This window comes from Bos taurus, chromosome 3 (genome assembly GCF_002263795.3).
Source record: "Bos taurus isolate L1 Dominette 01449 registration number 42190680 breed Hereford chromosome 3, ARS-UCD2.0, whole genome shotgun sequence".
Lineage (NCBI taxonomy): Eukaryota > Metazoa > Chordata > Mammalia > Artiodactyla > Bovidae > Bos > Bos taurus.
The window spans coordinates 17,699,207-17,770,878 of NC_037330.1; the positions used below are offsets into that span (position 1 = coordinate 17,699,207).

Below are 71,672 nucleotides of genomic sequence, written 5' to 3' on the forward strand. Positions count from 1 at the left end.
GATAAGACATCTTTCTGGAGTCTTAGAATCTGAAAGAAATTACATACAGTGTTCACAAGAAGGGACTGCTACAGGGAGAAAAGCCTGAGCTCGTGTAATAATATCAGATCGAATGTCTCCAGTCTCTAAGAATGTGGTTTGATCTCTTTAATCCCTTTCAATGAACTGGGCTGTCTCTCCCTCTTCAACAAATTGTATTATTGGTTCAGAGAAAATTTCTTTTAACATACAACTTTTCAAAAAAAATTTTTTCAGAAAACCAATCAATGTTGTCCTACTCTTTATTTTTCTGAAAACAGCATCTTCCATAAGGCCATCATAAGTTCCAAAATCCTGGGTAAGCTCACAAGTGATTCTTGTCATCATTATCTCTCATGAGGTCCCAGAAGTATTTTGTACATTTGTACATTTGTATAGAGCAAATGGCCACAAGAAAGGATACAAGGGCCCCACACCTTCAAAGATAAATGCCTCTTAAATAACAGCAGAAGGACACAAGAAAGAAACAGAAAGAGGAAAAGTGCTCCGTTCTTTACCTCTTCTTGTCACGGATTTTGTTTTAATCTCTTCCTTAAAGGAATTCAAACTCTGTACTAGAAACTTAATAAATACTGTATATCACTGTGTTCAAATTCCAAGCTCCCATCCACTAAGAAGCACTAAGTCATGACAATAACTTTGGACACACCAAATTTGCTATAGCCAGAATTAATTCATAAGTAGAGAGCCCAAGAATAAAGCTGAACTGAAGACTCAGACTCACCAGGTTCTCCAAAGGCTATCCGGACTTGAGTAGCAGGAGGATGGCAGTGATGCAGCAGAGGGCCTTTTTATAGGGACTTGCTGCCCCACCCAGGAGGGAGCAGAGCTGCCAAAACAGGCCCGGTTCAGTCATTTCCCAACCAAAATGCAAATCCATCCATAAGTGGCTTGACAGGGACTCCAGAAAGAGGAAATGTCCTGCTCCAGGATCTCCTCACTGGATTATCTCCCCATGACTCACAGCATCCCTGTCTTATGCTCTCATTTCAAGCATTTATGGCAGTGGGAGGATTTGTGAGGGTTCTTTAACTTGGAGTCAAAGGCTTCCTTTCTTGATTGGAGAAGACTCCTCTTTGATACCTTTCACCTTCAATGAATTATCAAAGTGCCTGCCTTGTTCCACTTGAACTGGTTGCCATTTTGTTGTACATCCTGGGTTGAAAAGAGCCTGGCTATCTAGTGACACCTTTCTCTTTACCTCAGGTCCTTCTTATAATGCTTTCCCCTTTGATACATGACCTCCTAATCTGTCTCCTTTCTTTTTCTAAAATGGACCGAGGGCAGGGTGCAGATCATCTCTCCAGCCTTCCCATCATAATACTTAGATATGTTCAGTAAAGTGGTGACCTCTAGGAGCCTCCTTTCACTGCTTTTCTCCCTCAGATAAAAGACATCAAGCTGATTCTTGCAGCCTTTAGAAATCTGTTTCACCTTGGGTCACAGGGAATTCACTAAGAGTTTAGCATCATCCTCTGTAATTCAGGTGTTGCGCAGCTCAGACTCTAGACCAACAACAGAAAGCAAGCTTTTTGCACATAACTACCCACATGACCCACCACCTACTCCTACATAATTTCTCCCAACTGTCCTCTTTGTACTACTTCACTCTGTTAAATAAAAGCTCAGAGCATTGTTCAAATTTTCTGATGTCTTTCCCCTTTGAAATATTGAAAGGCCCAATCTGGTAAGTAATGCCATAAAGCAACTATTTTTTTATTGAAAGTTGATATCACTATGAGCCATTCAGTCATTGAAGTTAATTGCCATTCATATAAAATTCTCAATCAATAATAAGAATTTCACTGTAATATAAACCAATTTTTAGGATTACCCTACTGGTTACATGGAATATATGTTAAATAAACCTCTTTCCTGGTCACTTTCTTCCCATAATTTGTCAGTGTGCTGGAAGGAAGCATGGATGATTTAGGAGTCATCTTGACTGGCACAGGGTGCCCAGATAATTGGTCAAATTCCATGTATTTCTCTAAGGATGTTTTTGAATGTGATGGGCTTCCCTGGTGGCTCACTGGTGAAGTCAGCCTAACAAGCAGGAGATGCCAGTTGTATCACTGGATCAGGAAAATCCCCTGGATAAGGAAATGGCAACCCACTCAAGTATTCTTGCCTGGAGAATCCCACACAGAGAGGGCTACATTCTGTGGGGTCACAAAGAGTCGCACACAACTTAGCAACAGACTTTCACCTTTCACTATATAAATCAGTGGTCTGGGTAAAGGAGGTTTCCCTCTATAAGGTGGGTAGTCCTTCATCCACTGAAGGCCTGAACAGAGCAAAAGTCTAAGCCTTTCTTGGGTAACAGATAATCCTCTTGCCTGATGGCCTTCCACGAGTTTTCAGTTTCACAGATTGTTTTCCAGCCTTTGTAATCTCTCTTTCTCTTTCTTTCCTGTCTCTCTCTGTGTCTGTCACTCTCTCATATAAAAGAATATATAACATGTATTATATTATAATTTGAAAATTTCATCTGCCATTTCATGTACATCATTTCCTATGTTCAATCAAATTAAAAATTCAAGATGTTTGTATAAAGTTATTAAAGTAAAAATATAAATATTACATGATACATGTGAAGTGTAAATATGACAAATGGAATGAATTTTTAGAGAATAACTGAAGTTCAAGAGAGAATGCCCTAGCGTGTTCCCCAGCCCTGGCATAATACTTCATTATGCCTTTTCAGAGATTTAGCTCTCAATAATTCGTCTACCTTTCCTCTGTTCAGCTGGAGCTGAACTGTCCTCTTTTCTGTACTGTCCTCTTGGGCACTGAAGATTTTCATAATAGGCTGTGGCTGGTGAGGAATCATGTCTGGTTTAGGAGAAAAGTTACAACGCTGGCTTTATATTACTGTAGACTGTGGGAACACAGTTAATGGAATCTGGATGTCCCATTTCACCAGACCCCTACAATCCTCTAGAATGCTGTATCGTGCTGAAGATTACTTTACTAGGAAATAAATCATTTTTATTCCAATAGTAAATACCAGGTTTAAATTTCATTAAAAAAATGAATGTAAGATACCATTTAAGACTCACACCGCCACATACAAGTGATTGAGAGTAGGTTTGGGAAGGGAGGAGGATCAGAAAACTAAAAGTCTGAAAAGTTGAATACATGCTTAGGGTTTATCTGATGAGTTTGTTTTCTTCTACTCTATCCCAGCATGTTTTAGATCTTTAAAAAAGAGTAGTTTTGAAAGTTTTTAATGTTTATTCTCTGTCTTCTCCTTCAACCCTTCAGAACTCACATCCTGCCATATTACTCTTCACTTCCTAATGTATCAATATATCTCCTAACTGTCCAATTTAGTACATTGATGTGTTGGCAATGCATTTAGTAATAGTCTTTGCATATCTTTCTTATTTCTTCCTGCAATCAGTGTGAGTAATTGACCTACTAACTTGTCTTGACCAAATAATCAGGAAACTTTTCAAGAATGTAGTTAACCCTGTGTACGAGATGGCAAAAGAGACACTGATGTATAGAACAGTCTTATGGACTCTGTGGGAGAGGGAGAGGGTGGGAAGATTTGGGAGAATGGCATTGAAACATGTAAAATATCATGTATGAAACAAGTTGCCAGTCCAGGTTCAATGCAGGATACTGGATGCTTGGGGCTAGTGCACTGGGACGACCCAGAGGGATGGTATGGGGAGGGAGGAGGGTTCAGGATGGGGAACACATGTATACCTGTGGTGGATTCATTTTAATATTTGACAAAACTAATACAATTTTGTAAAGTTTAAAAATAAAATAAAATTGTAGTTGGAAAAAAAATAAAATGCCTTACCTTCAAAAAATAAAAAAGAAAAAAGAAGAGAAGAATGAAGAGGAAGAGAAAGAGGAAATGCCTGAAAGCTTTGAAACAGTCACCAGGTATGCATGTTCCAGAAGTCAGGACATAACATTTTCCTCTAGCTCAGCAGAATCTCCACTGACTACTGTATATTTTTTAAATATTATAATAAAGAGGAGAAGTCAAGTTGGTAGAATAAGAGGTTGTGAAATTTGTCCTTCCTCATACGTGTATATATATATATATATATATATATATATATATATATAAAGTATACATCTACAAATGGAATAATTCTCAACAGAATACTTGGTGAACAATAGTGGAGGACTTTGGACACCTAAAAGGACAAGAAAAATCCACTGATAATCATGCAAAATGAAAAATATAAAACAGAAATGAGGAATCAAAACAGGGACTAGCAACCCTGACATGAAGCTGAAGATGGAGGGGAAAAGCCCATCACAGTGGGGAAATCAGCTGGGACAGAAATGGGCCTTCAGGGGATCAAAGCAGAGGACGGTCTGTGAAAGGCAAAACTAAGAACTGCATGCATGGTCTGTGCCACAGCCCTGCTCACCCTAGCCTGAATCATGTGTTTCCTGTTGCAGAGGGATTGGGTGCTGAAATATGGGGTTTGGAGTGAAGACTCAGGGAGGGAACAGTTGTTCTGAAAAGACAGCCTGAAGGGACAGGAATAAGGAGCTCTACAGTTGGGAAAGTTTGCATATAAAGCCTGGGACACCATAGAAGCTAGGTGTCTTTGTTGAGTGGCGTGAAGGGGTAGGGCAGCCATCATAACCCCTTTCCCACCTGCCAACTTCTTTGGCCTTCAGAGGCACTGGGAGTGGCTCCCATTGAGTCATCTTGCCCATCTCTCAAGCCAAGGCCTCTTCTACATAAGTAGACTCAGTGGTCCTGAGGATTGCCCATCTTAAAACCACATTTGGAATTAGCTCTGAGAGCCTTTGCGCTGCCAGGGGCAGAATGCTAAAGTGTGGGATTAAGAGTGGATCCTGGGAGAGGATCACTGTTGGCTTCACAGATACAACAGAGAGGACAGGAATGAGAGGCTCTGAGGCTGGGAATGCCAACTGGAGGAAGTGTGTTCTGCCTAGGAAATGAGGCACCATTGTTAAGTCGCATGCAAAGGGTAGGGGCACTACAGCCCCCACAGTACATACCAGCCCCTGCCTCTCTGGGCACTGGGAGGGCATCCCTCCAGGGCAAGTGTGCCCCCATCTGTTGCAACTGCCTGCTGGTCTACATCACCACAGGCAATTTGTGCACACTCCCATTGTGGCCGCTGGTCTGAGTAAGTGTGTGCCACTCAGACACTATTTTCACTCTCTCTCATCTGGGTGGGGAACAGATGTCTGAGGGTGGCACACACACACACACACACACACACACACAGATCAGATCAGATCAGATGAGTTGCTCAGTCGTGTCCGACTCTTTGCGACCCCATGAATCACAGCACGCCAGGCCTCCCTGTCCATCACCAACTCCCGGAGTTCACCCAGACTCACGTCCATCGAGTCAGTGATGCCATCCAGCCATCTCATCCTCTGTCGTCCCCTTCTCCTCTTGCCCCCAATCCCTCCCAGCATCAGAGTCTTTTCAAATGAGTCAACTCTTCGCATGAGGTGGCCAAAGTACTGGAGTTTCAGCTTTAGCATCATTCCTTCCAAAGAACACCCAGGGCTGATCTCCTTCAGAATGAACTGGTTGGATCTCCTTGCAGTCCAAGGGACTCTCAAGAGTCTTCTCCAACACCAAGTTCAAAAGCATCAATTCTTTGGCACTCAGCCTTCTTCACAGTCCAACTCTCACATCCATACATGACCACAGGAAAAACCATAGCCTTGACTAGACGGACCTTTGTTGGCAAAGTAATGTCTTTGCTTTTGAATATGCTATCTAGGTTGGTCATAACTTTCCTCCCAAGGAATAAGCGTCTTTTAATTTCATGGCTGTAGTCACTATCTGCAGTAAAGTCTAACACTGTTTCCACTGTTTCCCCATCTATTTCCCATGAAGTGGTGGGACCAGATGCCATGATCTTCATTTTCTGAATGTTGAGCTTTAAGCCAACTTTTTCACTCTCCACTTTCACCTTCATCAAGAGGCTCTTCAGTTCCTCTTCACTTTCTGCCATAAGGGTGGTGTCATCTGCATATCTGAGGTTATTGATATTTCTCCCGGCAATCTTGATTCCAGCTTGCGTTTCTTCCAGTCCAGCATTTCTCCTTATGTACTCTGCATAGAAGTTAAATAAACAGGGTAACAATATACAGCCTTGACGAACTCCTTTTCCTGTTTGGAACCAGTCTGTTGTTCCATGTCCAGTTCTAACTGTTGCTTCCTGACCTGCATACAAATTTCTCAAGAGGCAGGTCAGGTGGTCTGGTATTCCCATCTCTTTCAGAATTTTCCACAGTTTATTGTGATCCACACAGTCAAAGGCTTTGGCATAGTCAAGAAAGCAGAAATAGATGTTTTTCTGGAACTCTATCTTGCTTTTTCTATGATCCAGCAGATGTTGGCAATTTGATCTCTGGTTCCTCTGCCTTTTCTAAAACCAGCTTGAACATCAGGAAGTTCACGGTTCACATATTGCTGAAGCCTGGCTTTGAGAATTTTGAGCATTACTTTACTAGCGTGTGAGATGAGTGCAATTGTGCGGTAGTTTGAGCATTCTCTGGCATTGCCTTTCTTTGGGATTGGAATGAAAACTGACCTTTTCCAGTCCTGTGGCCACTGCTGAGTTTTCCAAATGTGCTGGCATATTGAGTGCAGCACTTTCACAGCATCATCTTTCAGGATTTGAAATAGCTCAACTGGAATTCCATCACCTCCACTAGCTTTGTTCGTAGTGATGCTTTCTAAGGCCCACTTGACTTCACATTCCAGGATGCCTGGCTCTAGGTCAGTGATCACACCATTGTGATTATCTGGGTCATGAAGATCTTTTTTGTACAGTTCTTCTGTGTATTCTTGCCATCTCTTCTTAATATCTTCTGCTTCTGTTTGGTCCATACCATTTCTGTCTTTTATAGAGCTCATCTTTGCATGAAATGTTCCTTTGGTATCTCTGATTTTCTTGAAGAGATCCCTAGTCTTTCCCATTCTGTTATTTTCCTCTATTTCTTTGCATTGATCGCTTAAGAAGGCTTTCTTATCTCTTCTTGCTATTCTTTGGAACTCTGAATTCAGATGTTTATATCTTTCCTTTTCTCTTTTGCTTTTCGCTTCTCTTCTTTTCACAGCTATTTGTAAGGCCTCCCCAGACAGCCATTTTGCTTTCTTGCATTTCTTTTCTATTGGAATGGTCTTGATCCCTGTCTCCTGTACAATGTCACGAACCTCATTCCATAGTTCATCATGCACTCTATCTATCAGATCTAAGCCCTTAAATCTATTTCTCACTTCCACTGTATAATCATAAGGGATTTGATTTAGGTCATACCTGAATGGTCTAGTGGTTTTCCCTACTTTCTTCAATTTAAGTCTGAATTTGGCAATAAGGAGTTCATGGTCTGAGCCACAGTCAGCTCCCTGTCTTGTTTTTGTTGACTGTATAGAGCTTCTCCATCTTTGGCTGCAAAGAATATAATCAATCTGATTTCTGTGTTGACCATCTGGTGATGTCCATGTATAGAGCCTTCTCTTGTGTTGTTGGAAGAGGGTGTTTTTTATGACCAGTGCATTTTCTTGGAAAACTCTATTAGATTTTTAAGAATTGATACATGTATATGTAGAACTGAATGACTTTGCTGTATGCCTGAGATTAACACGTTGTTAACCAACAATACTCCAATATACAAAAAAAGTTAAAATAAAGAATAGTTTGGTTAAGAATATATCCTTTTTCACAGCTTACTTGACTAGTAAGCTAAACATTAGAAAAAAGTTGCCTAGCTACAGTGACTTTGTAAATCTAAATAAACATTGTAAACCTCAATGTTCTTCAAGGTTGGTGTCAAAACAGAGAAGTAATTTCAGACATGAAAAAACATTTAAGGCTCTGAGGTTAATGAGTTGTTGGAGTAAGAAGACCAAGTAGTACACATGGAGAGGTGGCAAAACTTTACCTGGTAAGGATCCTTTAAAATTCCATCCTTCTACACTACCCATGTTTTCAGAGCTGCTATAATTTCATGCAGAATGTGCCACTACATTCCAAAAGTCCTTGGTCTGCAGTATCACATTAAACATAAGGTTACATTAGAAGAGAAAAAGAACAACGAGAAAGTGAAGGGGCAATGGAGCCTAAGAATCTTCTTGGTTGCTGTGCTAGTTATGTCCGTGTCACTTCCCTGCTGCAGCAAGCATGGTGGTGAGGCGATGATGGTGATGGTGGTGATGATGGAGACAATGATGATGTGCTGTCTTCCCAGTGCCATTTCTGTGCCCCAACATGTGCAAATTAAAGTACACACAATCATGTAATTTTTATGCCTCAGATATTTGGCAGTTAACACTGTTTTCCCCATTTCAGTAAAGGGACTTTAATTCTGAGGAGTTAAATAATTGTTTACTCAAATTAGTCAAGCAATAATTAACATGATTCTAAGTTATATAGAAATAATCTTTTTTAAAAAGAGCTTTCTTTCTGTTTTAAACAGTGTATTTATTAATTTAATTTGGCAATGCTGGGTCTTCACTGCTACATGGGCTTTTCTCCAGCTACCATGAGGCAGGGCTTCTATCTGGTTGTCGTGTGCGGACTTCATGCTGAACTGACTTCTCTTGTGGAGCACAGGCTCTAGGGCGCTTGGACTTCAGTAGTTGCAGCATGTGGGCTCCGTAGTTGGGGTTTCTGGGCTCTAGAGCACAGGCTCAATAGTTGTGTCACATGGGCTTAGTTGCTCCACGAAACATGGGATCTTCCTGGATCAGGGATCGAACCCATGTCTCCTGCATTGGCAGGCTGATTCTTTACCACTGACCCATCACGGAAGATCAGAAAGAATCTCTGATATTACTCAAAATTCAGACAGCATCGATTGTGGGAGCTGTAACTTTAGGATCAAAGAAGGATAACAATAAACCAAAACACAATATGCTATGGCTGTAAGTGCTTTTAATAGGAAAAAAAAATTTTTTTTTACCATCACAAAAGAGAATTGTAGTTTATTCAGAAAGTGGAGAACAAGTAACGATTGTCTAGTTGGTAGAAACCCCTGCTCAGGTGACAGACAGTCACAGAAGACGGAGAGAATCTTCTGATGGTGCCCGGGAGGAGAGCTGCTGCTCTTCCCTCTGAAGCACTGTGTTTTCTCAGCTGTCTTCCCAGAGGCAAGTGGTGTAGCAGCCTCAGGAAGGAAACCTCTGGCTGTCAGGAGTCCCCACAGGCATATTGCTGGCTGAAAGATGCAAAAGCTTCTTCTGTATTCATGACTTGCTTTGAAGAGAAGATGAAGGTGGAGCTGTGGAGCTGAATGAGTCAACTGCAAATATGGTGATGAGGAGAACAGGGGTGGTGGTGATAGTGGTGATGATGGAGACAATGATGACCTGCTGTCTTCCAAGTGCTATGTATGAGTCTGGCATGTGCCACCTGAATTATACACATTCATTGAATATTGATTCCTCAGAAGTTTGAAATGAAAATACAATTTTCCCTACATTTTACTAAAGGGACTGAAAACCAGGAGAGGCAAATATTTCATTCCTGAAGCCACCAAGTGATAATTAAGGAAATAACATGGAATTAAAATTATGTAGAAGTATTCCCTGCTTATTTAACTTATATGCAGAGTACATCATGAGAAACGCTGGACTGGAAGAAACACAAGCTGGAATCAAGATTGCTGGGAGAAATATCAATAACCTCAGATATGCAGATGACACCACCCTTATGGCAGAAAGTAAAGAGGAACTCAAAAGCCTCTTGATGAAAGTGAAAGTGAAAGTGGAGAATGAAAAAGTTGGCTTAAAGCTCAACATTCAGAAAACGAAGATCATGGCATCTGGTCCCATCACTTCATGGGAAATAGATGGGGAAACAATGGAAACAGTGTCAGACTTTATTTTTCTGGGCTACAAAATCACTGCAGATGGTGACTACGGCCATGAAATTAAAAGACGCTTACTCCTTGGAAGGAAAGTTATGACCAACCTAGATAGCATATTCAAAAGCAGAGACGTTACTTTGCCAACAAAGGTCCGTCTAGTCAAGGCTATGGTTTTTCCTGTGGTCATGTATGGATATGAGAGTTGGACTGTGAAGAAGGCTGAGCACCGAAGAATTGATGCTTTTAAACTATGGTGTTGGAGAAGACTCTTGAGAGTCCCTTGGACTGCAAGGAGATCCAACCAGTCCATTCTGAAGGAGATCAGCCCTGGGATTTCTTTAGAGGGAATGATGCTAAAGCTGAAACTCCAGTACTTTGGCCACCTCATGCGAAGAGTTGACTCTTTGGAAAAGACTCTGATGCTGGGAGGGATTGGGGGCAGGAGGAGAAGGGGACAACAGAGACTGAGATGGTGGGATGGCATCACCGACTCGATGGATGTGAGTCTGAGTGAACTCCGGGAGTTGGTGATGGACAGGGAGGCCTGGCGTGCTGTGATTCATGAGGTCGCAAAGAGTCGGACACAACTGAGCGACTGAACTGAACTGATTCTTTGATAAGACTCAAAATTTAGACAACGCTGCTCGTGAGAGCTTGAACCTTGGCATCAAAGGATAGAAACAAAACTTGAAGATGGTATAGTATTATTAAAAACAATTTTGAAAGAAAGGAAACATTTTTGACATCACACAAAGGAACTGTACTTTATTTGAGATGAGGAGGATAAGCAACAGTTGACCAGCTGGTAGAAATCCCTGCCCAGGTGATAGACAGACCCAAGAGAGGGAGAGAATCCTCTGATGGTGCCTGGAAGAAAAGTTGCTGCTGTTCCATGTGAAGCTCTGGGATGCTTTCTCAGCTGTCCTTCCAGAGGACAGCAGAACAGCAGCTTCAGGAAGGAAACCTCTGGCTGTCAGGAATCACCATAGGCATACTGCTGGCTCAAGGGCGGAGAAGCTTCTTCTGTATCCACGGTAGGCTTTAAAGAGAAGATGAAGGTGGAGCTGTGGAGCTAGGTGAGTCAGTTGTCCTCATCCTCTCCTGATCCAGATAAAAGCTGATGCTGTTACTTATACTTGGGTGGGCACTTCTGCTGGCATTGTTGGGGAGGTGGCACAGGAGGGCATTTCTGCTGGCACTTTGGAGGTGGGCAAGGCTCAGGGCACTTTGGAGGTGGACAAGGCTCAGGACACTTTGGAGGTGGGCAAGGCTCAGGACACTTTGGAGGTGGGCAGGGCTCAGGGCACTTGGGAGGGCACACTACTGGAGGTGGCTGGCAGGGCTGCTTGCACTGCTGCTGCTGATAAGACATCTTTCTGGAGTATTAGAATCTGAAAGAAATTACACGACAGTGTTCACAACAAGGAACTGCTACAAGGAGAAAATCTGAGCTTATGTAATACCATCAGATAGAATCTCTCTAGTCTCTAATGTGCTTAATTTCTTCTACTCTTTTTAACAAATTTCTGACTTCTCCCTCATTAAGAGAGTTTTTAATTAGTCAGAAGAAAACCTTCTCTCATACAATTATTACAAAATTTGTTTTTTGTTTGAAAGAACCAAGCAATATTTTTAATTGTTACTTTGATTTTATGAAAATAGCATCTTTAAGAAAACCCATCATAAGTTCTGAAATTCTGTGTAAGCTCACAAGCAACTTCCATCATCATTATCTCTCATGAAGTCCAAACTGGATTACTTGTGTACAGAGCAAAGGTTCACCAAGAAGGATACAAGGGTTCTCCGCCTTCTAAGATAAATGCTTCTCTACCAGAGCAGAGGGATACCAAAAAATACAGAAAACGGAAAAGTACTTTTGTCCTTACCTCTTCATGTCAAAAACTTCATATTTATTTTATTTTTCAATAAGATAATTCAAACATTGTACCAGAAACTTAATAAATACAATATATCATTGGGCTTAAATTTCAAGTTCCTATCAACCATCAACAAAGTAGCATTAAACACAATTATAACTTTGGACACAGCATATTTGCTCTCTGCAGCATAAATTCAACATTGGGAGCCCCAGAACAAAGTAGAACCGAAGGATCAGACTCACCAGTTCTCCAAAATCAATCGGAACTTGAGTAGCAGGAGGATGGTGGTGGTGCAGCAGAGGGCCTTTTTATAGGGCTTGCTGCCCCTCCCAGGGGAGGTGGAGCTGCCAAAACTGGCCTGGTTCAGTCATTTCCCAAGCAAAATGCAAATCCATCCATAAGTGGCTTGACAGGGACTCTGAAAAGAGGAAACATCCTGCTCCAGGATGGAACATAATCTCCTACTGGATTATGTTCTCATGACTAAGAGTCTCTGCCTTAGCTCTCAGGGATTTTCAGCAGTGGGAGGATTTGGCAGGTTCTCCAACTTGTACTCAAAGGCTCCCCTTCTTGTTTGAGGAAGATGGCTCTTTTCTATCTTTCGCCTTCTTTGAGTTATAAAACTTCCTATGTTGTTCCACTTGAACTGGTTGCCATTTTGCAGTACATACTGAGTTGAAAAGGGCCTGGCTACCTGGCGACAGCCTTCTTTTTACCGCAGGTTCTTCTTATAATGGTTTCCTCCTTGATCCATGGCCTGCTAATCTAAGTCTCCTTTCTTCTTGTCCTGTTTGGACTTCATGAGAGATAATGATGATGGGGATTGCTTGTGAGCTTACACAGAATTTCAGAACTTATATGGGTTTTCTTAAAGATGCTATTTTCGTAAAATCAAAGTAACAACTCAAAAGATTGCTTGGTTCTTTCAAACAAAAAACAGATTTTGGAATAATTGTAGTGCCTCGAAGACCTGAATAGAACAAGACTCACCCTCTCCTGGTAAGAGATAATTCCCCTGCCTGTTGGCCTTCAGCAGGGTTTTGGCTTGGTAGAGTTTGAATTTTCCAGCTCAGTAGCCTTCCCATCATGATACTTAGTGTTCAGTGAAGTGGTGACCTCTAGAATCTTCCTTTCACTGCCATGATCCATAAAAAGCAGGACATCAAGCAAATTCCTCTGACCTTTATAAATCTGTTTTACCTTGGATCACAGGGAATTCAATACGAGTGTAACATCACCTATAGTAATTCAGATGTTCCAGCAGCTTAGACCCTAGACCAACAACTGAAAGCAAAGCTTTTTGCTCATAACTGCCCAACTTGACATACCACCTGCTCCTACATAATTTCTCCTAAGGGGCCCCTCTTTATTTCTTCCACTTTTGAATAAAGTTTAGAGAAGTGTTCAAAATTTCTAGCTTCCTGCCCCTATGAAATGATTGGAAAACCTAGTCTAGAAAGCAATGCCATTCAAACATCTAATTATATATGAAAGTTGAAATCACTTTATTAATAATTCATTCAGTATAGCTAATTGCCATTCATGCATAACATCTTAATCATTAATAATAATTTTATTATACTTTCAATTCATTTAAAAATCCATTTTAAAATGTTAAAAGATTTTCCATAACAGTCACAGTGGAATATAAGTCAAATGATCCTATTTCTTTCTCTGCTTTCTTCATTAAATTTGTCAGTGTGCTGGAAGGTTTGATAGTTCATTTATGAGTGAATTTGACTGGCACAGGGTGCCCAGATACTTGGTTAAACACTATCCTGTGTGTTTCTCTAAGGCTGTTTGTGGATGAGCTAAGAGGAGCCTGGCAGGCTATAGTCCACAGTGTCGCAGAGTTGGACACAACTGGAGTGACTTAGCAGGCACATGCGATGTTTAAATAAGTGGCCTGAAAAAAGAGGTTGCCTTCTATAAGGTGGGTAGTTCTCAACAGTGCATTGAAGACCTGAATAGAACAAGACTCACCCTCTCCTGGTAAGAGATAATTCACCTGCCTGTTGACCTTCAGCAGGGTTTTTGGCTCGGTAGAGTTTGAATTTTCCAGCTTTAGTTATTTCTCTCTTTTTCTCTGTCTCTCTGTGTGTCTCTCACTCTTTTTTTATAAAATATATATGCACTGTAATATACAATTTCATGTACATGATTTTCTGGGGCCGATTAAATTAGAAATTCAAAAAGTTAGTATAAATTGAAGTTAAACTATTAATATTATGCGATACATGTGATCTGTAATTTTGGCAAATATAATGAGCCTTTAGGGAATAACTAACTTTCAGTGAACAATACCCTAGTATGTTTTCCAACCCTGACCAAAGATTTTGTTTCTGCCTTTCACAGATTTATCCCTCAATGATGCTTCCACAGTTCCCTGTTCTTTCCCGGAGCTGAACAGTCCTCTTTTCTGTGCTGTTCCCTTGGGCACTCAGGCTTTTTATGGTGAGCCTTGGCTTTTGAGGGTTCCTGTCTAGTTTAGAAATAAGTTATAATGCTGGGTTTATGTTACTGTAGAATGTAGAAACACATTTTTAATGAACTCAGGATGTCCCCTGTATTCCTCACTCTTACGCTTCCTTAGACTGCTATGAAGTGCTTAAAATTCTTTATCAGGAAATAAATATTTGTATTCCAATTAAACTTCAGGTTTAGATTGTGTGAAACAATAATAAATGTAAGATACCGTGTAAGACTCACACCATCACATACAAATGATTGAAAGGAGGTTTGTGAGGGGAGAGAGAATCAGAGCACTAAAGATCTGAAATCTAGGGTAATTATGAACTTAGGGCTGATCTGATACTTTGCTTTCTTCTACTCTTTCCCAAGATGTTTTGCGCTTCTAAGAGACAATAATTTTAAAATTATGTTAATGTTTATTCTCTGTCTTCTCCTTCAATTGTCCAGACACCTCAGCTTGCTGTATTACACTTTGCTCCCCAGTGTATACCTCTTAACTCTCCAACATTGATATGCTGACATGTTGTCAATACATTTACTGAATAGTCCTTTAATATCTTTTCAAATTCTTCCTGTGGTCAGGAGGGCTGACTAATTGTTGCCATTTAAACATCTAAAGTAATATTGGTAGATCTCCCTTCCTTGTCTTGGCCAAATCATCAGGATGCTTTTCAAGAATGTGGTTAATAGGAGAATGAGGAGGAAGAGGAAGTGGAGATACATGAAACCTGTGACAGAGTCACCAGCTATGCTCCAGCAAATAAAGGATTACTGAATCAACCCATCATCACATCCGTTAAACAGGTTAGGTTCCCTGAACTGTCACTGTTCCTGTCAATAAGGAACAGCTTTTGACCAAGATTACCACTGAGCATGATCATCCAGGAACAGAGCCATCACTATAGCACCTTCAGGATTAGTGTCTACAAGCAGTGTCATCACCAAATGGTTCATGTAAACTATTGAAGTTGCTACTGTGTACTAAGTACCTGACTGCAGTCATAATACATGTTTTATACTCAATAATGGGGACCCAGAAAGTTAAGAGGAACTAAAAAGCCTCTTGATGAAAGTGAAAGTGGAGAGTGAAAAAGTTGGTTTAAAGCTCAACATTCAGAAAACTAAGATCATGGCATCTGGTCCCATCACTTCATGGCAAATAGATGGGGAAACAGTGGAAACAGTGTCAGACTTTATTTTGGGGGGCTCCAAAATCACTGCAGGTGGTGACTGCAGCCATGAAATTAAAATATGCTTACTCCTTGGAAGGAAAGTTATGACCAACCTAGATAGCATATTCAAAAGCAGAGACATTACTTTGCCAACAAAAGTCCGTCTAGTCAAGGCTATAGTTTTTCCAGTGGTCATGTATGGATGTGAGAGTTGGACTGTGAAGAAGGCTGAGCACCAAAGAATTGATGCTTTTGAACTGTGGTGTTGGAGAAGACTCTTGAGAGTCCCTTGGACTGCAAGGGGATCCAACCAGTCCATTCTGAAGGAGATCAGCCCTGGGATTTCTTTGGAAGGAATCATGCTAAAGCTGAAACTCCGGTACTTTGGCCACCTCATGCGAAGAGTTGACTCATTGGAAAAGACTCTGATGCTGGGAGGGATTGGGGAAGGAGGAGAAGGGGACGACAGAGGATGAGATGGCTGAATGACATCACTGACTCGATGGATGTGAGTCTGAGTGAACTCTGGGAGTTGGTGATGGACAGGGAGGCCTGGCGTGCTGCGATTCATGGGGTTGCAAAGAGTCAGACACGACTGAACGACTGAACTGAACTGAACTGAACTGATATAGTAAGATGAGACAGTAGTAGCCATACTTTGATGTCATTTCCCCTGAGTATGCCATAAGGACTTTCATAGCCTCTCTCATCTCAGGGTGGGGCCAATCCTCAGGGTAATTTGATCCACCGTGATAAGCCTACTGCTTTAATCCCATCAAAAAAGCATGCTCTTATCTATTCTGTTTATTGGTTTACCATTTATAGCAAAAAAAAAAGGTGATAATAGTACCCTACATTTCATCAGGCAACCTACTGCTACATTTTGTCCATTATAACTCAAGATTTTTCCTCCATTCAGTCTTCAAGGTTTATAGTTACATATTGATCCACCACATGAATACTGTGGATTCATATGCCACATTATTATGCAGCTCTGTAGGGAGTGTTTCCTAGATTCCATCTGTTAGCTAGTTAGAATAGGAAAAAGGAGTCCAGAATGGCAGTGCCTAAAAACAAAGAAGGGAAAAGCCAGTGAAAATAGAACAAAGGAAGGCCTGTGGACCAGAGTGAGAACCTCAGGTAAAACAGACAGCCCTCCTGGCTAGCCCAATTTACATAGGGCAGGCTCAAGGGGAGGAGAAAAATCATATAAAAAGAGGAGCCAAAGTTGAGCCTGGGGGCTGTCTTCTCTTCACATCATTTGGGTTAGCCAGCCCTCAACCTGGAGGATATATTTTCCTTTGCTTGCCAAATAAAACTGAGCTGTAAGTACTTATTTAACATATATGCAGAGTGCATCATGAGAAACACTGGGCTGGAGGAAGCACAAGCTGGAATCAAGATTGCCAGGAGAAATATCAATAACCTCAGATATGCAGATGAAACCACCCTTATGGCAGAAAGTGAAGAAGAACTAAACAGTCTCTTGATGAAAGTGAAAGAGGAGAGTGAAAAAGCTGGCTTAAAACTCAACGTTCAGAAAAATGAAGATCATGGCATCTGGTCCCATTGCTTCATGGCAAATAGATGGGGAAACAATGGAAACAGTGACAGACTTTATTTTCTTGGTCTCCAAAATCACTGCAGATGGTGAGTGCAGCCATGAAATTAAAAGACGCTTGCTCCTTGGAAGAAAAGCTATGACCAACCTAGACAGCATATTAAAAAGCAGAGACATTATTTTACCGACAAAGGTCCATCTAGTCAAAGCTATGGTTTTTCCAATAGTCATGTATGGATGTGAGAGTTGGACCATAAGGAAAGCTGAGCACTGAAGAATTGATGCTTTTAAATTGTGGTACTAGAGAAGACTCTTAAGAGTCCTTTGGACTGTAAGGAGATCATACCAGTCAATCCCACAGGAAGTCAGTCTTGAATATTCATTGGAAGGATTGACGCTGAAGCTGAAGTTCCAATATTTTGGCCACCTGATGCAAAGAAGTGACTCATTGGAAAAAACCCCTGATGCTGGGAAAGATTGAAGGCAGGAAAAGGGGGCAACAGAGGATGAGCTGGTTGGATCGCATCACTGACTCGATGGACATGAGTTTGAGCAAGTTCTGGGAGTTGGTGATGGACAGGGAAGCCTGGTGTGCTGCAGTCCATGGGGTCACAAAGAATCAGACATGACTGAGCAACTAAACTTACTGAACTGAACAATCCAAATGAAGTGCCCCTAATATTTGGAACTTACTTACAAAGCTTCTGGCCTATGAAAATTGAAATCCAATTGGCCAGTGTTCAAATAGCATGGTCTGAGTTTGAATTTTATGAAAAAACTGTGAGATGACTTAGCAAACAAAGTGGCATGCCAAGATCAGCACACTTCCAAAGGTCTTCAAAGCACCAGAAGCAGGAAACACAAAGGAGACAGTCTGAGATCACCTTGCAGCCTCTCTAATGTATTGAATATGTAACAAGAATATAGGTCAGAATAAACCACAGCAAGATCTTTTTGTCATCGAACTCTTAGAATAAAAAAAAAAAAGAAACAAAAATAAATTGAATCTAATAAAACTTAAAAGTTTTTGCACAACAAAGGGAAAAATCTCAATAGAGAACTACCTTACGACCCAGCAATCCCACTCCTGGGCATGTACCCAGAGAAAACCATAATTCAAAAAGATACATACAACACAGTCTTCATTGCAGCACTATTTACAAAAGCCAGGACACAGGAACAACCTAAATGTCCATCAACAGAGGAATGAATAGAGAAATTGGTGTACAAAAATGCAGTGGAATATTACTAAGTCATTAAAAAGAATGAAATAACATCATTTGAAGCATGGATGGACATAGAACCTGTAACACTGTGTGAAGAAAGTCAGACAGAGAAAGAGAAATATTGTATGATGTCACTGTATGTGTGGAATCTAAAAAGAAATTATACAAATGAACTTACGAACAAAACAGAAACAGACTCACAGACTTAGATAATGAACTTATGGTTACCAGGTGGGTTAAGTAGGGCACAGGCAAAATTAGGAGTTTGAGACTGACATATACAAACTGCTATATTTAAAATAGATAACCCCTAAGGGCCCACTGCATAGGGTAGGTCTGCTCAATATTATGTAACAACCTTAATGGGAAAAGAATTTGATAAAGGATACGTATATATGTATAACGGATTCACTCACCTGAAACTACGATATTGCTAATCAACTGTACTCCAATATAAAATAAAATGTTAAAAAAAGTAAGATCTATGCTTAAAGAACATATCTGCTGTCACAATGACTTCACTAGTAAGTTAAGCACTTGGCAAACAAACTGCATAGGAACAGAGACTTTGTAAATCTAAACAAATATTGTTAACCTTAATGTTCTTCAAAGGTGGGGTCAAAACAATCTGGAAAGTAAATCCAGAAGTGAAAAAGATAAAAACCCTGAGATTGATGTGTTTTTGGAGAAAGAAGAGCAGGGGCTATACATGGAGAGGAGGCAACACTTTGCCTGGTAAGGACTCTTTAGTTTCCCTTTCTTCTGTACTACCCATGTTTTAATAACTACTCTATTTTTAAAAATAAAGTTATTCTCTTTTTTAAAAAATTCTATTTATTTATTCACTTATTTTTTGGCTATACTGGGTCCTCATTAGAACAAGCGGGCTTTCTCTGGTTCCAGCCAACAGGGGTCACTCTCTTTTGGGGTGCACAGGCTTCTCATTCCAGCTTTCTTGTTCAGGAGCACAGGCTCTAGAGTAGAGTGGGCAGGTTTCGTAGCTGTGGCACACTGTCAGGAAGCATTTAACAAGAGGCTTTCTGTGTGCTGTTTTGGATCTGTCCAGAATCCTCTGTTCCTTATTAATTCCTGAATACAGGAATTAAGAGGAGAGGCAAGCCTCTCCAGGGGCTGAGGGATCAAGGCATTTCCTTCGTTAGTTTTTCAATACGGTGATAAGCACCCTCTTCCTTCTTGTGGACCATACGGTAAAAGTGATTGTTTACAACTCTCTCTCTCTTTAATATGGATCGCCTATGTTTTGTAAGTCTGGAATTTTAATCTTTATCTTTGCTGAGAATAACTACAGCATATATGCCCACACCATGTTGATTAAAACACCTTTGTTCCATCAGACCTTGGGTCCCCGTGTCTTTCTTTCTTTCTTTCTCTCTATCTCTCTATTTCTGGCTGATTTCCTAGAACGCGAAAGCTGGCTCAGTAACCCAAGAAATATTAGCCTGTCTCATTCTTTCACTTTCTCATCGTCGACTCCAGACCACCAGGTTCCGGTCCATGAAAGGACCTCAACAGCACACAAGCTTAGTTGTCCCCCAGCACGTGGAATCTTCCCAGAGCAGGGAATGAATTCGTGTTCCCTTCATTGGCACAGGTGATTCTTAACCATTGGACCACCAGGAAGTCCAAGAACTGCTATACTTATGTGGAACATCCCACTAATTTCCAAAAAACACTTCATCAGCAATATCACATTAAACCCAAGGTCAAATTAGAAGAATAATGGGATAACAGAATGGGAAAGAGGAATGAAACCTAAGAATCTCCTTGCTTGCTATACTAGTTATGTCTGAGCCACTTTCCTGTGGAGCAAACGTGGTGGTGGTGGTGGTGGTGGTGCTTGTGGTGATGAGGGAGACAATGGTGAACTGCCTCACCCAAAAAAGTGGCATTTTTGTGACTGGCTTGTGCCAACTAAACTAAACAATTCATTTAATTTTATGCCTCAGACAAGTTTGCAATGTAAATAAGATTTTCCCTACATTTTAGCAAAGGGACTGTAAACCTAAGAAGTTAAAAGATTTGATTATAAAATCAATCAAGTAATAACTAAGAAAATAATATGTATTGAAATTGTATAGAAATGATTGTTAACAGCATGGCAAGATTCAGATAACACTGATTGTGAGAGCCTAAAACTTGGCATCAAAGAAGGGTGTAAACAAACCAAGATGATGATATGATACTGTTAAAAGCAGGCTTTAAAAGAAAGAAAACATTTTTATGCCACACAAAGAAATTGTAGTTTACTCAGGAAGTGGAGGATAAGTAACAATTGCCCAGCTGATAGAAACCCGTCCCCAGGTGACAGACACAGAATACAGGGAGACAGTCCCATGATGGTGCCCAGGAGGAGAGCTGTTGCTCTTCCCTCTGAAGTGCTGTGATGCTTTCTCAGTTGTCCTCCCAGAGGAAAGTGGCGCAGCAGCCTCAGGAAGGCAATATCTCTGGCTGTGAGGAGTCATCACAGGCATATTGCCAGCTGAAGGGTGGAGAAGCTTCTTCTGTATCCATGATAGGCTTTAAAGAGAAGATGAAGGTGGAGCTGTGGAGCTAGGTGAGTCAACTGTCCTCATCCTTTCCTGATCCAGATAAAAGCTGATGCTTCTACTTGCTTTTGGGTGGGCACTTCTGCTGGCATTGTTGGGGAGGTGGCACAGGAGGGCATTTCTGCTGGCACTTTGGAGGTGGGCAAGGCTCAGGGCACTTTGGAGGTGGACAGGGCTCAGGGCACTTTGGAGGTGGGCAAGGCTCAGGGCACTTGGGAGGGCACACTACTGGAGGTGGCTGGCAGGGCTGCTTGCACTGCTGCTGCTGATAAGACATCTTTCTGGAATCTTAGAATCTGAAAGAAATTACATAACAGTGTTCACAACAAGGAACTCCTACAGAGGGACGTGGCAAAAATTGTGTAATACCATCAGACAGAACCTCTCCAATCTCCAATGCCCTTTAAACTCTTCAACTTCTTTTAACAAATTTCTGGCTACTCCCTCCTTAGAAAATTGCTTCATTAGCCGAGAGAAAGTCTTCACTTTATCATACAATGTTTTAAAAAAATAGTTTTGTTTAAAACACACGTGATGTTTTGTTTTGTTTTATTTTGTTTTCAGGAAAACAGCATTTTCAGGAAAAGCCATCACAAGTTCTAAAATCCTGGGCAAGCTCACAAGCAATTCTTATCTTTATTATCTCTCATGAGGTCCCAACAGGATAACTTGTGTACAGCACAAAGGGTCATCAGGAGGGACACAGGACCTCATACCTTTTAAGATAAATGCTTCTGAAATTACAGCAGAAGGACACCAGGAAGATGCAAAAACAGAAAAAATACTTTTTTGTTTCCCTTTTCATGTCAAAGATTTCCTATTAATTTACAGTTCAATAGGGTAATTCAAAGTATGTACCAGAAACTTAATAAATACAGTATACCACTGTGCCCAAATTCCCATCCAATGAAAGTGAAATTCGCTCAGTAGTGTCTGACTTTTTGTGACCCCATGAACTGTAGCCTGCCAGGTTCCTCTGTCTATGGAATTCTCCAGGCAAGAATGCTGGAGTGCTGTTCCCTTCTCCAGGGGATCTTCCTGACCCAGGGATGGAACCCAGGTCTCTCACATCGCAGGCAGATTCTTTGCCATTTGAGCCACCAGGGAAAGCCTCCCATCCAATAAGTACCATTAAACACTTGATCATAACTTTGGACCCACCGAATTTGCTGCCTCCAGCATAAATTCAATATTCTGGAGCCCAAGAACAAAGTTGAACTGAAGAATCAGACTCACCAGTTTCTCCAAAGTCTATCAGGACTTGAGTAGCAGGAGGATGGCACTGGTGCAACAGAGGGCCTTTTTATCTGGGTTTGGTGCCCCACCAAGGGGAGGTGGAGCTGCCGAAACTGGTCCAGTCATTTCCCAACCAAAATGCAAATCCATCCATAACTGGCTTGACAGGGACTCTGAAAAGAGGAAATGTCCTGCTCCAGGATCTCCTCACTGGATTAGGTTCTCATGACTCAAAAAGTCCCTGCCTTAGTTCTCAGTATCAGGGGTTTATGACAGAGGGAGGATTTGGAGGGTTCTCTAATTTGTACTCAAAAGCTCCCTTTCTTGATTGGGGAATATGACCCTTTTCTATCTTTCACCGTCCATGAATTATAAAATTTCCTGTCTTATTCCAGTTGAACTGGTCACCATTTTGCTGTACATACTAGGTTGCAAAGCACCTGGCTACCTGGTGACACTTTTCTCTTTACCTCCAGCCCTTCTTATAATGCTTTCTCCCCTGATCAACAGCCTGCTAATCTAAGTCTCCTTTCTTCTTCTAAAATGGACGGAGGGCAGGTTGCAGATCATCTCACTAGCCATCCCATCGTAACACTTAGATCTGCTCAGTAAAATGGTGACCTCTAGGATCATCCTTTCACTGTTTTTCTCCTTGGAATAAAGGACATCAAGCAGGTTTCAGTGACCTTAATAATTCTGTTTCAACTCTGTCCACAGGGAATTCACTAGGAGCTTAGTATCACCTACCATAATTCAGATGTTCTGGCACTTCGGACCCTAGGCCTGTAACTGAAAGTAAGCTATTTGCTCATAATTCCCAACATGATATACTATCTTCTTCTACAGAATGTCTCCCAACTGACATTTTAAATTCTTCCACTTTTGAAGAAAGCTCAGAAAACAGTTCAAATTTTCTGGCTTCCTACCCCTTTGAAATTATTGGGAAACTTAATCTAATAAGCAATGTGATTCAAACAAGTAATTTTATATGAAAGTTAAAATACTTTATTAATAGTTTAGTCATTAACACAAGCTGCCATTCATACACGACTCCTCAATTATTAATACTAATTTTACCTACTTTTAACCCACTTTTTAGATTTTCCATATTGGTCAAAGTGGAATATATGTCAAATAAACTTATAAATATTTCCTGCTCTACTTTCTTCACACAGTTTGTCAGTATGCTGGACACTACATTTGGTGGTTAATATGGGCTGACTTGACTGGCACAGGGTGCCCAGATATTTGATCAAACGTTATTCTGGGTATTTCTCTAAAGATGTTTTGCATGAGATTAATACTTAAATCAGTGGTTGAGTAAAGGAGGTTGCCCTCTATAAAGTGGGTAGTCTTCATTTCATCCATTGAAAGCCTGAATAGAAAAGGCTGTCGTCCTCCAGGTAAGAACAAATACCTCTGCCTGATGGCCTTCCACTAGGGTTTTGGTTCTGCAGATTTTGAATTTGCCAACCTTCATAATCTCTTTCTCTCTTTCTCATTTTTATCTCTGTGTTTCTTACTATATTGTAGTATATAATTTGAACATTTTACCTGCCTGTTTATGTGTATGATTGCCTACATCCAATTAAAACTTCAAAAAGTTAGTATAAAGTGAATTTAAAGCAAAAGATATTGATAATACATAACACATGTGATGTGTAATTATGACAAATATAATGAGCATTTAGAAGATAACTAAAGTTCTGGAAACAATGACCTAGTACATTTTCCAACCTTGGCAAAAGATTTCATTTCTGCCTTTTCAGAGATTTTTGTTATTTAGTCACTAAGTTGTGTCCAATTCTTTGTGGCCCCATGGACTATAGTCCTCCAGGTTCCTCTGTCCATGGGATTTCCCAGGCAAGAACACTGGAGTGGATTGCCATTTCCTTCAGACATTTAGCTTTCAACAATTCTATAGTTTCTCTGTTCTTTCCTTTTTATGTATTGTCCCATTAGACACGGAAGTTTTTCATTATAACCCATGGCTGGTTAGGCACCCTGTCTGTTCTAGGAATAAAGTTACAATGCTGGCTTTCTGTTGCTATGAAAGTGTGAAAGTGTTAGTCGTCCAGTCACGTATGACTCTTTTGCAACCCCATGGACTGTAGCCCACAGAGCTTTTCTGTCCATTGAATTCTCCAGACAAGGAGACTGGAGTGGGTAGCCATTCCCTCCATACATAGTTCTTCAGGCACTCTGTCCATCAGATCTAATCCCTTGAATCTTTTTGTCACTTCCACTGTATAATCATAAGGGATTTGATTTAGGTCAGGTTTGTAACATTGTACAGGAGGCAGTAACCAAGACCATTCCCAAGAAAAAGTAATGCAGAAATGCAGAATGGTTGTCTGAGGAGGGCTTACAAATAGCTGAGAAGAGGGAAGTGAAAGGCAAAGAAAAAAAGGAAAGACATACCCATTTGAATGCAGAGTTCCAAGGGATAGCAAGGAGAGATAAGAAAGCCTTTCTCAGTGATCAATGCAAAGAAATAGAGGAAAACAATAGAATGGGAAAGACTAGAGATCTCTTCAAGAAAATTAGAGATACCAAGGGAACATTTCATGCAAAGATGAGCACAATAAAGGACAGAAATGGTACGGACCTAATAGAAGCAGAAGATATTAAGAAGAGGTGGCAGGAATACACAGAAGAGCTATACAAAAAAAAATCTTCATGACCCAGATAACCACAATGGTGTGATCACTCACTTAGAGCCAGACAACATGGAATGTGAAGTGAAGTAGGCCTTAGGAAGCATCACTACAAACACAGCTAGTGGAGATGATGGAATTCCAGTTGAGCTATTTTTTCAAATCCTGAAAGATGATGCTGTGAAAGTGCTCCACTCACTATGCCAGCAAATTTGAAAAACTCATAGGACTGGAAAATGTCAGCTTTCATTCCAATCCCAAAGAAAGACAATGCCAGAGAATGTTCAAACTACCATACAATTGCACTCATCTCACATGCTAGCAACATAATTCTCAAAATTCTCCAAGCCAGGCTTCAACAGTACATGAACCATGAAATTCCAGATGTTCAAGCTGGATTTAGAAAAGGCAGAGGAACCAAAGATCAAATTGCCAATATCCGTTGGATCATCAAAAAAGCAAAAGAGTTCCAAAAAAATATCTACTTCTGCTTTATTGAATACACCAAAGACTTTGACTGTGTGAATCACAACAAAATGTGGAAAATTCTTCAAGAGATGGGAATACCAGACCACCTTATCTGACTCCTGAGAAATCTGTATGCAGGTCAAGAAGCAACAGTTAGAACTGGACATGAAACAACAGACTGGTTCCAAACAGGAAAAGGAGTACGTCAAGGTTGTATATTGTCACCCTGCTTATTTAACTTATATGCAGAGTATATCATATGAAATGCCTGGCTGGATGAAGCACAAGCTGGAATCAAAATTGCTGGGAGAAATATCAATGACCTCAGGTACACAGATGACATCACCCTTACGGCAGAAAGCAAAGAAGAAATAAAGAGCCTTTTGATGAAGGTGAAAGAGAAGAGTGAAGATGTTGGCTTAAAACTCAACATTCAAAAAATGAAGATCATGGCATCTGGTCCATCACTTCATGGAAAATAAATGGGGAAACAATGGAAACAGTAAGAAACTTTATTTTTGGTGGCTCCAAAATCACTGCAGATGGTGACTGCAGCCATGAAATTAAAAGACGCTTGCTCCTTGGAAGAAAAGCTATGACCAACCTAGAAAGCATATTAAAGTGCAGAAACATTACTTTGTCAACAAAGGTCCATCTAGTCAAAGCTATGGTCTTTCCAGTAGTCATGTATGGATGTGAGAGTTGGACTATAAAGAAAGCTGAGCGCTGAAGAATTGAATCTTTTGACCTGTGGTGTTGGAGAAGACTCTTTTGAGTCCACTGACTCACTGTAAAAGACCCTGGTGCTGGGAAAGATTGAAGGGAGAAGGGGACAACAGAGGATGAGATGGCTGGATGGCAGCACCGACTCAATGGACATGAGTTTGAGCAAGCTCCGTGAGCTTGTGATGGACAGGGAAGCCTGGCTTGCTTCAGTCCATGTGGTCACAAATAGTCAGACACAACTGAATGACTGAACCGAGTCATTTCCTTCTCCAGTGGGCCTTCCTGACCCAGGGATTAAACTGGATTTTTCAGACAGTTTCTTCACCATTTGAGCCACCACGGAAGTCCATGTTACTGTATAATGTGGAAACACATTTCTAATGAAATCAGGATAATCCATCTCTTGTCACCCCATCATTTCCTTAGACTACTGTCATGTACTTAAAATTCTTTCATCAGGAAATAAATCTTTTTATTCCATAATGAAATATCAGATTTAAATTTCACAAAACCAGAAATAAATGTAAGATACCATTTAAGACTCACATCGTCACATATAAGTGGTTGAGAGTAGGTGTGGGAGGGAAGAAAGGATGAGCGAACCAAAGTTCTGAAATCCAGTTGGCATAGAAGTCTAGGTGGCATAGAAACTTAGGACTGATCTGATATATTTGCCTTCTTCTACTCTTTCCAAACATGTTTTAGGTCTCTAAAGACAGTTATTTAAAAAAAAATTATTCTAATGTTTATTCTCTATCTTTTCCTTCAACCTTACAGACCCCTTTTACACTTTTTCCAGACCCATATTACACTTTGCTCCCCAATGTACACCTCTTAACTATCCAACTTGGTGCATTGACATGTTGTCTATGCATTAATGAATAGAACTTTCCTATCTTTTTTAAGTGCTGACTGCTGCTGCTGCTAAGTCACTTCAGTCATGTCCGACTCTGTGCGACCCCATGGACTGCAGCCTACCAGGCTCCTCCATCCATGGGATTTTCCAGGCAAGAGTACTGGAGTGGGGTGCCATTGCCTTCTCCATAAGTGCTGACTAATTGTTGCCAATTAAATGTTTAACGTGATGTTCCTAGATCTTCTTTCCTTGTCTTGATCAGGAATTTTTCAAGGATGTGGTTTGGTAAATGGAAAAGGAGGAAGAATAGGAGAATGAGGAGGAAGAGGAAGTGGAGATACTTGAAATCTGTGACAGAGTCACCAGCTATGCTCCAGCAAATAAAGTATCACTGAATCAACCCATCATCACATCAGTTAGACAGTTCCCTGAACTGTCATTTCTCCTGTCAGTAGGGAAGAGATTTTGACCATGATTACCACTGGCCAGGACCATCCAGGGAGACAGTCATCACTATAGCACCTTCAGGATTGGTGTCTATAAGCAGTATCATCACCAGATGGTTCGTGTAAACTATTACAGTTGCCACTATATATATATTATCTGAATGCAGTTAGAATACATGTTTTGTACTCAATATATGGGGACCCATCTAGTAGGATTAGACAGTAGTAGTCACACCTACCTGTGATTTCATCTGAGTATGCCTAAGTATGCCCACCAGGACTTCCCTGGTGGCTCAGACGGTAAAGCGTCTTGCTTACAATGCAGGAGACCTGGGTTCGATCCCTGGGTCAGGAAGATCCTCTGGTGAAGGAAATGGCAACCCACTCCAGTACTCTTGCCTGTAAAATCCCATGGACAGAGGAGCATGGTGGGCTACAATCCACAGGGTCGCAAAGAGTCGGACACGACTGAGCGACTTCACTTTCACTTTCATGCCCTAAGGACTTCCATAGGCTCTCTCATCTCAGTGGTCCAATCCTCAGGGTAATTTGATTCGCCACAATATGCCTACTTATTTAATCTCATCAAAACCCCATCTTTAAAAAAACTCTGTTTCTTAGTTTTCCATCCATGACAAAAAAGGGTGATAATTGTATGACTGTATTTTTTTCAGCCAACCAACTGCTGCATTTTGTCATTTAAAACTCCTTTCTTCCATTCAATCATCAGGGTTTATAGTTACATAGTGACCTGCCTGCAGGGAGTCATACGCTACATTGTTAGGTTGCCCTGTAGGGAGTATTTCCCAGAAATTCCATCCCAAATAATATTTTTAGAGTATATGTATCCTGGAAGATGAGTTAAAATTTACTATCCTTTTATTACAGTTCTGCTCAGTCATTAACCATTGGTACAGTTCCTCATCATATTGTAGAATCAGAAGGTCTTCCAGATGATGCCACTGAGATTTTAAAAATTCTGTTTAACCTTATAAGATTCCGAAAGCAGGAGTGGTCTCAGTCAACATACAGCTTCACCTTCTTTGGCATCTGGTTGTTGTTGCTGTTTAGTCACCGAGTTGTGTCTGATTTTGCAACCCCATGGACTGTAGCATGTCAGTCTCCTCTGTCCTCCACTGTCTCCCAGAGTTTGATCAAATTCATGTCCATTGAGTTGGTAATGCTATCTAACCGTCTCATCCTCTGCTACCCCATTCTCTTTTTGCCTTCAATCTTTCCTAGTATCAGGATCTTTTCCAATGAGTCAGCTCTTCAAGTGGCAAAAGTTCAGCTTCAGCAACAGTCCTTCCAATGTACAGTCAGGGTTTATTTCCTTAGGATTGACTGGTTTAATCTCCTTGCAGTTCAAGGGACTCTCAAGAGTCTTCTCTAGTACCACAATTCAAAAGCATCAATTATTTGGTGCTCAGCCTTTCTTATGGTCCAACTCTGACATCATATATGACTCTGGAAAAACCATAGCTTTGACTACCTGGAGACTCTAGTGTAATTGGGCTAAGAAACAATATTATTTTTTGCTTTGAGCTGCATTAAAGGAACCCAGGTAATGTTGAGTTTCCCTCTGTGCACAATCCATTTATTCATTCTTTTGTCCTCAGCTACTGTATCTTCTTCTCTCCATTTGTCGCTGATTTGAACCTAAACTTTTCCAACTTTGGAATGAGCATTAGGTCTAGCCACTGTGCTGGTCCAGACTTCAAAGAGAAATACCAGTCTAGCAAGTACCTTCCCCTCAGTCCATTCTCATTTATACAGAGGACGAGTGCAAACATTACACAATGCAGCTGCATTCACTCTAAAGCCAAATTTTGCCAAATGGGTAAAGGCACAATTCATCTAAGACACTGGACCAAATGTGTCTTCTGGGATAAATAGAATCTGTGGGCACTCAGGCCTGAAGCATGCTGCTGCTTCCAGAAAATGTTACAGACCCCTGTATACTCCAAATTGGGCCTTGGATATCATTATAAACGAAGTGTCCCTAATTCTCTGAACTCATTCATAAAGCTTCAGACCTAATGGAAAGTGAAATCCAAATGGCCATTGTTCAAGTAGCATGGGCCGCAGTGGAATTTTATGAATAGTTAGTGAGATGACTCAGCAAACAAAGTAGCACGCCAAAATCATCACCCTTCCAAAACTTTTGGAAGCATCAGGAGAAGGAAACACAAAAAAGACAGTTCAAGATCACCTTGTAACCTCTGGAATGTATATGTATCAAGAATATGTGACAGAATAAATCACAGCAAGGTCTTTTTCATCTCGCATCTTAGAGTAATAAAATAAAAACAAAGGCATATGGGATATACTTAAAAGCCTTTGCTCAGCAAAGGAAACCATAAACAAAATGAAAAGACAACTCTCAGAATGGGAGGAAATATTTGCAAATGAGGCAACCAACATGGCATTAATTTCCAAAACATACAAACAGCTCATAGAACTCAGTATCTAAATAGTAAACAGCCTAATCAAAAATTGGGTGGAAGATCTGAATAGATATTTCTCAAAAAAAAAAAAAAAAAAGACATACAAATGGCCAAAGAGCACATGAAAAGATGCTCAATATCACTAATACTTAAAGAAATGCAGATCAAAGCTACAATGACAGAAAGCTACAAAATCTATCATCTCACACTGGTCAAATCAGCCATCATAAGAAAATCTACGAACAATAAATACTGGACAGGGTGTAGAGAGAAGGGAACCCTCTTGCACTGTTTGTGGGAAAGTAAATTGGTACAGCCACTATGGAGAATAGTATAGAGGTTCCTTAAAAAAAAACTAGAAATGGAAACACGATATGACTCAGCAGTCCCATTCCTTGTGCATATACTTGGAAAAAACTGTAAATTGAAAAGATGCATGCATGCCAAAGTTCATTGCAGCACCATTTACTATAGCCAAGGCATAGAAGCAATATAAATGTCCATCAACAGAGGAATGGATAAAGATGTGGTACATAAATGCATTGGAATATTACTCAGCATAAAAAGAATGAAATAATGTCATTTGCAACAACATGAATGGACCTAGAGATTTTCAAACTGAGTGAAGGAAGTCTGACAAAAAAAAAAAAAAGGACAAATATCATATGATACTGTTTATATGTGGAATCTGAAAAAAGGGTACAAATGAACTTGTTTACAAAACAGAAGTAAAAAACAAACTTATGGTTACCTGGGAGTAAGGAGCAGGGAGAATTAAATTGGGAGATTGGAATAAACATATACACATTACTTTAAAAATATATATATTTTTAAGTGGAGGATAATTGCTTTACTATGTTATATTGGTTTCTGCTGAATCAGTCATAAGTATACACGTATCCCCTCCCTCTTGAGCCTCCCTGCCACCACCCACCCTCCGTCCTATCCCTCTAGGCTGTCACAGAGCACCAGGCTGAGCACCCTGTGTTGTACACCAGCTCCCCCTTGGTTACCTATCTTACACACTGTAATGTACAGATGTCAGTGCTACCCGCTCAGTTAGTCCCACCCTCTCCTTTCCCTGTTGTGTCCCTAAGTCCGTTCTATATATGAAATAGATAACTGAAAAGGACCTACTGTATAGCACAAGGAAATCTACTCAGTCCTCTCTGTAATGGCCTATATGGGAAAGAATCTAGAAAAAGAGTGTACACACACACACACACACACACACACACACATCAGTTATATGATTCACTTTGCTGTATACCTGAAAAAAACACAAGATTGCAAATCAACTATACTCCAATAAAAATTTAAAAACAGAATATGAGTCAGAAAGCCTTTACAGAGTGTATCAAAATAGAAGAATCACTTCAAGAAACTAGAACCCCTCTGATCATTACTGTTATTTATAGTTAGAAGGGGGCAGACAAAGAAGGACTTGAGTAGAAGGGTTAATCACACGAGGCCCATGTGTCAGATCATATGAGCATGTAGCTGCTTATAATCAAATGCCTCCTTGTGTGGGTAAAGTAAAAACTAGTGAAGAAAACCAGAATATCAGGTTCAAGAATGTAGGAATGATGTTTTTGAAAATTTTTTATTTTTACTTTACAGAACAATTACTTTAGAATGTTGTAATGGTTTTTGCCATACACCAACATGAATCCGCATTAGGTATACATATGTCCCCTCCCTCCTGAACCCTTCTCTCACTACCCCACCCCCACCAACCCCACCCCTCTAGGTTGTCAGAGAGCACTGGCTTTGAGTTCCCTGCATCATGCATTGAACTCCCACTGGCTATCTATTTTACATATGATAATGCATATGTTTCAATGCTATTCTTTCACACCATCCCACCCTCTCCTTCCCCCACTGTGAAAGACAAATATCATATATTAACACATATGTATGGAATCTAGAATAGTACTGATGATCCTACTTGAAAGACAGCAAAGGAGACACATTTAGGAGTGATGTTTTTTGGAATAAACTGGAGTCTTGGAGGGAGTGCACACGGGCTTGGAGGTGGCTTGGAACAAGCAGAACTCAGTCCACTGCCAGAGAAGAAATCTGCTCCAGGTATGGCTGCCTGAACGACAGGCTCTGATTTCTATTACACTGTAGCTATTGCCATCCCAAGGATGCCCCCTAAATGTAATCACACACACACACACCCCTATAGAAGCCCAGGGTACCAGAATTAGACAGATGTTATCTATACCAACTCCTCTCTAACTGCAAGTCCTATTCATTATGGGACAGCAAAGAATGGGGCACAGTCAGCCAATGACACCAACATCCAGGAGTGTGCTTAAAGGTGTTTTAATAGAGGTAGAAAGGGAAAGAAGTATTTCTTCAAATCCAGCTTCTCCCCTCCGATGAACCCCAAGCAACTGAGAACCAGTAAAGCTGCTAAGGCCTTCTGCAGAACGCAGAGCTCAGAGGACCGTTCAGAGTAAGGAAAACCTCATAGCACATATTTTTAGGATGCAAACAAGAGAGGCTGTGACTCAGGGAGAGAAAATACTCATTGCAAGATCTACACAATGAAGACAGAGAAACAAAAGGGAGAAAGGTGTTCAAGATCCGGAGGTTGGTTCCTCAAGGGCATAGCAGTGGACCACGTTACTTCTGGTTGACCTTCTGCTGGTTTGGACCTGGAATGACCACTGAGGGGTATGCCTCAGGCACCTTGGTATTTCCAGGCTGAGGGACGTTGGTGTAGACTGGCTCCGGATCTCTGACGGGACATGGCTCCGGAAGTGTGGAATAGCCTTGCTCGGGAATCTTGATGTCCGGTTGTGGAACATTTGGAAGGCATGGCTCCTCAGTTATGGGAACAAATGGTTCCTGAGGTGGAGGTGGAGGCTGGCAGGGCTGTTTCACCTGCTGCTGCTCAGGCCCAGGGGGTGGGGTGAAAGGCTGTTTCTGCTGATATGAACTCATGCTTTAAAGAAGGCTGGACCTAGAGACAGAAAAGCAGACTTAGTAGTTTAGTAAAACAAGGAGGAAGCCAAGTCTAATGACAAATATCTTAATTTCATGCCCCTTAAGAAACAAAAGCTTCTCTTCTCTTTATTTTTGTTCCCTTGAATTTGAGAATCAAAGGAAACTGAGGATTCCTGTACACTTTCAAGAGGAAAAGTTTAAAGGTGGTTTATTTTGATCCCATGGGAGTGGAGCCTTTCTCTTTGCTTCCTTTCTTCCTGTTCTTTTCCAAAAACCTACATTAGCCACATAACATAACTTCAGGTTCCTGTGATTGACTGAAGCCCTCAGTTTACAATCAATTGAAAAAGTGTTAAAGTTCAAAATCTGGTGTCTACCCTCTCATATCCCTCACATAGAGTGCCTCACTTCTCATAGGAAAATCCGTAAGCCCACACAATTCTGTCTATGAGCTTCTGTTCACATTGTCTTCTTGGTGTTTGTTTCTGGAAGTCTTTCCATTCTGTTGTTGCTTGTCCATACACGCTCACCCCTCATGGCTCTCCTCCCAGATCCCGTCATCTTTCTCATTCTGACTCAGCACAATACCTGCCTCATCCTCTCTATTCTATGTGCAGTATTTTTTTGTAAATTACTCCTATGTATTACATTCTCTGATGGATCATAGGTTCAAGGAGTAAAGAAAAGTGTTATCTTTTGTACATCCAAAGTGCCAATGCAGTGCCTCTCGATTTTGCAAAGTCTAAAAATTAATAAAAGAGAATATTAAAATGTCACTAAAATTGCCCTGAACATGAGCTGCAGTCTATATCCTCCTGCCAACTGAACAGATGGTCAACAGAAACTATTCCCCTTTTCTGACCCCAAATTCCACAGCTGTAATCTAAGTGAGAAGTCAGAAAGATCTATAGTCACCTTAAACATAAATTACTTTGCATTTAAAATAAATATATCACATCATGGCAAAGAGATTTTAATCAAAATACAATATCATTGGGCAAATATTAAGAAAATCCATGTGAAGAGTCTCACCTGATGTGAAGAATCGTTTGAGTTGTCTGGTCTCCTGGGTCTGGTGAGAAATCTCTGGCCAGCTGGCATTTTATATAGAATATGAGCCTTGCCTTAAGGAAGTGGGATTTGGGGGTGCTAAACTGTCTTCATTCCAGCTTTAGTGGTGAAAATCTCTGGCTTAACATTTTGTGGGGCACTCATTGTTTGACGGTGATGTCACTTTGTTTGACGGGTCTGTTCTCACTGTCTACCATTTGTAGTGTGGTTGCTATGGGAAACAGGGTTCTTGGGTGGTGATACGTTAAATCAGAGTGAAACTCCAGGCTCCTGGGACCAGAAATAACCATACCTGTTTAACAGGACCCTAATATTTAGTTCAGATTAATTTTGTTGAGCATTTTAATTTCCTGAGTGAATGTGGAGATGAACAATAGGCATTACTGTGTCTCCTGGGAGGCCATGGGAATGGTAGTAATAAGTGAAGCATCTGATATTCCATCTCTTAGTAAATCCAAACCTGGGAAAGGAAAGGAAAAGTTAAAATGTCTGCTTTGGAAATGCTTCCCTCTAAAGGGCCTTAAGATGCCACATTGACCATGTTGTGCATGTCACTGGGGATGGACAGTTAAGACTGGATCTGTCCAGCATGTTGGAAAAGCCCTAAGACTCTACTTCTCATGGGATCTGTGTTTTTGTGGGCAACAAAGAATAAGAAAGTCTGATTCTTTGAGTTCATGAACTAGCCACATCCTCTGATCAGGATAAGGTGAAACAGAGGTCACTAACCCAGGGTTGACCTCAATGCACAATCTCTTACTAGGTGTGGCCCTTAGGAAATTCAAACATTCTTAAAATTCAGGTATGTGGATGGCTCCTCCCTTCCCACTGCTTTACCTCTCTTATCTCACATTAACCTGAGTCCCAGGCACAGCACCACTGCTGCTGCTAAGTCGCTTCAGTCAGGTCCGACTCTGTGCGACCCCATAGACGGCGGCCCACCAGGCTCCACCGTCCCTGGGGTTCTCCAGGCAAGAACACTGTAGTGGGTTGCCATTTCCTTCTCCAGTGCATGAAAATGAAAAGTGAAAGTGAAGTCGCTAAGTCGTGTCTGACTCTTAGCGACCCCATGGACTGCAGCCTTCCAGGCTCCTCCACCCCTGGGATTTTCCAGGCAAGAGTACTGGAGTGGGGTGCCATTGCCTTCTCCGAAAGAAGTTGAGCAAGTTGAAGTTGAAGCCACCACTGGGATCTCCTTTATTTAGTTCTCCAAAGCTCTAATTACACTTTAGCCTCATCCATTGTCTGGAAGATGCTCAGTCAATGTGCAATTATTGTTTTCCTTGATAGATGCATATGTTCATAGAAGAGAGGGAGGAAGGAAAGATTGAAGGAAAGAGGGAGAGAAGAAGGGAGTGAAAGAAGAAAGGGAGAAATGAAGGAAGAAGGAAGGAAGGGGAGAGAGAGAGAAAGAGAGGAAAGCATTATTTTAGAAAGATATACATGAAGTGCTTGCGTGCATGCTAAATTGCTTCACCTGTGTCTGACTCTTTGAGACCCTATGGACTGTAGCATGCCAGGCTCCGCTGTCCATGGGGATTCTCTTGGCAAGAATATTGGAATGGGTTGCCATTCCCTCCTCCAGGGGATCTTCCTGACCCAGAGATCGAAACTGCATCTCTTGCATCTCTTGCATTGGCAGGCAGGTTCTTTACCACTAGTACTGCCTGGGAATCCCATGAACTGCTTGAACAACCATAATAAGGTGACTTCTTAGAAATGATTCACTATCTTATGACAGGCTTAGCAGTATGAGTTGAAAAGGTGCGGGTTCGTCATGCTCTTGCCCTGCTTCCTTCCCCACCCGTGTCCTTCCCTCTCAGCTACTGTCTGACCAGCATGACCCTCTAAGGTGGTGCCAGTGTCACTGTCACATCTAAGCTCTAGTGTCTGGTGTCACTTCAGGTCTCCTCTCAGGATTGTCCATGTCCCTCCCTTTCCTAAAACCACCTCTCAGAGCCCTTGACACAGGAATCTTTGCCCAGATCTTGCTGCTCTCCCTGGGATTCTTATTTCCAGAGAAACTGCTTTCTGCTCCTCTGCATGAATCTGGGTCTTCCTCATGTCCTAAACTGATTATTGACTTTGGTTCTAGAAAAAATTCCTTTTTCATTTCCTGACTCCCTTCCCTGGTGGACTTTCTTTTGCTCTGTCCTAATCCATGCCTTTTCACCTTAACAAAAGCCTCTCTGGCATCAGCCACCAGCCCTTCTAATTTGCCCACACTATTGTTTCTGTTTGGACAAGCATATTCACTGGCTTGGTGTTGACGCACTTTCTATCCTTCAGAGAAGTTTGGTTTCTTCACCAGTGCTATATACATTAAGGAAACTGACCCCTATAGAGTCACATTGTTAAGGGAAACACACAGTAATTGGCCAAAGACAAGCCAGAAATTAATCCCATCACCATAAGACCCAAGACTTTGAGCCACGTGGCAGAGCAATCCTCCTGGGTTTCCTTACCCTCCTTCTTTCCCCCTGGGTGCCCCCTTCCCAATAACATCTCTTGCTTTGTCTCCCCAATATCATCTCTGGTGTTTCTCCTCACAAGAGCCCACTTTCAGGCCCTGGAAGGGGTCCCCTTTCTTGCAACAGCATTGCTTCTGATGGTGATGCACTTAAATGTGCATTACTTTTTTTAAACACCATCCTTGTAGAGAAGGGGGACAAAAAGAAGCAAATGTAGAAAAAACTTATTGAAAATGTGTTCATTTCTCATTTTCCCAGTACCCCTCGACTCCTCCACCTCCAGAGGTACCTTGATCTTTTCCACTGGACCACTTTCCAGGGGCAGAAGGCTGCAACTCTTTCCATATCAATGGCCTGTGTCTTGCTTGGGACCTTTATATGCGTGGTTTGGGGCACTTTAAACACTCTCCAAATCTTCTGGTCTTGCCTTTTCCCAGCCACGATTGTATGAAATTCCCACACATTCCCTCGGGTGATGTCTTTCCTTTCTTGATCCTAGGTTCCAGAAGGCCACAACATGAGATGTCTGTGGGCATTTTTAATGCATTTGTAGAAATGCAGGCTGGAATAGTTAATGCTTCACAGCCACGCCTTACCACTGGAAAGCATGAGTTGATAGACAACGCTTCCCCCTTTCATTCCCAGAGAAAACCCTTCTGAAACACATTTTTTTTTTCATATTTAATATGCATAACTAAATATGAGTTTGGACATGTGCAAACACCTGTAACATCATCTCTACAGAAAGGAACATATCCAACACTTCCAATGTGTTCCCTACTCACCATTTTGAAGTGTGTTCCCCACTCACAGTATTTTGTGGTGAGAAATTTATGTATTCTCTTAAATTTTAAGTACACTATTATTAAGTAGAATTATTATGTTGGAGAACTGATCTCTAGACTTTAATCATATAGCATAACTGAAACTTGATATCCATTGAATAACAGTGCTCCGTTTGCCCTAGTACTTCACTCATAGAAAACACCATTATACTCTCTGCTTCTGAGTCTATTTTAAATGCCTTCTATAAATGGAAACATACAGTATTGTCTTCATGTAACTGGCTTATTTCACTTAGCGTAATGTTCTCCAGGTTCATCCATGTTGTTGAGAATGGCAAGATTACTTTCATTTTAAAGGGCAACTATTCTCCCATTTTGTTTAGGTCCATATTTTCTCTGTCTATTAATCTGCTAATGGACAATTGTATTGTTTCCATATCTTGGCTACTATAAATAGTGCTAAAAAGAACATGGGTGTGTAGCTACCTCCTGGAGATGATGATCTAAATTCTTTTGGATCAGTTCAGTTCAGTCACTCAGTTGTATCCGACTCTTTGCAGTCCCATGGACTGAAGCATGCCAGGCTTCCCTGTCCTTCACTAACTCCCAGAGCTTGCTCAAACTCATGTCCATAGAGTTGGTGATGCCATCCAACCAACTCATCTTCTCTTATCCTCTTCTCTTCCTGCCTTCAATCTTTCCCAGCATCAGGGTCTTTACCAATGAGTCAGTTCTTCGCATTAGGTGGCCAATGTACTGGAGCTTCAGCTTCAGCATCAGTCCTTCCAATGAATAGTCAGGACTGATTTCCTTTAGGATTGACTGGTTTGATCTCCTTGAAGTCCATAGGACTCTCAAGAGTCTCCTCCAACAGCACAGTTCCAAAACATCAACTCTTTGGTGCTCAGCTTTCCTTATCATCCAACTTTCACACAATACATGACAATTAGAAAAAGCATAGCCTTCACTAGATGGACCTTAGTTGGCAAAGTAATGTTTCTGCTTTTTAATAGGCTGTCTGGGTTGGCCATAGCTTTTCTTCCAAGGAGCAACTATCTTTTAATTTCATGGCTGCAGTTACCATCTGCAGTGATTTTGATGCCCAAGAGAAAAAAGCCTATCACTATTTCCATTGTTTCCCCATCTATTTGCCATGAAATGGTGGGATCAGATGCCATGCTTTTAGTTTTATGAATGTTGAGTATTATGCCAACTTTTTCACTCTCCTCTTTCACTTTCATCAAGAGGCTCTTTAGTTCCTCTTTGCTTTCTATAATAAGGGTGGTGTCATCTGTGTATCTGAGGTTATTGATATTTCTCCCTGCAATCTTGATTCTAGCGTGTGCTTCATCTAGCCTGGCATTTCACATGATGTACTCTGCATATAAGTTAAATAAGCAGGGTGACAATATACAACCTTGATGTACTCCTTTTCCAATATGGAGCTAGTCTGTTGTTCCATGTCCAGTTCTAAAAGTTGCTTCTTGACCTGCATACAGATTTCTCAGGAGGCAGGTGAGGTGGTCTGGTACTCCCATCTCTTTAAGAATTTTCCACAGTTTGTTGTGATTCACACAGTCAAAGGCTTTGGTGTAGTCAGTAAAGCAGAAGTAGATGTTTTTTTTTTATTTTTGGAACTCTCTTGCTTTCTTGATGATCCAATGGATGTTGGCAATTTGATCTCTGGTTCCTTTGCCCTTTATAAATCCAGCTTGAACATCTGGGAGTTCATGGCTCATATACTGTTGAAGCCTGGCTTGGAGAATTTTGAACATTACTTTGCTAGTGTGTGAGATGAATGCAAATGTGTAGTAGTTTGAACATTCTTTGGAATTGCCTTTCTTTGGGATTGGAACAAAAACTGATCTTTTCCAGTCCTGTGGCCACTGCTGAATTTTCCAAATTTCCTGGCATGTTGAGTGCAGCACTTTCACAGCATCATGTTTAAGGATTTGAAGTAGCTCAACTGGAATTCTATAACCTCCACTAGCTTTGTTAGTAGTGATGCTTCCTAAGGCTTACTTGATTTCACAATCCAGGATAACTGGCTCTAGGTGAGTGATCACACCATCGTGGTTATCTGGATCATGAAGATCTTTTTTGTGTAGTTCTTCTGTGTATTCTTGCCACCTCTTCTTTATATCTTCTGCTTCTGTTAGGTCCATACCATTTCTCTCCTTTATTGTGTCCGTCTTTGCATGAAATGTTCCCTTGGTATCTCTAATTTTCTTGAAAACATCTCTAGTCTTTCCCATTCTATTGTTTTCCTCTATTTCTTTGCATTGATCACTGAGGAAGGATTTCTTATCTCTCTTTGCTATTCCTTGGAACTCTACATTCAGATGGGTGTATCTCTCCTTTTTTCCTTTGCCTTTCACTTCTCTTTTCTCAGCTATTTGTAAGGCCTCTTCAGACAACCATTTTGCCTCTTTGCATTTCTTTTTCTTGGGGATGGTCTTGATCATGCCTCCTGTACAATGTCATGAACCTCTGTCCAGTTCTTCAGGCCCTCTGTCTCTCAGATCTAATCCCTGGAATCTATCTGTCACTTCCACTATAATCTAAAACCTGTAATCTATCTGTCAATTCCCTTATAATCATAAGGGATTTGATTTAGGGCATACCTGAATGGTCTAGAGGTTTTCCCTGCTTTCTTCAAGTCTGAATTTGATAGTAACGAGTTCATGATCTGAGTAACAGTCAGCTCCTGGTCTTTTTTTTTGCTGACTGTATAGAGCTTTTCCATCTTTAGCTGCAAAGAATATAATCCATTTGATTTCAGTATTGACCATCTGGTTATGTCCATGTGTAGACTCTTCTCTTGTGTTTTTGGAAGAGGGTGTTTGCTATGACCAGCACATTCTCTTGGCAAAACTCTGTTAGCCTTGCCCTGCTTCACTTTGTACTTCAAGGCCAAATTTGCCTATTACTCCATGTATCTCTTGACTTCCAACTTTTGCATTCCAGTCCCTTATAATGAAGAAGACATATTTTTTGAGGGTTATTTCTAGAAGGTCTTATAGGTTTTCATAGAACCATTCAACTTCAGTTTCTTTACCATTAGTGGTTGGGGCATAGACTTGGATTACTGTGATATTGAATGGTTTGCCTTGGAAATGAACAGCAATCATTCTGTCATTCTTGAGATTGCACCCAAGTACTGCATTTCAGACTCTTTTGTTGACTATGAAGGTTACTCCATTTCTTCTAAGTGATTCTTGCCCACAATAGTAGATATAATGGTCATCTGAGTTAAATTCACCCATTCTAGTCCATTTTAGTTCACTGATTCCTAAAATGTTGATGTTCACTCTTGCCATCTGCTGTTTGACCACTTTCAATTTACCTTAATCCATGGACCTAACATTCCAGGTTCATATGCAATATTGTTCTTTACAGCATCAGACTTTACTTCCATCACCAGTCACGTCCACAGCTGGGTGTTGTTTTTGCTTGGCTCCATCTCTTCATTTTTTCTGGAGTTATTTTTCCACTCTTCTCCAGTAGTATATTAGGCACCTACTGATCTGAGGAGTTCATCTTTCAGTATCATATCTTTTTGCCTTTTTATACTGTTCATGGGGTTCTCAAGGCAAGAGTACTAAAGTGGTTTGCCATTCCCTTCTGCAGTGGACCACATTTTGTCAGAACTCTCCACATGACCCTTCCTTCTTGGGTGACCCTACACAGCATGGCACATAGTTTCACTGAGTTAGACAAGGCTGTGATCCATGTGATCAGTTTGATTAGTTTTCTGTGATTGTGGTTTTCATTCTGTCTGCCCTCATGGAAGAGGCTTATGGAAGCTTCCTGATGGGAGAAACTGACTGTGGGGGAAACTGGGTCCTGTTCTGATGGGTGGGGCCATGTACTAATGGCCCCTGTAATCTTTAATCCAATTTTTAACAAGATGGCAGAGTAGAAGGTCATGTGCTCATCTTCTCCTGCAAGAACTCTAAAAGAACTCCAAAAGTAAAACTCGCTGCTGAACAACCATTGACAAGAGAATGTTGGCTCCCCCCCAAAAAAGAAACCCCACATCCAAGAGCAAAGGAGAAGCCCCAACATGATGGTAGGAGAGGCAATATTGCGTTTAGAATCATACCCCATACCTGCTAGAGATGTTTGGAGGGTTCAAACAAAACCTTATGTGCACCAGGAGACCCTACAGAGACTGAGTCAGACCTGCCTTTGAGTGTTTGAGTGTCTCTTGCAGAGGTATGCCTCCACAGTGGCCTGCCACAGGGGCAGGGGCTCTGGGTGCAGCAGACCTAGGTGTGGCATAAGCCCTTTTGGAGGAGGGTACCATTAACCACACACAGCTGCCAGAACTTACACATGACTGGGGAAACAGACTCACAGAGGGCACAAACAAAACCTTGTGTGCACCAGGACCCATGAGAAAGGAGCAGTAACCCTACAAGATATTGACCCAGACTTGCCTGTGAGTGTCCAGGAGTATCCAGCAGAGGTGTGGGTTGGTGGTGGCCTGCTGCAGGGTCAGGGGCACTGAGTGCAGCATTGTGTGCATGGGACCTTTTGAAGGAGGTTGCATTATCTTCATTACCTCCACCGTAGTTTGCTCTCAGGTCAAACAACAGGGAGGGAACATAGCCCTGCCCATCAACAGAAAATTTGATTAAATTCTTTGGATATATTCCCACAAATGTGAAGCCAGATCATATGGTAGCTCTATTTTTGTTTTTCTGAGGTATCTCTATACTTTTTCCACAGCTGTTTATTTTACATTCCCACCAATGACGTATAAGGATTCTAATTTCTCCTTAACCTCAACACTTATCCTTTATTCTTTTAATAATATCTATTTGAATCACAGAATTGCCAGAAATGATCTTAAGGAAAAAAAAAAAAACAAGGCTGGAGGCAACACACTTTCCAATTTCAAAATATATTACAAAGCAGCAATAATTAAAACAGTATTGTACTTCTATAAAGACTTATAGACCAATGGAATAGAATAGAAAGCCTAGAAATAAATTCACATGTATACAGCCAACCAATCTTTGACAAGGGTGCTAAAGACACATAATATGGAAAGAATAGCCTCTTCAACAAATGGTAATGGGGAAAAGGGCTATCTACATGCCAAAATAATAAATAAATAAATAAACAAAAATTTGGACTTTGGACTTGTACTTCCCACTACTTACAAGAAAACATAGGGGAATACACTGGTATTGACAATGATTTCATGGATTTGAAGCCAAAAGCACAGGCAACAAAAGCAGATAGTCATGAGAAACTACACCAAATTAAAAAACTTCTATACAGTGAAGGATCAACAGAGTGAAAAGGCAGCCTACAGAATGGAAACCATATATCTCATAATGGATTAATTTCCAAAATATATAAGGAACTCTTACAATTCAGTAGAAAAACAAATAACCTAATTTAAAAAATTAGCAAAGGATTTGAACAGACATGTCTCTGACAGAGACATACAAATGGTCAACAGATATGTAAAAGATGCTTAACATAATTAACTATCAGATAAATGCAAATCAAAAAAATTATCAGGGAAATGCCCTTGATGGCTGTCTACTTTGTTACATATTCTTTGTAACAAATTTGTGTTTTCTTTGGCCTAGTTTCACTCTTCCTTAATCCCTTCTTCCTCCTCTGTAGGACTACATTCTCAAAGAAGAAATTAGTTGCACACAAGACTTTATTGTAGATTCTGTTCTGTGGGGATTCAGGCTGGGACATATCACGAGATGCAAAAAGAGAGAGAAGACTGCCCCATGATGGAAATCATTGCCTAGGTCAGGGAAATCATGTGATGGATCAGTGTAGGAAACTTGAAATTGACCTAAAGCACCATTTTAGAGGCCCCAGTGGCACCCAACTCCAGTACTCTTGCCTGGAAAATCCCATGGATGGAGGAGCCTGGAAGGCTGCAGTCCATGGGGTTGCTGAGGGTCAGACACGACTGAGCGACTTCATTTTCACTTTTCACTTTCATGCATTGGAGAAGGAAATGGCAACCCACTCCAGTGTTCTTGCCTGGAGAATCCCAAGGATGGGGGAGCCTGGTGGGCTGCCGTCTATGGGGTCGCACAGAGTCGGACACGACTGAAGTGACTTAGCAGCAGCAGCAGCAGAACTGGCTCTGAAACTAGGCTGTTCAATACAGTAGCTACTAGTTATACCTGGCTATTTAAATCTAAATGTAAGCCTTTGGGACCCAGAATATGGAAAAGAAGCATGGTAAGACAGACACGTACTCATGGCTGAGCGATTAGAACTCTGGTGCATTCCCTACACTGGCATATTTATGACTGCTTCTCTACACACAGATTCTGTTCCTGATTCATTTTTGTGAATAACCCTCTGACTGGCCCCGTAGAGGCAGTGCAACCTAATATCCCAATACGAGAGGGAGAAAGAACACTGGCAGCCTCAGGTTCAGGGGCTGCACAGGGAATTCTAGGCATGAGGGCTGTCGCAGTGAGTCAGGTGTTGGCTCTGGCACTCCAGGAACATACTTTGGTGTTCTAAGATCCTATGTTTGTTACCATCAGCATCCTGCTACTGTTTCTAGCTAACTTGGTCACCACCACCTAGCAGGATTCCACTTAGCAAATTATTGCCCCATAAAGATGATAATACATCCTTTATGAGATGATATGTCTACAGGATTTCACATTTCAGAGCTTAATAGATCCTGAATAGCAGGCAATGACTTAGTGGATTATATCAATCATTTGAATGTTTCTCTTACTGCTTACTCTGTAAGATTTGTAAATCAGATATGGATGAAATAACTTTATAACTTATTTACTAACACAGCTTGGTGCCACTGCCTTGATTCTTGCTGAAGTACCAGGAATTGTACTCTTTGCCTTCATTTATATCTGAAAGAGATGGGAATACCAGACCACCTGATCTGCCTCTTGAGAAATTTGTATGCAGGTCAGGAAGCAACAGTTAGAACTGGACATGGAACAACAGACTGGTTCCAAATAGGAAAAGGAGTACGTCAAGGCTGTGTATTGTCACCCTGTTTATTTAACTTATATGCAGAGTACATCATGAGAAATGTTGGTCTGGAAGAAGCACAAGCTGGAATCAAGATTGCCAGGAGAAATATCAATAACCTCAGATATGCAGATGACAGCACCTTTATGGCAGAAAGTGAAGAGGAACTCAAAAGCCTCTTGATGAAAGTGAAAGTGGAGAGTGAAAAAGTTGGCTTAAAGCTCAACATTCAGAAAACGAAGATCATGGCATCCGGTCCCATCACTTCATGGGAAATAGATGGGGAAACAGTGGAAACAGTGTCAGACTTTATTTTTCTGTGCTCCAAAATCACTGCAGATGGTGACTGCAGCCATGAAATTAAAAGATGCTTACTCCTTGGAAGGAAAGTTATGACCAACCTAGATAGCATATTCAAAAGCAGAGACATTACTTTTTCAACAAAGTTTCATCTAGTCAAGGTTATGGTTTTTCCTGTGGTCATGTATGGATGTGAGAGTTGGACTGTGAAGAAGGCTTAGCGCCGAAGAATTGATGCCTTTGAACTGTGGTGTTGGAGAAGACTCTTGAGAGTGCCTTGGACTGCAAGGAGATCCAACAAGTCCATTCTGAAGGAGATCAGCCCTGGAATTTCTTTGGAAGGAATGATGCTAAAGCTGAAACTCCAGTACTTTGGCCACCTCATGTGAAGAGCTGACTCATTGGAAAAGACTCTGATGCTGGGAGGGACTGGGGGCAAGAGGAGAAGGGGACAACAGAGGATGAGATGGCTGGATGGCATCACTGACTCGATGGACATGAGTCTGAGTGAATTCCAGGAGTTGGTGATGGACAGGGAGGCCTGGCGTGCTGCGATTCATGGGGGTCACAAAGAGTCAGACACGACTGAGCGACTAATCTGATCTGATCTGATCTGATATTGAATCATTTATGTAATAATAGCTCAGTAAAAAGTCTTATTATTTTGCAATGTCTTGACTCCCTGATAAAATCTCAGGGACCTCCCCCCCTCGCCCTGACAAGGGACCTGCAGATCATACTTTGAGAATTTCTGGTCTAACATCCTATCCATAATGTGACTAGATTTGCAAAAATAAGGCAACTCCTTTCTCGGCCCAGCCACATTGGCCCCTGAGGCAAGGGAACTTACAAAGCCATGAGATGGGGAATATTTAAAACCTCACAATTAAATAAATTAATTAAAAAAAAACCCAAAACCTCACAAATTTACCATCTCAATAAAAGTAGCCTCTCAGGGCTGTCATATGCTGAAGAAGGGTCAGATTGAAGGAGGGCTAAACAGCTTCTGAAGGATTTGAGAAAGATCAAACTATTAAAAGAAAAAAACTCGGGCTACTGTCCATTTGTATGCCCAATTCTCACAGAAATTGGAAAATTAGTTATTTATGTGTAAAGTTGTTTGTTTTTTTTTTTAAAGCAGAAATCTGTTATCTACAGAGGGGTCAACAAAAACAAAAATATCTTTAAATAGGGAAGGCAGCTTCAAAAAAGTTTTGGGTCTCAGAACCAAGAGCATCAGAGGTGAGGGATTCCTTACTCTGTGAAAATTACTCACGCTTATCTTCTGACTTGCCTTCTCTGAAAAGGAGCAATCATTGCATTCTTCACCTATCATCCACTTGGAGAGAGCAGTGCCTGTTCCAGTTAAGAATGTCCTTTAAATACATCTCTACTCTTCAGTATATGCTTTATTTGGAAATTCCATGTGACAAAATGGGTAATATACATGTCATTTCTCCTGCCTTTCTTTTTTTTTTTTTTAATTATTAATTTCTGAACCCTCCTCCCTCCCCCCTCCCCATACCATCCCCCTGGGCCGTCCCAGCGTACCAGCCCCAAGCATCCAGCATCGTGCACTGAACCTGGACTGGCATCTCGTTTCATACATGACATTTCACATGTTTCAATGCCATTCTCCCAAATCTTCCCACCCTCTCCCTCTCCCACAGAGTCCATAAGACTGTTCTATACATCAGTGTCTCTTTTGCTGTCTCGTATACAGGGTTATCGTTACCATCTTTCTAAATTCCATATATATGCGTTAGTATACTGTATTTATGTTTTTCCTTCTGGCTTACTTCACTCTGTATAATAGGCTCCAGTTTCATCCACCTCATTAGAACTGATTCAAATGTATTCTTTTTAATGGCTGAGTAATACTCCATTGTGTATATGTACCACAGCTTTCTTATCCATTCATCTGCTGATGGACATCTAGGTTGCTTCCATGTCCTGGCTATTATAAACAGTGCTGCGATGAACATTGGGGTACCCGTGTCTCTTGCCCTTCTGGTTTCCTCAGTGTGTATGCCCAGCAGTGGGATTGCTGGATCATAAGGCAGTTCTATTTCCAGTTTTTTAAGGAATCTCCACACTGTTCTCCATAGTGGCTGTACTAGTTTGCATTCCCACCAACAGTGTAAGAGGGTTCCCTTTTCTCCACACCCTCTCCAGCATTTATTATTTGTAACTATTCAACATAGTTTTGGAAGTTTTGGCTACAGCAATCAGAGCAGAAAAAGAAATAAAAGGAATCCAAATTGGAAAAGAAGAAGTAAAACTCTCACTATTTGCAGATGACATGATCCTCTACATAGAAAACCCTAAAGACTCCACCAGAAAATTACTAGAACTAATCAATGATTATAGTAAAGTTGCAGGATATAAAATCAACACACAGAAATCCCTTGCATTCCTATACACTAATAATGAGAAAACAGAAAGAGAAATTAAGGAAACAATTCCATTCACCATTGCAACAAAAAGAATAAAATACTTAGGAATATATCTACCTAAAGAAACTAAAGACCTATATATAGAAAACTATAAAACACTGGTGAAAGAAATCAAAGAGGACACTAATAGATGGAGAAATATACCATGTTCATGGATTGGAAGAATCAATATAGTGAAAATGAGTATACTACCCAAAGCAATTTATAGATTCAATGCAATCCCTATCAAGCTACCAACAGTATTCTTCACAGAGTTAGAACAAATAATTTCACAATTTGTATGGAAATACAAAAAACCTCGAATAGCCAAAGCGATCTTGAGAAAGAAAAATGGAACTGGAGGAATCAACCTACCTGACTTCAGGCTCTACTACAAAGCCACAGTTATCAAGACAGTATGGTACTGGCACAAAGACAGAAATATAGGTCAATGGAACAAAATAGAAAGCTCAGAGATAAATCCACGCACATATGGACACCTTATCTTTGACAAAGGAGGCAAGAATATACAGTGGATTAAAGACAATCTCTTTAACAAGTGGTGCTGGGAAATCTGGTCAACCACTTGTAAAAGAATGAAACTAGAACACTTTCTAACACCATATACAAAAATAAACTCAAAATGGATTAAAGATCTCAACGTAAGACCAGAAACTATAAAACTCCTAGAGGAGAACATAGGCAAAACACTCTCTGACATACATCACAGCAGGATCCTGCCTTTCAAAAATGATAATTATCTAAAGAAAAAGCCTTTGGGCCACTGAATTTTGATCTGAACTAGCTGTTCTTCATGAAGCATAAGTTTTATTTCTACTTGAAAGAATAATTGATAGCCAAACTGTGGTTAGTTAGATGGGTTTCAGCAGACATTTCTTCAACAATGAATTAAATGAGCCTGTCATTTTAAGGAAAACAGCTCAGACCCTAAGGTACTGCTCCCAATAGTTCCCTTCCTGGTATTTATACTTCATGTAATCCCCTCCCCTTGAATGTGGACCTGTGATGTTACCTGCTTCTGACCTAGGGATTACAGAAAAGGATATGGTGTTATCATTCCTGTGATTTTGTTATGTGTATGACTGACTGGCAGACTAGAGCTAGACACTCCCCTTCCAGGCTTGATGAAGCAAGAACCTGTGTGCCTGTGTTGGAGAAATTCACTAGGCATGGAATATTGGAGCCCTAGGAATTGCAGGTGCATTCTAAGAACTGAGAGAGGATTCCACTGGACAGCCAGCAAAAAGCTGGAATCGCAGGAAGTGAATGTTGTCAACAAGCTGAATGAGCTTGGAAGTTAGCTACACCCTGGTGGACATCTGGATCACAGTCTATGAGACCCTGAGCAGAGGACCCAGCTAAACTGTGCCTTAGTCTCCTAATCCCTGGTAGCTATGAGACAACAAATATGCATTATTTTCAGATTCTAGGTTTGTTGCCACTTGTTAAACAACAATAGTATTTATTGCCAATGATTAAATGTGAACTTTTAGCAAAATCATAATTTTGAAAGACTTATGCTCTCTTGGTTACTTGATTGCACTGTGAGCTTTACAGCTTCCAACACTTCATGCCTTTTCTCATAATATAGTGGGGATATTAATGAATGTGATTTCTATAATATATAATGAAATATGCTAACATTTATAAGATCTGCATATATCAATGAACCAATATTTTCAATATGACCAGTTTTTGATTCTAGAAAATCATGTATAAATGATAGGTAAAAGTGTAAGATAGACCAATTATTTTTTTTTTAATGTTTGAAAAGCCTTTATACTGAAGTTTTATATCAATTCCACATTTAATACCTCCTTAATAATTTGTAATTGATTTTTATTTTTTTTCATTTTTGAAGACTTCTTTAGTGATTAGATTTTCACATCAGTTTCTGCATTCACTCTGTTTTATATGTATTTTTTAACTTTTAATTTTGCAGTTTTTGTAGATTCACAAGAAGGTGCAAGGAAATACACATCTTTGCCCCCATCTCCCCTATGTTAACATCACACATAATTGTAGCACAATATCAAAATCAATATTGGTACAATACATTGAGCTTATTAAGATTTCACCAGTCATGTATGCATTCATTTGTGTGTGTTGTGTGTGTGTGTGTGTGTGTGTGTGTGTGTGTGTGTGTAGTTCTGTGCAATTTAGTCACAGGCATGGTTTTGGGGTCCACATCTCTAGCCCTAGAGGGGACACGGCTGAGAACACATAGTACAATCACAGATGGTAGCAAAAAAGGATGCACTATGTCTACTTTTATTCAAACTTAGGAAAGTTCGAGGAAACAAGTGAAGGTGTTAGTAGAGACAAGAGAATGCATGCTCATACAATGAGTTGGTAAGATTCTCTATCTTATCTGTGAAGATATACTTTGATCATCTAAACCTATAATTATAATAAATGGTTTTTTATTTCTTCTCTTTTTTTGAATTTTTTCCTTTCAGTAATTTTCCCTGTCTTGCAAAGATTCTCCATTCTTACATCATCATTCAAAGAAAATCCTTTTGTGCAATAGCAAATGTTGGTTGAAAGCAATAAGTAACCCCAGGATTCAACTTCTAAATTGTGTTAAGAAATTGTCATTATTATGTACAGTGAAACCAAAGTGGTTTAGAATATAAAGCAGATGCTGTTCCAAAAGATCAAACCTATGTCATATGTTTTCTTGGGAAAAAAGACATGAATATCAAGAATTCTAACTCAGTTCAGTTCAGTTCAGTTGCTCAGTCGTGTCCGACTCTTTGCGACCCCATGAATTGCAGCATGTCAGGCCTCCCTGTCCATCACCAACTCCCAGAGTTCACTCAGACTCATGTCCATCAAGTCAGTGATGCCATCCAGCCATCTCATCCTCTGTCATCCTCTTCTCCTCCTGCCCCCAATCCCTCCCAGCATCAGAGTCTTTTCCAATGAGTCAATTCTTTGCATGAGATGGCCAAAGTACTGGAGTTTCAGTTTTAGCATTATTCCTTCCAAAGAAATCCCAGGGCTGATCTCCTTCAGAATGGACTGGTTGGATCTCCTTGCAGTCCAAGGGACTCTCAAGAGTCTTCTCCAACACCATAGTTTAAAAGCATCAATTCTTCAGCCCTCAGCTTTCTTCACAGTCCAACTCTCACATCCATACATGACCGCTGGAAAAAACATAGCCTTGACTAGACGGACCTTTGTTGGCAAAGTAATATCTCTGCTTTTCAATATGCTATCTAGGTTGGCCATAACTTTTCTTCCAAGGAGTAAGCGTCTTTTAATCTCATGGCTGCAGTCACCATCTGCAGTGATTTTGGAGCTCAGAAAAATAAAGTCTGACACTGTTTCCACTGTTTCCCCATCTATTTCCCATGAAGTGATGGGACCAGATGCCATGATCTTCATTTTCTGAACGTTGAGTTTTAAGACGACTTTATCCTCTAATATGGATTGAGATTAAAATTTTAAAAGAGTGGCAATTATGACGCATAGTTATTTATAAGATCAAGTGGTCCTAGTCACGGGCTTCCCAGGCAACATTAGTGGTAAACAACCCGCCCACCAATGCGGGAGATGCAAGAGATGCAGTTTTGATCTCTGGGTCAGGAAGATCCCCTGGAGGAGAGCATGGCAACCCACTCCTGTATTCTTGCCTGGAAAATCCCATGGGTAGAAGAGCCTGGCAGGCTATAGTCCATAGGGTCACAAACAGCTGGACATGACTGAAGCGACTTAGCAACCACGCAGTCCCAGTAATAGAGAAGTGGAGCAGCAGGACGTTATCTCCCAACTAATACACAAGCCCCCTGAAAGTCCTAGAACAATTGGGCAGCCATGCTGCTAAAACGGGCACTCTGTATCACCTGGCAGTTTGAATGACAGTGGCAACTCAGTGTTAAAAGAGTGGGGTTCAGAATGTTCCTCTCTCCATAGTGGCTGTATCAATTTACATTCTCACCAACATGGCAAGAGGGTTCCCTTTTCTCCACATCCTTTCCAGCATTTATTATTTGTAGTTTTTTGATGATGACTATTCTGAAGAATATGAGGTGATATTTCATTGTAGTTTTATTTGCTTTTCTTTAAAAATGAGAGATGTTGAGCATCTTTTCATGTGTTTATTGGCCATCTGTATGTCTTTGGAGAGATATCTGTTTAGGTCTTCTGCTCATTTTCTGATTGTTTTTCTGATATTGAATTGAATGAATTTATTGTATACTTTGAAGGTTAATTCTTTGTCAGTATGGAGATTCCTTTAAAAAAAAAAGACTTAGGAATGAAACTCCCATATGACCCAGCAGTCTCACTACAGGGTGTATATCCTAAGAAAACCATAATTGAAAAAGACACATTTACTCCAATGTTCATTGCAGCACTATTTACAATAGCCAGGACATGGAAGCAACCTAGATGTCCATTGAGAGACTAATGGGTAAAGAAATTTTGTTATGTATATAAATGGAATATTACTCAGCCATAAAAGGAACAAATCTGAGTCACTTGAACTGAGGTGGGTGAACCTAGATCCTGTTATACAAAGTGAAGTAAGTCAGAAAGAGAAAAACAAATATTGTATATTAACACATATGTATGTCATCTAGAAAAATGGTACTGATCAACCTATTTGCATGACAGGAATATAGATGCAGATGTAGAGAATAAACTTTTGGACACAGCAGGGGAAGGAGAGGGTGGGAAGAATTGAGAAAGTAGCCTTGAAACATACATTACCATATGAAAACTAGATAGCCAATGGGAAGTTGTTGTATAATACAGGGAGCTCAAGCTGGTGCTCTGTGACATTCTAGAGGGGTAGAATGGGGAGGGGGTAAGTTTCAAGAGGGTGGGACATATGTATACTTAAGGCTGATTCATGTTATACAGAGAAACCAGCACAACACTGTAAAGCAATTATCCTCAAATTGAAAATAAAAACAAAAAAGAGCATTGTCAAATCCACAGCATTGTCTGGGAGGTATAGCCCACTCGTCATTTCAGCAGACATCACATAGACTCCCATCATTTGGCAGGTAGTTGGTGTGGGGGTGGCTGAGATTGGGGGCGGGAATGTTGGACATACAACAGAAAAGAGACAGAAGGCAGAGATAGAGGAACAGGATGACCAATGTTGAAGAGAATTGAGTGCACTATGTGGGGAGATGCTGGAAGCCACTGGAAAAGTGGTTGGAGAGTGTTTCTTCCAAGTCAGAGAAAGGAGGAAACAGCCTGTTGTCCTGTGGGAACTCCCTTAGAGAACAGTCTTCGTCCAAACCAAATTGTCTTCTTTTTCCTTCAGGACACATGGAGACTCGTGGTGCTCCTAGGACAGGAAGAGTGTGAAGGTGAGGAAACCAAGACACATCTATGAAGAGAGCCCAACATCCATTTCTTTATCTGCACTGATGAGCTCTGCAACCAAGCTGTGAACCTGTGCCTAGTTTGCGTTTCAAATCTCTCACCTACAAGCAGGACCCTGCCCTCTAGTGTTGGCTGGGTGACCTGACATTCTACTTCCTGGAGAGGAAAGGGGCTGAAAGAAGAGGAGTAGTGAGCTGCCATCTATGGGGTCGCACAGAGTCAGACACGACTGAAGCGGCTTAGCAGCAGCAGCAACTGAGATGGGGAGAACTCCACCTCGGCCTGATAACCTCATTTAATCCTTGATGGTCGTAAGTTCAAAGTCAGTGGGCAAGACTGCAGTCCTTGGTAGTGAGTGGGGTGGACAGAGTGGAGGGCTTTCCCAGAAAGATTTAGTATTGCAAAGGGGGTTTGTGTGGGATCACACATGCACACAAGACGTGACTGTACTGCCTTTCCTCTCTTTGGGGGCTGTGGTTCTGGAAACTGCTGCAGGGTTTTAGGAAGGTTCTGAAAAATCTTGCCTCTAGCTCATCAATATCTTGGACTGCTTTGCTTTTTTGAAACATGCTAAAGAAGTGTTGTAAATAAATGTAATTTCAATGTATGGTGTAGAAAATGTTTAAACATTTTTTTGTCAATTGACTTCTTCCTTTTATATGTTTATGGAAGTGTAGTTGACAAAGAATATATTGCTTTCAGGTGTACAACATAGTGATTCAACTTTTCAGTTCAGTTCAGTTCAGTCGTGTCTGACTCTTTGCGACCCCATGGACTGCAGCATGCCAGGCCTCCCTGTCCATCACCAACTCCCACAGTTTACTTGAACTCATGTCCATTGGGTCAGTGATACAATCCAACTATATCATCCTCTGTTGTCCCCTTCTCTTCGGCCTTCAATCTTTCCCAGCATCAGGGTCTTTTCAAATGAGTCAGTTCTTCTCATCAGGTGGCCAAAGATTCACCTTTTATATATACATTAATTGATCACCACAATAAGTCTAGTAATCATCTGTCACAATTAAGTATTGCAATATTATTGACAGTATTTGCTGTTCATTATATCCCTGTGACATTTACTTTATAACTGGAACTTTTTGCCTGTTAATTCCCTGTTTATTTGGCCCATTACTTCAAAGTGAAAGTCGCTCAGACATGTCTGACTCTTTGCGACCCCATGGACTATATAGTCCATAGAATTCTCCAGGCCAGAATACTGAAGTGGGTAGCCGTTGCCTTCTCCAGGGGATCTTCCCACCCCAGGGATCAAACCCAGGTCTCCCTTGTTGCAGGTGGATTCTTTACCACCTGAGGCACAAGGGAAGCCCATTACCTCAAACCCTGCCCTTTGGTGACCTCCTGTTCGTTCTCTGTATCTTTGAATCTGTTTCTGTTTTTTGGTATTTGTTTTTTAAAGACTCCACATATAAGTGAAATCATACAGTATTTGTCTTTCTCTATGTGACTTATCTCACTTAGCATAATACCCTCTGTGCCCATACCTGTTGCTGCAAATGGCAAGATTCCCTTCTTTATTATGGCTTATTAATATTCCATTGTGTTTGTATATATCACATCATCTCTATCCACTCATTGATCAATGGACACCTAGGTTGCCTTTTGTATCTTAATTATCTGCTCTCCCTCTACTTTATCTTAATTTTGGCCTCATATGTATTAACCTCTTTTCCTTCTTAAACGTGCCTAAACTTTTCTTTTCCATTTTTATTTGCTGCATTTGCTCTTATGTTCTACTCTGAGAAGTACCCTGTGTATGTGTATATGTGTGTGTGTTTTGTAATTTGGGGGATCTGTGTGTGTGTCTGTGTATGAGTGTATGGGTACGTATGTGTGGATGAAGATGTGTGTGTGTTTGCGTCTGTGAATGTGTTTAAGAGCTTGGCAGGGAGAATGAGTGAAGAATAGATAATCACGATGGAACAGGAATAAAGAAATAAGAAAAGAATAAAGGCAGTGTGGGTAGAGTCAGAGATGGCATGAAGCAGACACCATCTACACTTAGATATGAATAATTTACTCTTTCAAGAAGAAAGTCCTACTCTAGCTACCCAAAGTAACAGACTCTGGCGGTCTTGCCTGCTCTCCCAATGCCAGCCTAGCAATGCTTGTGAGTATAGTCACACACACACACACACACACACAGACACACACACACATGTTCCCGATGTCTAGATCCTTTCTGACTGCAGCTCTCACAAACAGCCCTTACTGCGGGCAGTTTCTGCTTCACGTGAAAGAACCATGAAGGAAGCTATCAGCCAGTAACACATACAGTCCGCTATCGAGTTAAACATATTTAATGGGGGCAGAGCAGGGAAGATTCACTCGATTCCCCCAACCCCAACATCCTCTTCAGATGAGCCCTGAGCAGCAGGAAGACTAGCTCAGCCAGTGAGCTTTTCAACCTGATTCAGAAGCTCAGGAACCCTCCAGACTGAATGTGAGGGAAACTTTTTACAGGGTACAAAGAAGGAGGGGTTATAATTCAGGGTGACAGCACACTCATTGCAAGTGGGACAACAGAAGCAGATGGAGGAGATTCAGCAGCTGGTGCTCAGTTCCTCAAAGGCATGGATGTGGACCACATTACTTCTGCTTGGTCTTCTGCTGAGCTGGCCCTGGGATGACTGGGGAAGGACATGGCTCTGGAACCTTGGGGTGGCAGGGCTCCGGAACCTTGGGATGGCAGGGCTCCGGAACCTTGGGGTGGCATGGCTCCGGAGCCTTGGGGTGGCACGGCTCCGGAACCTTGGGGTGGCAGGGCTCTGGAACCTTGGGGTGGCAGGGCTCTGGAACCTTGGGGTGGCAGGGCTCTGGAACCTTGGGGTGGCATGGTTCTGGAACCTTAGGGTGGCAGGGCTCTGGCACCTTGGTGTGGCACGGCTCCTTGGTTTGGGGGATGCATGGTTCCTGGGGAGGAGGCTGGCAGGGCTGTTTCACCTGATGCTGCTGAAGCTGTGGAGGTGGGATGCAGGGCTGCTTCTGCTGGTGGGAACTCATGCTTCAAAGGAGGCTGAACTTAGAGACAGAAAAGCTGACTCAATGATTTGACTAAACAGAGAAGAAATCAGGTTAAATGCCAAACAGTTTCACTTCAGGGCCCTTTAGAGGAGACAGTCTCTGTTCCTTCTAGCTAAATTTGATAGTTAAAACATGCTTTGATAGTTTCTGAGGTTTTGCAAGAGGAGGAGCTTAAAGGCAACTCATTTCTGTGCCATATCAGGGGGATTCATTCCTCGGCTCCATTTCTTCCCCAGACACGTCACGTCCCTTATTGACAAAACCCAAAACCACATATTAAGTCATTTAGAAAGCGATGTAGAAAGAGCTGCACTGCACACACCTCTAGTATCACACAGAACACCTTGTGACTTATTGGATGAGTCTAGAATCTAAGCTCCTCCTACTTTACTCTGGCCTTTGTGTACACAGGCCTCTCTGAAATGCTTCCCTTCCCATCTCTGTGTGTCCAAATACTCCTCCATCATAGCTCACATCATGCGTCATCACCAGCAGCTCTTCTTGAGCTCCCCCAAACTGCCACTGCCTTTCCCTGACCCCTCTCTGATACCAGTCACTATCTACTTTAGATTTCAGCTACATGTGTGTACATGCATTATCTTCCCTGCTAGGTTGTAAGTTTGTGAGGAAGTTCTGTGACCATTTGATCCCCTCCACAATGCCTAGCACTGTGCCTTAAGTATAATAAATATTCAGTAGAGGTCCCTCTTATGAATTAAAATTTGTATAATAAGTTATCAGAAACAGGGAATAATGGTGTTGCTGAGTGTGTCCTGAGTTCTAGTGGTAACACAACCACTAATTTACCTTGAGAACTTACGAAGATTGTCCTTTTTGACCCGCAGTTCCATAGCTGTCCACTGAAGGGGCTACCTTCACCAGATCTAATGTCCTTTCAAACCCAAACCACGTTTCATTTAAAATAAAGATACCCCAGTATTCTCTCTTCAGCCCTCTTACACGTGTTTGCCTCTGTCCATTTTCCAACAACGATAAAATAAAAATTTCAAATAGATTCTAATCAGAGACTCACCTGGTCCACAGAGAAGAACAGGTTGTCTGGTTGCTCCAGTCGGTTGTGAAGTCAACGGGCCAGCTGGCATTTTATACAATGAATGAGCCCTGCCTCAAGGAAATACAATCATTGGGGGCCCCCTCTGTTTTCCTTCCTTACCTGTCAAGCACGATTCACCTGATTCCCCTCAATTATCAGTTGGCTCAGCTTTGGTGATGAAAACCACCCACTTGATATTCTTTGGCACTGGCTGTATGACAGTGATGTCACCTGGGCCTAATTCCAATTGCCCCTCCCCCGCAGACCCAGAATAGGGCTTATGTGGGGGAGGGGCGACCCACAGGCTTCCTGGAGCGTTTAATGAGCTAATTCTGAAGAAAGGATTGAGTCCTTTTGCGGTAGTGCCACTTTTCTGCTGCCTTTTTCCTTGGGATGGTTGTTCCTCATGTGCTGTGGGATAGAGCACATTTGAGCAGATGAACAAGTGGGAAAGGAAGGGGATCAGATAAGCTGAAGTGGGCACGCGCTGTCTGCCTTATAATGCTAGATGCTAGAGAGCATGGAATTGACTGGTTATAGAGTCCTTGTCTGAAATGTCCTACACCCTTATGTTCATCCCTTCTCCTAACTCCATTAAACTACACACATTTGGAATTACTTAATTATCACCCCCACCACCACCACCAACCTCACCCCTCTCTGACTGGTTGCTAATCTGGGTAAACCTGCTTTGCTTTCACCAACCACACCTTCACCCCTCTCCTATTTCAGAGATTTTCAAGAGCTAATTCCTTTTCTGGGATGAACTTTTCTCTTCACTCCACCCAGCCTTCAGGACATGGCCCTGCCCTCTTTCCTAACACAACTCTATACCACCCCCACCTGAAAACCTGGAAGTCTTTTCTAACCACCTTTACCCACAACCCATTCATGGAGTCCTCCAGGATGAACACTTCCCCACCTCTTGCCCACTTCCTACTCCAGACCCAGCATCTTGAGAATCTTGCTGGCTGCAATGGTTTCCTTCCTCTCTGGATCTGTATCTTTGGGCTAGTGGAGGGTGGGGGGTGCTTTCTGTGCATCAAAAATGTGTCTGCTCAAAACAACAGTTGTTGTTGTTCAGTATCTCAGCCGTATCCGACTCTTTGCGACCCCATGGACTGCAGCACACCAGACTTCCCTATCCTTCACCATCTCCCGGAGCTTGCTCCAACTCATGTCCAATCAGCTGCTTATGCCATTTAACCATTTCGTCCTTTGTCATCCCCTTCTCCTCCTGCCTTCAATCTTTCCCAGCATCAGGTCTTTTCTAATGAGTCAGCTCTTTGCGTCAGGAGGCCAAAGTATTGGGGCTTTAGCTTCAGCATCAGTCCTTCCAATGAATATTCAGGACTGATTTCCTTTAGGATAGACTGGTTGGATCTCTTTGCAATCCAAAGGACCCTCAAGAGTCTTCTCCAACATCACAGTTCAAAAGCATCAATTCAACAGTGTTCCCATAGTAATTTCTGTATCCTCATTCATTCAACAAACGTTGAACAAGTTCTTAATATACACCTGTTATGTCTCATTCTAGGAGCTTTCCCAGTATGAAAACCCCTTCCCCTCAGAGTAAGAATTCCCTAGGGTGAGGGACACAGCCTAGTTCAGAGCCACTAGTTTAATGGAACTCTGAGATCTTCACTAGATCCATGCTTCTCAAGTGATAACAGTTTGAGGCTGTGGACATGAAATAACTCACCCAAGACCAAACAAGAGACCCCATGAGAAAAGGAATTCCACACAGAAATCCTGTGTTCATCTTCGTACTAGTCCATCCTTGCTCCTAATGCCTACAGAGCAAATTAAGCTCAGGTAGGAAAATGACTAAAGGTGGAAAGGGGGAACTCAGCCTTCCTGGCTTGGAGCTGGGCCCACTCAGAGTCCTGGGAAAGCATCATGTGAGTGGCAGTGTGAGGTCAGGAAGAGCTTTGCCTTTTGGGTGAGCCCTTAATATTTGCTAAGATAAATCCTCTTAAGTAGGAAAAAAGCTACTGAATGTTTAAAGTGGCTCTGGGGATAAACAGAAGGTATTTCCAGCACTTCTAAAAATAGAAGGGGCATGAGTTAGCATAGGGCAAAGTAAGGGGCTCATCTAGTTTATCATCGTTCAGTGGACTGGGTCTGAGAGAGGGAGAGAAAGGCTGAAATGCTAAAATGTCTGTTTTGAAGCAGAGTTGTTTTCACGTTGGAGGAAGTCCCAGGGGCAAAGTGACAGAGCTTAGGTGCCCTTAACAGTAATAGCACTGAGGGTAGCAAGAAGATACTTCTGAGCATCTGCCCAGGGATAGCTTCCCTCCACGATGGTCGGATCCTGGAGAGTCTCCTCACCATGGGCTTCTCTTTCTGGGGACATAAGAGCAGGGATTCCCTGAAGGTCCTTACACTGGAAATTTCCTCTGATGTACGCAACATGAAACTGAAGTCACTGCTTCAGAGCTGCCCTCAAAACACAACATGTTACTAGGTGTGGCCTTGGGAGAATCCTAGTCACCCTTAAACCCAGCTGTATAGATAGCTCCTCCTTCCTCTACCCCCAAACACATACCTAAATGTTTACGGAGCACATGCTGGCTCCACAGGTGGTCACCTCTTATGACCCCGAGTCCTAGATGGGCCTCCCACCGTGAGCCCATCATGCTTGGTCCACATCCATCCATGGTGCCTGGTAAGTAGTAGCTGCTCGGTGACTTGGCAATTATAGAATGACTGACTTACTCAGTGAATGGGTGAATGAATGAATGGCATAATCTGATTTCTGAGAAGTCTCTCTTCTTTTGAAATGAGTTGAAAGGGAGAGTAAGGGTTCAGCAAAGCTTAGGGACGGGCAGCTTCCGCTGCCTTCTCCACCCAGTGTTCATGGTCAGCTGGTTTAATGATCTATCTCCCTCTGGGCTGCTACCAGCACCATGATGACAGCTGAGCTCCTAGCCTCTCACCTCACTTTAACACCCCTCTGGGCTTGGGCCAGGTTCTCTTTACCCAAACTCCTTCTCACAGACTCCTGACATAGGGAGCTTGGGGCAGAATCTGTTGCTACATTTGGTAAGATTCTCAGGCCTGAGGAACCTGCTTCCTGCCCTCTGTCCTGTGGTATCAGCCAGCTTGTCTCAGGCTCTGGAGGATCTGAACCCACGTCTGGGTCTTGGCTCTGGATGTCAAAGAATTTCCCTGTCACCCAGTACCCCACCTTGGCTGGGTTCTCCTGCCTGTCTTGACTTGTGCTTCCTGTACTCCACCCCACACTGCTCTGGATCCCGACTCTGTAACTTTCCCTTGACCCCTGACATCATTTTCCCCATTTGTTCATCTGAAGCTCACTAGTGGTTGGCATTAAGTCAGTTCTCCCTTTCAAAGAAGGTCTGCTTTTTACCATCAGGGTGGCGTTAGCCAGTGAACCTAGCCCCATACACTTCCCACACAAAGAAAGGGCAAACTGGGTGGTTTCTGATGGTGAATGCATCTCTCAGAAAGGGTCAACTCCTTGACCTTTCACAGGAGGCTGCTGCTCCTCTCTAGTCAAAACCCAGCTCCCCTCTGGGCCAGCTGGGGAATCTTTCCTCTACTAGCTCCCTCTGAGTGTGGAGCTAGTTCCTCAATCGTGCACAGAGCAAGGAGGGGGACCCCCACACTTGTGAACACAGTGATCACACTCTTCCTTTGCTGACTGAGAACACTCCCTCCTCCTTTACTTCCCCAAGGCCCAGAGCACATAGGGACTGACTTGCCAGATTCGAAAGCCCATCATTTTAGCATAGGAACCCATATTTAAAATATGGTAACATCTAGAAACAAGTGAGAGTTTTACTGCCACCTCCCCCTGAGCACTGTGGGGAGCTCAGGATACCAGAACGTTGACCCCCACCGTACACTTCAGGCTCGGATGTTTAAAGGAAAACAAAGTCTATAACACATGGTGCCCCCATCTATAAAAGAAGAGGAGGAGAGGAAACACCAGACCTAGGTGTTTAGAAGCCTCCTGGATGCTTCAGCACAGGAGGCAAGAGAAGCAGTAGTTGCCGGCATGAATGCTGAGCTGGAGAGAGCATGGAAGTCCTAATGCTGGAGAGCTTCTACCCAGCCCAGTCCCCAGGGAGCAAGAGAGAGAGGTGGAATATGGAAGGGGTGAGGTCCAGGCAGCACAGCTTCTTTCGTTATTGGGATACAGCTGATTTACAGTGGTGTGCTAGTTTCAGTGTGTTAGTCACTCAGTTCTGTCCCACTCATTGTGACCCCATGGACTGCAGCTCGCCAAAACTGTTAGTTTCAGGTATATGGCAAAGTGAATCAGTAATATATATATCCACTTTTTTTTTCCAGATTCTTTTCCCATGTAGATCATTACTGACTTCTGAGTAGAGCTCTCTGTGCTATCCAGTAGATCATTATTAGGTATCTATTTTATATGCAGTAGTGTGTATATGTCAATCTCAGTCTCCCAATTTACCCCTCCCCATCTGGCGTGCTGCGATTCATGGTGTCGCAAAGAGTCGGACACGACTGAGCGACTGAACTGAACTGAACTGATCTCCTTTCCCCGCTCTGGTAACAAAAGTTTGTTTTCTGTATCTGTGACTCTGTTTGTGTTTTTATAGATAAGTTCATTTGTAACATTTTTAAAAGATTTCTCATATAAATGATACGATATTTGTCTTTTTGTTTCTTACTTGCTTCCTTCATGACAACCTCTAGGTCCATCCATGTTGCTGCAAATGGCATCATTTTGTTCTTTTTTATGACTGAGTGATATTTCATTGCCTATATCTATCTATATACATTGTATATATCTATAGCTATAGCTATATATACCACATATTCTTTATTCACTTCTCTGTTGATGAACGTCTAGGTTGCTTTCATGTCTTGGCTATTATGAATAGTGCTTCGTGGCTTTAGTGGAAGAATCAGATAGAAACCTGTCTTCCTAAGAACAGAGTTCTTTACCCTCCCTCTTTTCTTTCCCCTGAAAGGATGGATAAAAATTTAAATCTGGCTTCTTTTACTCGAGGTAGGAAGAAAGAAAGGGCCAAGGCTTAGTGTCCGGCCCAGTTGTTATGCTCTTGTTAGTCAGATGACCTTGAGCAAGTTACCGAACCTTTCTACACTTCAACATCCTATTTTTTTATAATAGGAACTTTAATTGTATTTCACAAGATTACTGTAAAGATTAAATGAAATGATGCTTCAAACACTATTAGGATGAATGAATGTTGTACATAGTCATTCTTGGTAATTTGTCTGTTTCCTTTCACTTCAAATCTCATGAATCTTCTTTCTCTTGTCTGTGTGTTTTTCCTTTTCTTCTCTCAGTGTGTGTGTGTGTGAAAGAGAGAGAAGGGACCCAAGGACAGGGTGCCCTTCTAGAGTGGGACCACATGCTCGGGCTTTATGGTTGCTTTATCTCCTCTCATTTTTTCTATGACACTTTCAGATGCACATGTTTGTCATATTATATACAAGTTATTGGATAGTGGCAATGACCACACAGCCCATACTTTATTCAAGTTGGAGTGCAGGGGATGGCTAAAGTTGGTGATCATGCAATGATGTGGACATGCCCTAGGTAAGGAAATGGAGGCAGAAAAATGTAAAGGAACTCTCCCAAGAGATAATAAAAGTAGGATGTGCCAGGACACAGTCCCTTAACAACTTTGCCATATTGCTTCTCAATACTTGTGGGATATTCTATATGCTGGAGAGCTACTCTTAGAAGGAGGAGAGGGTGGATAGGACAAGGAATAGGACAAGGAGAAGAAGAGGGAGCGGAGGGAGGAGGGGGAATCCTGGTTGGGTCCTGACATTCTCACACAGCTGAACAAGCATTTCCCTATCTGTTGTCTTTTCTAGACAGAGTTTCTCTATCTTGAAATAGAAGTAGGATAGGATATAGATGATCAAAGCATACACACAGAGAAAAAGAGGCTACTGAGTTTTGAAATGGAATCAGGAATGGTTCAGATTTATATCATAGATAAATGCTCCCCCACTGATCACTCATTGCCCCTTGGGCTGTTGAAGGGGCAGACTGATAACCACATGACTAAAAGCATCTTTGGACAGAGAATCCAAAACCCTGTTGGAGGTGACTGCTGTTTGCAGTTGTTGGTTCCCTCTTGTTTGTTCAGCTGTGCTGGCTTCATCACTGATCCACCTCTACAGAAAACACCTCCAGAGTGCAGAATGGCTTCTAGATGTCACAGATTTGAGGGGTCTTCCATGGTGGTCCAGCGGCTAAGACTCTCCTCTCCCAATGCTCGGGCCCAGTTTCAATTCCTGGTCAGGGAACTAGATCCCAATGCTGCAACTAAAGATCTCATGCACCACGACTCAGACCTGGCACAACCAAATAAATAAATATTTTTTAAAAAACAACAATAAATTTAAAAATATAGATCACAGATTTGAAAACATAAAGTCTCGTGTTCAAGTTCTAGCTCTGCTCCTTACTAGCTGTGTGTGTGTGTGAGAGAGAGAGAGAGAGAGAGAGAGAAAGAGAGAGATTGGAAAAGTTTCTTAATAATAATAGCTCCTATTTGATTAGGGCTTCCCTGGTGGCTCAGTGGTGAAAAATTTGCTTGCCAATGCAGGAGACCCATGAGACCCTGGGTTCAATTCCTGAGTTGGGAAGATCCCTTGGAGAAGACATGGCATCTACACAGTTAAACTTTGTTCTAGGCACTTGACACTAATCCCTACAATATCACTGCTAGGAGTAGGTCATGAAAGCCATTCTACTGATGCTGAAGCACAGAGAATGTCCCCTGCCCAAGTTTACGTGGTAAATAGGTGGAAGGGCCAAGAAGCAAATTTAGTGATGTGACTTTGAGACCTTAATCAATCTCAACTTATCTTACCAATAAGTTAGGAACAATAAGATTTGCTTCCAGAGCTACGGTTCAGTGAGATTATATATGTAAAGTGACTATTGTAGTGAGCATAGCATAGCAGATAGATTCTAGATATCAAGTACATTTCTTCTCCTGAAAGTCTGAAGTACATCTGTTGTTAGAAACTTATCTCTAGTGACTCAGAACATTCCATAATTTTCTTCACTTGTGAAGTAGTCAACCATTTATTTAACACATAGTTGCTGAATGACAACCACATGTCAACATGGAGTCCCAGCCTATATGAAGTCTGGCAGAGAAATGGGCAGCCTTCTGTGAGCTTCTGGGACTCAGTATCCATCAGTGAGGAATGTTCCCCTAACTGACCTAAGCATAAGAGTCACTTGGGGTGCTTGTTAAAATACAGCAACAACCTATTCATCTTCATGTAATATGAGTAGCCAGAGGACACCTGGGGATCTGTATTTCTAAAGTGCTCATCAGGTGGCTTTTGTGATCAGATAAGTTAGGAAACACTAGATTCTAAACCCAATGGTTTTTCTACCTTGATTGAAAGGGACATTATCTGGTATCTTTAAAAATATCCCTGTGGACTCCACTTGAGATTTATTTAATCAGTTGATTAAAAAAAAAAAAAAAGTCCTCAGAGGCAAGCAGGTTTGAAAATCATTGCTCCAACAGAATATCTCAACTCTTAGGACTTTAATGCAGACAAGGATCCCCAGTCCCATAACTCCTTCAGGTGGAAGGAGGTACAGGGTGGTGCTAATTTACTGGGGCACTTGTTCATGTTGATGCAACTAGATGCCTGTGGATGTGAGTGTTTGGCCTAAGGATATTGGGAACCTTGGAAAGCAATTAAGTCCCATTGAAAGAAGGCTAAGTACTTCCACATACCCTTGAACCCCCTCCTTCCCTCCAGGGAATCATCAAAACACAGGCTCAAGCTGGTTTGGCTGGGCTGGTTTTGGACACGGTGGCCTGGAGCTGAGAGATGGTTCTGTGTCACCTACCTGTATACCGTCATGCTCATGATAGTGAGAATTTTTGGTGGTGTAAGGGAAGCAAGATTTTACCTCTACCCATTTTAGGATTTTGCCTAGGACTCCTTTAAAAAACAAACAAATAAAAAAAGATCAACAAGAGAAAATCAGTTTATTAATGTGCGCAGTGTACTTCACTCTAAAACAAAAAGTAACTCAGAGCTGTGGCCTAGGACTGTGGCTTGTACAGCATCTTCAACAAAGACCAATACATCTATAGAGAAATGACAGGACAAAGGAAAGCAATTTTAGGCTTCCAAGGGCAGCAGACTGTGGGAAGGTAAATAAATAGGTGAGAACTAAAGGAGGAAGATTGGTTTGCAGATTCCTCTCCTGCCATCTCTGGTCTGATGAGATTCTATCTCCAGTACTAGAATTTATATTCTGTGTTTAGGCCAAAAGGGGAGGGGCAGGGGGTGGATTTTTCTGTGTTTGCTGTTTCTTAATTGCCTTCAGCTTGAAATAATTTTTTATGTCAAAGAGGCATATCTGGGGTGACATATTCTTATTCCCTTCAGTGGATTAGAGGTCTATGCCTCCCACCTCCAGGAAGCTTCTGGCAGGGCCAAATTATGAACTTTGGAGTCCCAAAGTACTGAAAATTATAGCTTTCCACCTCCCTCCTTCCTCTGCCAATTCAAAATAAATCTTTATTTTTCAAAACCTAAAATGCACAATTGTAGCTTTTAAAAAATATTTTCTGGTTTACTTTCATCTGAAATTGTTCATAAATCTGACATTCTTTCTTTTTTTTTTAAGTCTTTATTGAATGTGTTACAATATTGCTTCTGTTTTATGTTTTGGGTTTTTTTTTTTTTTTTTTTTTTTGGCCATGAGACATGTGGGATCTTAGTTTCCTGACCAGGGTTTGAACCTGCACCCCCTGCATTGGAAGGTGAAGTCCTAACCACTGGACTGCCAGGGAAGCCCCCTGACCTCCTTTCATTTCTTTATTCTCTCATTTTTTGGGCTTTGCCCATGCCCAGAACATGTGGACTTTACATATTAGATCAGCAGATGCACTCTTATGGGAATAGGGAGGGTGGGGTAAGGAATAGCACTTACAAAAGTACAAAGCGCCCCTCACTCCAATTGTCCATTGGGTTTTCCAGGCAAGAATACGCCATTTCCTTCTCCAGGGGCTCTTCCTGACTCAGGGATTGAACTCACATCTCCTGTGTCTCCTGTGTTGCAGGCAGATTCTTTACTTGCTGAGCCATTGAGGAAGCCCTACCTCAATGCATGGATCCACCTAATTGTTGGGCAGAAAAAAAACATCCAATCCAAACTTCTCATTTTATGGACAAAGGACCCAGGTTAAGGGACTTACTGAAAATCATAGGTCTATTTAGTAGCAGAGCTAGAACGAGGACGCCTGTCCCTTCTTTCCTGGACCCGAGTGCTCTCCATGCTGGGAAAGAGACAATTTACAATAGCGTAGATTCCTGAGCCAGAAAAGAGACTTCCATATGGCCACTCTCTAGGTAGAGGGGTATCCTTATGCTAATGTTTCGGAGCTACCTTCCCCAGTTGTAAAAGGTGGTTGTAAGACCAACGATTTATTGAGCATATACAATATCCAGTCAATTTATAGATATTATCACCACAAAAATTCTGCAAATAAGTGTTATTAAACCATTACAATTTTTCACATATGAGAAAACTAAGTCTCAGGATCTAAGTGACTGGATGCAGGTGGACAGCTAGGAAACAAGAGATCCTGAGATTCAATACTGTTCAGTCTGACTATAGAACCCATGCCCCTTTCTCCAAAGGAACTGTCAGAACATCTCCAGTGCAGACACCCACACCTGGGCACTTGGCCTCTAAGGGGCTCTTGGCCAGAAGAGACAGTGGCAGAGAATAGGAACCGACCAGGTTTGTGTTCACCCAGTTGGGCAAGTGGGTCAGGTAGGGCATTGTTTTGCTCTGGGGTAGAGAGAATTTTCCTGGCAAGTCAAGGAAGAGGGATAGCAAGAGAAAATGGCAATGAGCCTTCCCTCCATTTCTGTAGTATTTAGAGTTCTAAGAACACTTTCCTTTCTGCAGAAGAACAGAAATATTGTTTTAATCTTATTGATTTATTTTGAATGGGGTTTGAAGACATGATGGGAGAGGAAATTAGTGAAGTACACACAAGGAACATTGGGGGAAAAAAGCATCATTTTTCAAGTAAATTAAGGTTGGAAAAATAACCTTTAAAAAATTGGAAGCAGGGTATTATATTGGAAACTGTGTGTGTGCTGTCACTTCAGTCGTGTCCAACAATTTGTGACTCCATGGACTGTAGCCTGCCAGCCTCCTTTGTCCATGGGATTCTCCAGGCAAGAGTACTGGAGTGGGTTCCCATTTCCTCTTCCAGGAGATCTTCCTGACCCAGGGATCAAACCTGCATCTCCTGCATTGCAGGCAGATTCTTTACCACAGAGCCACGAGGGACGACCCATACGGGAAACTGCATGCAGTTCAGTGAAATTTCACAAAGTGGCTGCATCCGTTTATCTAGGACCCAGATAAAGACATAGAATTTGACCAGTTTCCCCTACTACAGCCTTCCAGCCTTCCTCTCACCTTCTTGTCATTCTGACTCTGTAAATAGAATCATTCACTATGTGCTTTTAATGTCTGCATTCTTTCCCTCAAGACTGTGTTTATGAGATTTGCCCACGCTATGTAGGATAATGTGTCCAATGTCATTGTTTTGTAGCATCTCATTGTATGATTAAATGGGTGTTTAGAATATTTTTGGCTTGGACTTATTACAAATTCTGCTGCTATGAGCATCTTCATACATGTGCTTTAGTGTCACGTGTACACATTTCTGTTGTGTATACCCTAAAGAATGGACTTGCTGGGATGAGATGTGTATGCTCAATGTTAGAAAGTACTGTGCAATAGTTTTTCAAAGTGGCTGTCCCGTGTAGGCTCCCATCAACAGTGTATGGGAGTTCCGATTTATCCATTTCTTATGAGAACCTAGTATTGTCTGGGTTTTTAGTTTTAGCTAATATGTTGGATTGTGTAGTGGTACCATGCTTTCATTATAATTTGCATATCCCTGAAGATATCAGGGATAGTGTTCAGCATCTTTTTATACAGTTACTGCTCATTCTCTTTCATGACCTGTTCAAATCTTTGCCCATTTTTTTAGTAGGCTACCTAAAAAAATAGTAGTTTTTATTGATCTAGGAGTCCTTTATGTATTCTGAATACAATGTTTATTTTATATCTTATATTTATATAAGTGAACATAATTATATTTATATCTATATTGCATACAAACACCCATACACATATGCATGCATACACATGAATATACATATGTGTGTATATACATGTGTGTATACAATTTTCCAAATCTGTGTCTTTGTGTGTATTTTGGTGAACTGAAGTTCTTAATTTTAATGTAAGCAAATTAAGTTTTTAAAGGATGACACTTTTGTGCTGTTTAGTAAATTTTTGCTTACACCAAGCTCTTATATGTTTTCTTCCAAAATCATATATTTTTAATTTTCAAATTCAGATCTACAGTTTATCAAGGATTACTTTTGTAAATGTGTAAGGTGGGGGTTAATGTTAGTATCTGAATGTTATGGACATATGAATATCCATTTAACACATCACCATTTATTAAAAAATACTCTTCTAATTTTTGTAATGCTATCTACTTTTTGGTAATGAGTCAGATGATTGTTTGTATGAATCTGTTAGGCGGTAATAGAGTCTTCCAGCACATGACATGGCATGTATCTTCATTTTTTAGTTCTTTTGTTTCAATAATGTTTTATGTTTTTAGTATAGAGGTCTAATATATCTTTCAATGAATTATTTATTATATAAATTATTATTTATTTTAAATTTATTTAAGGCAATTGATGCCTTTTGTTTCTTTGCTACTCCCCAGCTTTATTGAGATACAAATGATATATAATATTGTATAAGTTTAAGGTATATAATATGATTTGATACACACACATATATTATGAGATATTTGTCTCTATTTTCATTGAAGTTAAAAACTAAAAAATGAAAAGTGCACAGATTTTCAGTATAGCTCAATGAGTTTTGCGTATGCACACACATAACCATCACCCACAGGAGGGAGAACACTTCTGGAAGCCAGGAAAGCTCCACTATGTCCCCTCCAGGCAGTAGTCTCTCCAAGGATGACCACTATTCTATTTTCTATCACAACAGATTGGTTTGCCCTGGCCTTACAGTTTTAAACTTCCAATCTGGTGTATTCCCCAAAACCCTTCTCCTTGGCAGTTCGCACACCCCAATCACTGTCTTATAAAACTACTGAAAACTCTACTCTTCTTTTCAGAAACTTTCTGCTGAGGTTTTTAGTATCTTGACCTGTACATTCCCCAATTCACTAAATTTTCACAATATGGAAAATTGAAGCTTGAAGCCTCTCAAAGCATCTACCGCCTCTTTTGGTTTCTCTGTCTCCCCGCGAGTCTTCCATAGTAGAAAGGCCAGGTTTACATTCTTCTACTCATGCCCAGAATTCACAAATGATACAGGGTTATAAAGTACAGCTCACCTCTTAAGTTCTCTTCTCTCTGGAGTTTTTGGGACCCCAGCCAACTTCAGATATTTATAAATTTATTTTAGCTTATATTAGACTGCTGGTGGGCCACAAGCAACCCCATTTCACTCAGAATCAGAAGTTCTAGCTTTATTTGGAAAAGCCAGTCATTGTGTAATTGGGAAATATTAAGAATAGTAAGATTCTAGACTTGAAGATTTCATAATATGATAGGGGAAAGAAACATGTAGAAGTGAACTACAATGCAAAAAACAATTATATGCATGATTCATAAAATAATTATAATAATTATATTACTTAATAGTAGAAATCTAAGTGTCATAAGAGCTTGTGGGAGGTTTCAGTTCTTTCTAGATGTTGAGTGAGGTTCCATGGAAAAATCTGAACCAGACCTGTAAGACCAAAGGATCTCCTACAGGGCAAAGTGAAGAACTGGTACTCTAGGCAGAAGGAGTAGTGTAAACCAAAAAACAGAGGCATCATAGCTGAATGATGCATTTGGGAAAAAGTAATTACCTCATGCTGCAGCATTGTGGTATATTCTGAGTCTTGTAGGGGGGTTTTGGAGTAGTCCAGTAATTTTTATATTTCAGAGTATATAGGAATTATGGGAGAGCTTTTACATTTTCTCTTTGGTCCCTGGTATTGAGCCAAATGATGCATAATGTCCCTTTGTGTTCTGATGTTATGTTACTTTATGTGAAGGGGATCATAGAAAAAGCAAGAGAATTTCAGAAAAACATCTACTTCTGCTGCATTGACTACGTTAAAGTCTTTGGCTGTGGATCACAACAAACTATGGAAAACTCCTCAAAAGATGGGAATACCAGACCACCTTACCTGCCTTCCTGAAAAATCTGTATGCCAGTCAAGGACCAACAGTTAGAAATGGACATGGAACAATGGACTGGTTCAAAATGGGAAAGGAGTACATCAAGGCTGTATATTGTCACCCTGACTATTTAACTTCTGTGCAGAGTACATCAAGTGAAATGCTGGGCTGGATGAAGCACAAGCTGGAATCAAGATTGCTGGGAGAAATATCAATAACCTCAGATACACACAACCCTTATGGCAGAAAGCAAAAAGAAACTGAAGAGCCTCTTGATGAAAGTGAAAGAAGAGAGTGGAAAAGCTGGCTTAAAACTCAACATTCAAAAAAAGAAGATCATGGCATCTGGTCCCATCACTTCATGGCAAATAGGTGGGGAAACAACAGAAATAGTGAGAGATTTTATTTTCTTGGGCTCCAAAATCACTGCAGATGGTGACTTCAGCTACGAAATTAACAGACACGTGCTCCTTGGAAGAAAAGCTATGACCAACCTAGATAGTATATTAAAAAGCAGAGATGTTACTTTGCTGACAAAGGCCCATCTAGTCAAATCTATGATTTTTCCAGTAGTTATGCATGGATGTGAGAGTTGGACGATAAAGAAAGCTGAGTATCAAAGAATTGATGCTTTTGAACTGTGGTGTTGGAGAAGACTCTTGAGAATCCCTTGGACAGCAAGGAGATCAAACCAGTCAATCCTAAAGGATATCAGTCCTGAATATTCATTGCAAGGACTGAGGCTGAAGTTGAAGCTCCAATCATTTGGCCACCTGATGTGAAGAACTGACTCATTGGAAAAGACCCTGATGCTGGGAAAGATTGAAGGTAGAAGGAGAAGGGATGACAGAGGTTGAGAGGGTTGGATGACATCACTGATAGATGGATATGAGTTTGAGTAAGCTCTGGGAGTTGGTGAAGGACAGTGAAGCCTGGTATGCTACAGTCCATGGGGTTGCAAAGAGTCAGACATGACTGAGTGACTGAACTGAACTGGTGTGAAGGGAAGCCGGGAATGAACAAATTACCTTTCTTCCACCACATATATGAATGAGATTTTCATATTTAAGACATTGTTGCTTTGTGAATCTCTGCTTGGTGGCATTAAATTAAAAACTTGTTTCCTTATGGAGGAGATGGGTCCTTCATATTCACAGAAGGCTAAGACTTCGTCCTTGGCCACTGGTGTCCAAGGCATGGATGTCTCTCCCTCTTACTGAGCTAATGACTGGGGATTCAGGCTACAGCAGAACTCATTGTTTCAGTCACTCCTCTTAATGGAAGTCTAAGGAAGTCTGTCATCTCTGGAACCCAAAAATCTGAGTGAAAGGACTTGCCAGAGTTAGGAATTCAGCTGTAAAATCAAGACTTCTTTCACAGCTGCATAAAATTGGACTAACTGACAAAAATCAATTGTAAAACTGCACAGACTCTGTACTTGGCTATCCCTGGGACAGCTTTTCCCTACATGAGAAAATAGACTGAAACTCAGCATAGACTCCAGGAGAGCTCTGGAAAAGCAGCATGGCAGAGAGGAAAATATTTTCATGCTAGAATCTGCTAGATATTCAGTGGGTGAGTAAATAAGCAAGTGAATGAGTGAGTGTGGGTTAATGAATAAATGATGGACAGTAAATAAATACATGAAAAATTCATTCACACATGTTCATAGAAGTGGCTGGTAATGCTCATGTCATTTATGTATGTTCTTTCTGCTTTTTCAGAATAACTTCCAATAGGCAAAAAACATTCATCTTGTAGGCTGGGGATTTCCAGACTTTTCCACTCTGTCCGTTCTTAGAGTCAATTGGCTTGCAAGAGTTTCTCAGACTCCTGTCAATCAGTCCTGGAATTTCTCTCCCCGTCCTTTACCAGAGATGTGTCAGCATCTGACATCCCTCATCATTAGTTACTAGAGAGCCGCTATGCCCATGCCCCCTGAGGATGTATTGATAAGAACCTGTGTATTCACATACTCACTTCCCCCAATATTGCCTCCACATCACAGACTGGGGCCAGGACACAGGCAAGGATATGAAGCGCAGATTTATTAGAGGAAGAAATAGGAGGGAAGCTCAGGGATGGGGAATGGGGAAAGGGAATGAGACAGAAGCTATGCATCAGCCTCTGGTGTCCCCATGAGGCCAGATATATTTCTTGCTTTAGAACATGGATGGGGCCATAGCTGTGGCCAAAATGGAAGCTGGAGAGGCTGGGAATTCACTCATGTTCATCTAGGAGAGAATCAGAGTGGGGAACAGAAGAATACTGGGAGCAAGGGGATGTGTGAGACAAGGGGTTCTGTGGGAAGAAATC

At 41.3% G+C, this 71,672-nt stretch overlaps 4 protein-coding genes and 2 long non-coding RNA genes across 9 annotated transcripts in view; all 6 read right to left on the reverse strand.

Annotated features, from left to right (window-relative positions):
* Positions 1-984, reverse strand: part of LOC100848624 (uncharacterized) — a 1,583-nt gene extending 599 nt beyond the window's left edge. Inside the window, exons 1-2 of the long non-coding RNA XR_003033957.2 lie at positions 764-984; positions 1-29 (exon numbers count right to left, since the gene is read on the reverse strand). The exon at positions 1-29 is cut by the window's left edge and continues 599 nt beyond it. This is a non-coding gene — a long non-coding RNA (uncharacterized lncRNA). The remainder of the gene's footprint in view (positions 30-763) is intronic.
* A 9,637-nt stretch (positions 985-10,621) lies between these two features.
* Positions 10,622-12,214, reverse strand: LOC100848634 (uncharacterized). Its single transcript, XR_139249.3, has 2 exons — positions 12,008-12,214; positions 10,622-11,276 (listed from the first exon to the last, which is right to left on the reverse strand). It is a non-coding gene; the product is annotated as an uncharacterized lncRNA (long non-coding RNA).
* An 8,218-nt stretch (positions 12,215-20,432) lies between these two features.
* Positions 20,433-22,042, reverse strand: LOC100848648 (small proline-rich protein 2E-like). 2 transcript variants are annotated; one of them, XM_005203962.4, is made up of 2 exons: positions 22,000-22,042; positions 20,433-21,059 (listed from the first exon to the last, which is right to left on the reverse strand). In XM_005203962.4, exon 2 carries the CDS (start codon positions 21,038-21,040, stop codon positions 20,822-20,824), a length of 219 nt encoding a protein of 72 aa, XP_005204019.1. In that variant the 5' UTR covers positions 21,041-21,059; positions 22,000-22,042; the 3' UTR covers positions 20,433-20,821. The 2 variants fall into 2 exon arrangements, with proteins under 2 accessions (XP_005204019.1, XP_015318417.1); XM_015462931.2 differs by having other exon boundaries at positions 21,925-22,014.
* A 9,872-nt stretch (positions 22,043-31,914) lies between these two features.
* Positions 31,915-33,694, reverse strand: LOC783113 (cornifin-like). The gene is made up of 2 exons (XM_024989965.2): positions 33,590-33,694; positions 31,915-32,573 (listed from the first exon to the last, which is right to left on the reverse strand). Exon 2 carries the CDS (start codon positions 32,552-32,554, stop codon positions 32,234-32,236), a length of 321 nt encoding a protein of 106 aa, XP_024845733.1. The 5' UTR covers positions 32,555-32,573; positions 33,590-33,694; the 3' UTR covers positions 31,915-32,233.
* Positions 33,695-54,284: 20,590 nt separating this feature from the next.
* LOC507527 (cornifin-B-like) lies at positions 54,285-56,144 on the reverse strand. Of its 3 annotated transcripts, none has more exons than XM_005203866.5 (2): positions 56,058-56,144; positions 54,285-55,016 (listed from the first exon to the last, which is right to left on the reverse strand). In XM_005203866.5, exon 2 carries the CDS (start codon positions 55,001-55,003, stop codon positions 54,590-54,592), a length of 414 nt encoding a protein of 137 aa, XP_005203923.1. In that variant the 5' UTR covers positions 55,004-55,016; positions 56,058-56,144; the 3' UTR covers positions 54,285-54,589.
* Positions 56,145-71,384: 15,240 nt separating this feature from the next.
* Positions 71,385-71,672, reverse strand: part of SPRR4 (small proline rich protein 4) — a 2,434-nt gene continuing 2,146 nt past the window's right edge. The window contains exon 2 of the mRNA XM_024989828.2: positions 71,385-71,672. This exon is cut by the window's right edge and continues 397 nt beyond it. The gene's annotated coding sequence lies outside the window, so the exon portion shown is untranslated.

Bases quoted from the DNA above. Each gene is read 5' to 3' on its own strand.
- LOC100848648 (XM_005203962.4), bottom strand. From the start codon at position 21,040: ATGTCTTATCAGCAGCAGCAGTGCAAGCAGCCCTGCCAGCCACCTCCA.
- LOC783113 (XM_024989965.2), bottom strand. From the start codon at position 32,554: ATGAGTTCATATCAGCAGAAACAGCCTTTCACCCCACCCCCTGGGCCT.
- LOC507527 (XM_005203866.5), bottom strand. From the start codon at position 55,003: ATGAGTTCCCACCAGCAGAAGCAGCCCTGCATCCCACCTCCACAGCTT.